Raw genomic sequence first — 72,089 nt, 5'->3', positions numbered from 1 at the left:
GAAAAAAAAAGGGTGACAGGAAATGATGAAAAAGGGGGCATGTAGAGGGAAAAACAATATGAAAGATAGCTAGGGATGTACAGGATGGGTGTAGGGTAGGTCAATAGCTGTCTATTTCTGATAAAGCAACAGCTGTGCATTTGTACAGAATTTGGAGGTGAATTTGGACACTCAAACCCCTGAGAGAGGGGTGAGGACAACAGTAATGTGTTGTTAAGTCAATTAGACAAGGTTACATGTGTCCAGTGGACATGTGTGCGAAATCGACAGCTATGTATGGGGCGACTTTTTTTTTGGGAACAGATTGCCCTTTTTTTTAAAAAGGTGCAAGTGGTATGTTGGTTAAGGATAGCAGGTACATTTGGGGAGGTAAGTTGGGTAGGAAGACAAACAAGACAGACAAGAAAGCTGACAGGGACAGTATACGAAACGTGGGGGTCAACACCTTGGATGGGGAGGGTGGTTGGGAATCAGACCCACAAGAGCCCCCATATGGTTACAGTGGGACTGAGGTCCCCACCCATGGGCAGTCACCACTGCACCTTAACAGCACCAAAGGTGGCTGTGCTGGGGGCTGCACAGGAGGGGCAGACTGACCCTCAAGATGTGCCAGGAGTTCCTCAAGTTGGCTCAGCTGATCACCGTACTCTGAATGGAGGATGTTGCGCACAAATCCTTGAACCTGACTGTGGTTGATGGTCTCCTCTCCATGCTCACTCCCGGGGGGACACGCCCCATCCCCTGAGGCAGTTCCACCCAAAGGTGGTGCAGGACCAACAGAAGAGAAAGGGCTGGGTTGTGTCCAAGATGTGCTGGGGCCTGGTCCCACAGTCAGATGAGGCAGGACAGGTGAATCTGCCGGGATCTGCCTTCCCAGACATGCTATGGTGTTTCAATTTAAAAAATATTGTGGTTAGTCAAGAACAACACATTTCAGGATTAGATATAACAGCATGCATGAGTGTTCCGATTGACTCCATAAAACAGAATTTAAACAGTTGCATATCAAACAGAACACATGCATATATGGAACCACAGTAGGCATTATAACAGCATGCAAATTGCATTGATAGCAACAGGCCACAAATGATAGTATTTGAACAGGGAACATTAAATATCAAACAGTTCAATATTTGTTTAATAATAGGACACATGTCCCAACAGTAGGTTTGGAGTTGAACATACCCATTAAATCTGTATGAAGTATTGGTGCAGATAGGGTGGGGGAGAGAGGGGTCAATTAACAACTGTCTAGGCTTCAATTTTCGACAACTGTGCACATCATTACTCTGCTCATCACTCTCCATGGCTGACCTCACTGTATATCTACCTATGGCCTGCAGATGAACAGTGGGATTGTTGTACAGATTGTATTGGTTAAGCCTTCTTACAGTTAATAGACACATTGTCTTACCCGGCAGACCTGTTGAAGAAATATGTGTTAACACTACCTGACTGTTTCTACACATATTCACATCTTCACAGTTACATATGTGCCACTGACAGGAATGCCCAGCACTCATCCTTGGAGGTGTGGTACTGACATACTCCACCAGGGTTTCTATCTGTCTCCCTGGTGATTATCAGTAGTGGCCATTAGTCGTGACATCATGACACTTGAGGGACATGTATCGGAACAAAGTGCTTGATGCATGTACTTATCTTGCTGTCATTTGCAGCTTTGAGTTTGGACAATGGATATGTTGGACACAGATTGTGTTGGTAAAGCCTTCTTACAGCTATTACAAACATTTCCTTACCTTGCAGACCTGTTGAGGTAATTTATGTTAATACTACCTGACTGTTTATGCAAATATTCACATATTCTTGTTTGACCATACGCATTCAGTGTACTACCATTGGCAGGATTCAAACCATGCCTATTTGTGCAAAAAGGTAAACCACAGCTGTGTTTCATTGGTTCCCTATTAGAAGACCAGAGGTGCATTCTTTCGAATGCGTCTTGGTCGAACTCAAATGCCTGAAACGGCAAAACATCGAAGCGGCTTTAAAACAAATTCTTTCCCTGGGAAAGAATTGACTTGGCCGCTTCATTACATTGCCATTTTCAACACTGTAGTGCAGTTTCGGAGTTGGTATATTTAAGTAGGGGGGTGTGGTTTGCACAATCTGACCTTGTAGTTAGACAAAGACCCTAGGTAAAGACAACTGTACTGCAATTTTCAGACAACAGATATGTGTTAGGTTTTCAGAAATAGTTGCATGAAACAGTTATTTTTTTTACCAGAAACACATAACCATGCAGAACTTGTACACATTTATATTCCTACCACAATATGACAAAGTAAACACAACAGTCTGGGGTTTGTATTTTTATTCAATGTTACAGAGACCTTTATTCACCTGTTGACAGTCCTTTATTGATTGCACACAGTACACAGTTTACTTACTAGTTGCTGACAGTCTGCTACTTTCTATTTATTTACCCTGAATAATGCAAGCTAAATATTTACAAACCAGCCTCCCGGCTCAGCCTTAGCAGCCTGCTGGCATGTGCATCAATATTTGCAGCCCTCTCATCTGCAGCTGTACAGGAGAGAAAAAAACATTTATGCATACCTATTAATTACATACTCAGGCTGGACTTTGCAGAACAATAATTGATACTGATACTTACACACTACGGGACATTCCGTGCCTGTGCATCTTGGATCCACTGGTCCAAGAGATCTCACTTCCTATGCTTCAGGTCAGTGTAATGTTGCCGGACCTGCTCACCAGTCCAAGGGATACCAGTAGAACTGGTGAGGTCATGTGTGAGATGGTCCCAGGCCCCTGCTTTGTATTGGGAGCCCTGGTACTTGTCCTGCAGCAGTCTCCCTTCATGGTCTTTTACAAGGAGTCTAACCATGGCACTGGACTCCTGAATGCCCCAATCCTGCACCTGAAGGTGCACAACCTCACCAACACCAGCCATAATGCCTACAGTGATCAGCTACAACTGTTTATGGGCTGTATTCCCACCTGCAAGGTTTATATAGAGGTGATTTCTCACCCTTTGCTGTGATTGGATGATTTTGAATATGCTGAGCTAAGCACAGATAAGCATTGCTTAAAGGGGTAGATGCTAAGCACTGCTTACCAGTGTAGAAATCTGATTAGCTACGCTAATTATTGCTAAGCATTCAAATGTAATCAATGCTTATACCAGCTAAGCATAGCTGACCACAACTTAGTGTTGGTCAGCTTTCATTTTATGGACTATCAGGATTGTGGGGGTGATTCCTTCTTAATAACATCTTATGATATGTATGTTTCCCTTCCATAACATCCCTCTATGTGCTTTCATAGGTTCATAGGTAGGTATCAGCCCAAGGGCCTACGTAAGCCTAGCAAACAAGTTTCCCTGGCTTACGCCAACTCAAGAAAGTTATTTTCTTGTGCCCCTGTCGAGCAGAGCCACAGAAGTGATCCCCAGGGTGTATTTTCTATTTCCCATCCACTCATCAAGATTTTTCTTGAAGAGTGCTAATGAAGAACTTTGCTTGACATAGGTGGGTAGCCTGTTCCAGAGTATGGGAAGTCTCTGGGACAGGAATCTATCCCTCTAGCATGTCCTGTTTATTGTGGTGACAAGGTTTAGATCCCTAGAGCATATAGCTCGGAGGGATTGGGATTTCTTTAGGTGTAGCATGTCCAATACCTCTGGGTCTGACATAGCTTTATATGTTAGGCAGAGATCACCTCGGAGTAGGCGATATGCTACAGAGTAAAGCTGGAGTTTTTTGAGGCGGTCAGTGTAGGGCATTTGTTTGAGGCCAGTAATCCTCTTTGTGAGCTACTTCTGTGGCCTTTCCAGCTGCTGCAGATTTCTTGTGAGGTACAGTCCAAAAGGAGCATTGTACTCTATAATGGGTCTAATGAGTGTCGAGTAGAGGGGAACAATGACCTCTTATTTCCTTTTTATGATGAAGTGTGCCATGTAGAAGGACTTCCTGACTACTGTGGCAATGTGACTATCAAAGGAGCGACTACTGTCCACCTGGGTCCCAAGGTCTCTTATCACACATTCGGTGTTAAGTAGATTGTTGCCTATGTGGTAGTTCATGGGTACAGACTTTTTACCAAAGATGATGACAATGCACTTTTTGGCATTGAGCTTGAGGCCATGGCTCTGACACCAGGCATCTGTCTCAGCTAGACCCTTCTGTAGGATGTCCACATCATTTGGGGACTTGACTATGGCTCCTAGTTTGCAGTCATCTGCGAACTTCATTAGCCAGAGGCCTCCTGTGTTAGCCTGTACTTCAGAGAAATAGATAACAAACAGGAGAGGTCCCAGGACGGAACCCTGTGGTGCTCAACTTGTCACTGGTTTGAAGTCAGATTTGAAGTCTGCAACTTTTACAGTGTGGGTTCTGTCAGTGAGCCAGTTGGCAACCCATCTTGTGACGTAGGGATTTATACCTAGTTTAGTGAGTTTAGCTATAATTCCAGAATGGGGGATGGTGTCGAAAGCCTTGGTGAGGTCCAGATAGGCTGTGTGAACCACCTTACCCTCATCTATGGCTTTGGTGACTGCCTCAAAGACGTCAATTAGGTTCAGGAGGCATGATCTGCCTTTCATAAACCCAAACTGGGTGGAATCCAGAGTTTGGAGGTTACCAATGTCTTTGTTTATGAGTTCCATGATGGTACGTTCCATGGCCTTGCAGACCAGGCTTGTCAGGCTAATAGGTTGATAGTTCCCGGGAACAGTGGTGGCTCCCCCTTTGTGGAGTGGGATAACTGTTGCTGTGTGCCATTCAGTGGGCACAAAGCCTGATGCGAGGCTATTATTGAACATGGTGCTTAAGTGGGGAGCCTGTTTGTTTTGAAGTTCATGTAAAACGCAGCCTGGGATGTTGTCCGGTCCCATGGATGCTGTGTTTTTGGCTTTAGAGAGTGCAGCTTTTACCTGCATAGTTGCGATTACAGGGACATTCCCTATAGAGTGATATTAGTGACTATTCCCTTCCATTTGTAACTGCATATTCTCTATTCAGAACATGACAGTGTATAAACAGCATAATTTATAAAAGTAACTGGCCTGCTACCTCCCAACTAGTTGTTCATGAGTGGATGGTCTGCTTGTTTTATTTCTGTATAACAGTCTGGTCATTTTAGCAGTTATTTGATAAGTTACAACTTTATTACAGAGTATTCGTCAGCATGGTGCCTGTTGATGTGTTATAGGTTAATATTTTTTTTTTAAGTTTTATAAAGGAGCAACACTACATTTCCAGGTACAGTAGCCAAGAACAGTCATTTCTATACTTAGATCAGTTACTTTAAAGGCATAATAAAAAACACTTAACTTCACCTGTAGTTTCAGTCCCTGTATTTTTATTTTCATTTAACTGGAAATAGAATAACAGTGTAGGAGAAACAAGTGAGACAATGCATACACATCCTGGAATGATACTTTTGCTGAACCTGTTTTCAGTATAGGGAACATTTCCATGACAGGCAGCAGGATCATAGTTGGTTATATGGAACAGAAGCTACTGGGATATTGTCCCTATATCTAGGGTTAGGGCCTTGTCTTTATAGAAAATCCACTTTGAAAAGAGAATGAACACCATTTAGAGCACACATTTAATTTAAAATATTAAATTATATTGATATATGTTGTATGTATATATATATATATATATATTATCAGTGATAAAAATATCATTCACTGTTCTGCCTCCCACACGAGTACCAAAAATCAAGTTAATTTAATTTATGAACCCAATTGACAATGGTATTTATTTGCTTCCTTCATGATAGAACTTTTCGATTTCACTAGGTTTATGCTGTCAAAAATCCATGGCATTCTTTTCTGAAATCTGCATTCGTAGTGACATTAGAACTGGTAATATGTCTAATGCCCTATGTAAACATATTTGCTCTAATAGTTGGCATTTTTTTACTTTTATGGTATTACAAGTTATCGAAGTGAATATGAGAGGTGGTGACATTATAGATATAACTAAATCGGCAGAAATTAAATGGATTACCACTTTACAAGCTGATAAAACTCCTGAAGTAAATGATATGCTATGTACCTTTAACACCTGCTCTAAAGGCTCAAAGCTGTTTTATTAAGTTTAATTAACTTTGCTGTTCTGTTGGCTATTGTGTCTTTTAAATTCCCAGAATATCATTAGTGAGATAGATTTGAAGATGCACCTAGTTCTTGAAAGTGCTAATCTCTGTTTTTATGTGTTTTATTTGTTTCAAGTGCTATTAAAAATATATGCTTTTAGTATGTTGGTCGGACCGATTCTTGTTTTTTGGAAATTTGCAGTTGTACAATACTCCTGTTAAAATTATTCAGCTCTGTACACTCTCTAAAATTTTCAAATTTCAAAAACGGCCCAAATTCTTATAGGTTCATAGAAAATTACTAGGCTAATGGCCAAACAGACCTTACAAGCCTAGCTATATTTATCCTGGGTTTCCCAATTTTCAATAGCTAGGTGAACAAAGTTCACAGAGGTATGAACCTATGCTATGCTATCTAATACTGACAACCTCTGTCCATGAGGGACATGGGTGCCACCCCAGGAGTAAATTTACAATTATTTATCCATTGATCCAGGTTGTGTTTGAAGAGGGTCAGGGAAGGGCTTTGCTTCATGTGAATGGGAAGCTTGATCCTGAAAAGGAGTAGTTTCTGATAGCTATATCTATCTCTCCAACATGATTTATTTATGTCAGAGGCTAGGTTAAGATCTGTGGAACAAGTTAACCTCATGCAGTTTGATTTAGAAAAGTGTAACATATCCATTAGGGCTGGATCAAAGACTGACTTCTAGGCCACAGACAGATCACCCCTTAACAGTCTGTAGGAGACAGAATATAGCGACAGGGCTTTCAATCTTTTTGTGTAGAACTTGTTTTTTATACCCTGTATCTTCCTGATGAGAAACCTCTGGGATCGCTGGTGCAAATATCTGGTGAGGTACATGCAAAAGGGTGCATTGTACTAAATTATCGGTCTGATGACGGATGAGTACAATGGAATTATAATGTCCTTTGATCTGAATGCCATTCTCTTACTTATGAGTTATGGCACATAAAAGGACTTTCTCACCACTGTGGACACATGGTGGTCAAAGTTCAGATTAATATCAACCTGAGAACCTAGATCACATACCACTGGATCTACTGTGGGGATGATGTCTAGATTGTAATTAGCTTGGGTATTTGCATTCCCAAAGGGAATAATTATGCATTTTTTTCATGTAGTTTCAATCCATAGCTTAGGCATCAATCATTTGTATATCAGTATTGTTTGGGGATTAAATGATTGCCCCCAGTTTGCAGTCATCAATGCACTTGGTCAGCCAAAGACAATCTACACTTGTCTTGACTTCTGGTAAATAATTATCAAACAGTAGAGGGCCTAGTACAGAACCCTGTTATGTTGCTGGTGACTGGCCTCTTGCTAGAAGTAAATTCACAGTATATGTCCTGTCAGTGAGCCATTTGGGAAGCCACCTGGTGATGTAGGTATTTATGTCCAGTTGAGAGAGTAACTCTGTAATAAATTTTCATGCATGTTTAGTATATTTCTTAAATCCATGGAATGAAATAGACTATGTCTAATAATTACCTACCCAGATAATTATATGGCACCAGTTATAATCAAGCTTCTTAATTTCGTTTTATAAAGACATGTTAAGCCTTTCCCTTATGAACTGTTTCCCAGCACAGCAAGCTGCCATTGACTCTGTATAGAGGTGGAGGCATGTTAGGAGGAAAATGGTGGGTCCAGTTTATGTGGCACAATGAAAGAGCTTAGGGTATGATGTGAAAGAACATTCAGTATGATAATGACAACCCAGGCTCAATACCAGCTTGAAGAGTGAGGTAACGAATAGTGTGGGAGTGATCAGCTCATGCTGGCTCAATCACCCCTGGGGGAGTGCATCTGGTCTCCTGCAATGCTAGTTCCTATAAAGGAGAGAAAGAGAGAGAGAGAAAGAGAGAGACATCACCAGAAATACCCTCATGGCTGCCTTAGTGACAGATTCCTTTGATCAACTCTTACCTCAAGGAAGGGGTAAAGACAGGATGGCTGATGATTGGCAGGTAGCTGGAGTTAAAAATTGCATAAAAAAGAAAATAATTGTCTTGTATTTGGCTTGAAGTCCTCATTGAATGATATAAATTATAGCTAAAAATGATAATTCATGAGTAGTATGATAGTTTCTGTCAATAAACTAGTTTCTAAACAACTCACATTTTAAGTTTATGGAAATAATGTCATTCTCTCATAAAAATTCTGTTTTGTTCAGGTTTTCAGAAGAAAGCCTAACAACTCCATAAGTTAGATGAAGGAAAATAAACTATGAAATACTGAAGGCATGCATAGTTCAAATGATATGAGTTACTTTACCTTTGTGTTGCACCTGCTGGCTGACTAAAATACAATATAAGAAATGTCTGTATGAGCTTCTTTCTCATATAATTATTTCCAGATAGATAACTGAGTACCCTGATATTCATATATCTAAGCAATGACGAATACACTCACAGCAAAGTAGTCCACACTTAAAAAATTCAGCTTAAGTAAAGTGAATAGGCCTAAACCCGAGGAATAAAAAACAGCATACATATTAATTGTCGTTGTAGAGAGAATGTGAATCTTTTGTTGATCATTCCTTGTTGATGTGGTAATAAACTATAAAATTGGTGCGAGCATTATACTTTGTGTATTTCTAATGGTGCTGTTTAGCCTAGCATACATGGTCATCTTTTAAACTTTGTATATAATATTTTTGATACTGACTTGTATTCGTACAGGTCTAAACTTAAGAGGCACATCAAGGTATTGCTGAAAACCTAAAAATAACCACCTGAACTAATTACTTTCAATTATATGTTGCTCGGATGAAATTATATGGTACACAGTTACAAAGATATTGCATGGCTACATCAGAGACTTCTTTCAACATCAAAATGATAAGCCCACATGCAGTGAACGTATACAGGTATTATAATAATTTCCTTGTCAGAGGAAGTACTGGCAGGCCCTTAATGCAGTGACATAAGCAAAATATCTTCAAAACTAAGGAATGTATAATTTACATCAATTATCTGATCATTTTGTCTTTTGTAAACTGAAAAAATACACATACTTCCTCAGGTGTACTTTCCCCTTACGGATGAGATTTTTTCAGCTATATATAACAGTGAATAAAGAAAGAATGTAATGTAACAAGCATTTTGGCTGTAATTTTTCTGTCACATCTGAAAAGGTCTTGAAAATAAGTTTGTTTTCCTGTATTTCCATTCCATGAGTACTTCATTAACATATGTTTTTGCTTTAGTATGTGACCACAAACAAATTTCTGTAGAGCAACAGTTTTAAAGAAAATAAAAAGTAAATGGCTACCAGTATTGCTTTCATTTAATAAAGTAATGGAAACCATAAATGAATAAATTAAAACTGGAAACTGGGGGATTTAACACCATTCTATAATTCTATCATGAGTAAAAGAGAAGGATGTTTGAAAACAATGCAGTAGCCATGAAGACAAATATAATTTGTTTTGAAGTGTTTATAAGATTGCCACTTTTGGTAATGTGTCTTTTAAACTTAACACATTTAAATTTGAAATTAATTTATTCAGTGATAGTGACCTTTCTATGTGGTACAAAGTGTTGTCAGAGTGTACTGAAAAGTATGTTTGTGTGCACGCGCGTGTGTGTGTGTGTGTGTGTGTGTGTGTGTGTGTGTGTGTGTGTGTGTGTGTGTGTGTGTGTGTTTGTGGTGTGTTGGAGTGTGTATCGACGATAATTAACAAGTTTTAAATCAGTGAAATCTTTGAAAGGCATTATCTGTGATTTTTGCTATAAATGTGGTAGATTTGCATTGTAGTTATACAATGAGTGAAAATGATTATAAACCTTGCATGTGCACTGAATAAATATGTTTTAAAATATGCGGATATGTTCTCCATTCATTTCATTGAAGCTTGTCAATGAAAGTACAATGAGCACAACTTCAGACAGTCCAGTAAGGGTCTTTGCTGCATGTGATATGAATGTAGCAAATACACCCCACAGTAAAACTATATGCTTTTTACAGGTGCGTCAAATTAGTGTTTCAAGTAATTGTGAGTAATGAAATGGCACTTGATGAAAATGTCACTGATTTGTAGCTTTGTAAATATCAAAACTTTCTGAAACACAAGTGCTCATATCTGAGAAATTCAAGTACATCTTTTTTTTTCAAAATGTGCATTTCTTCCTCTAAATTTGATGATAAAAGGACACATACTTCTTTTTTCTCCTGTGACAAAAAGGAGTTTGTACTCAGACTTAATGATAATCTCGGAGACTATTATAAGTTGGAAGGAGTGGATAAATATATATAACCACAATCCCTAGATGGAGGTGTGAGGAGATTCCCCCAGTTAACCCTTATTTCATTAGAAAAAAATGATCTTCAGTTTGTTCTTATCACTGGTACATTCATTCTTCATGAAATACTCTCAGTACATTAGGAGATCCCAAGGTAGCACTATTTAAATTTGATGAGAAAAATAGGAAGAGATGCAGTTTTCACTGCTACATATCATATTGGCTATTGAAGTGTTTGTTCTGGTAGCTGTTCTTATAAAGTATTCACCGTATGACAAATGCATTTATTAGTTAAGCTTTTATGTGCTTCTTTCCACTCAGTACTTATAAATGTGCAGCATGTGTCTATGGCAATTTCATTTTTAACCCTGCTTCACTTTATCTTTGGTTCATTGCTTAACACAACTGTATCTGCTTATGACAAGAACTAATGCATTTTTTTACTGAAACCTTGATTTAAATAGACCTCGATAAGTGCAGCATTAAGCTATAATATGATATATGGCACTTTTGCTTGATCTTTAAGATCCAGATTTAAAAGCATATTGGTATTTGTGCACACCAGGCAATAATGATGCATTATCCTGCTGGCAGAGGATCCTGCAGCCACACATAAATAACAAGCAATTGGACCATCTGCTTTGATTTCTGCTACATCCCCAGAGGATGTGAGCAGGAGTTGACACTTCTCTCCATCTGCCCTTACATTATCAATTACAGTTAAATTATGCTGCATGCTACAGGGTTGGCAGATATGGATCGAGCACGATGGTCTAGAAAATACAGGGAAAAAAATACATATGTTGCAAGCCAGCTGTTTATTTACAAGAGCTTGACATTGTCTTCACTCTATCTGTGCTGCCTTTTTGTGAGCTATGCTTTTTTATCTATACATAAAGCTTCCTACATACTTTTTTATAACACTGCAAACTTGAGAAGAAATTATTCTTACGGTCTAGCACCCTATGCAAAGGGACATACAATATTTTCTCCTGAGGAATACATTTATACAGTGTTGGATGGGTAAGCTGTAACAGGTTTAAATAGTCTAAACTATTCAGTTGAAAGGTTACAAATGTATTTTTGTATTTTTTTGTAGATCCGGAATAGTTTGAAAATGTTTATAGATGTCAGGTCTAGTGTTACACTACTTGATACAATTAGGAAAGGTATAACTTTAAAATCCTGTAGACACAGTCATGACAGCAGACTCACAGAGTCTCTCTGTCTCATTAGCTTTTCTCGTCTATGTAGTCTGTGGTCAAGCAAGTTCATAAAACAGCATAATAGGTGAGAAGGAAATAATCTTATTTTTCATAGTTTTTTATTGCCCAGAAATCTTCAATGATTATTTTTGCCATAATTACATTAAAATTCAGTTGTAAGGACTAATGATTTTCACCAGATACCTACAAACTATTAATAAAAAATGTACATTTTTGTAGGAATATAAACTCATTTATCTCTTTATGTGCTTAGTAAAAGTCATAGGATTGCCTGTTTTGCTTTTGTTCATTTTCGACTTACACTTGTTATTAGGTTAGTATAAAAATAGACTCCATGTAAAATGTTGTTAAAGTTACAAAAAGTATAATGCACAACATTAGCTTTCTGTGTGTAGTTTATGAGTATAATTTCTTTATCTTCACTTTGAAATCATTATGATTGATTTAAGGAGAAACTTCTATATAGCATATTTTTTTTTATAATTAAATGATTTACTCATACAATTCTAAAGTCCACTATTAAAGGATGATGTAATCAGAGATTTGTCAGTCAGAACGTGGGATGATAAAAAGAATAATTTTTACATTAAAACTAAACAGAAAAGCTTTATTGCAGCTGTTTTCAATGGTATATCTGTAACAGTAATTCCGGTTCTGCTTCATTCCGCATAAACACAGGAGTAGTGCTGTGGAATGGGATCTCTGCTGCACTATTTTTTCCATTGAGTGTAGCTAATTCATGTGTCTGTCCTTCACTTACCATCTATCCAATTACATTTTGCAATGAATACAATAATGCACTCACAGGCATTACAACTCTTTCTCTGAAATAGTATCTCCTCTTAACTATAAAGAACACTTCTTCCTCCATGTTTGTTTCACTGCTGCTCCTCCTTCACCCTTCTTTTCAGTTCATGTTCCCACACCTGGTTCTCTTAGAACAAACATTTTCTGAGCAATGCCTTACTTTCCTTTCTCTTTGCCTCTTTAATCACAGGCTGTGCCCTCTATGCCCTGTAGACTAACTCTGCTCTTGCAGCAAATGTTGCCACTGTTCTGTAGCTCTATTTAATTTTTTAGATGTCTCTCTTGAATATCAGACTCATTTTAGGTCTGTGCACTGAAGGCACAAATTATTAGTATGGTACTTTAAGTGAGAACTTACCTGTTCTCTATATTTAATTAAGATGGCTCTGTGTTTCCAGTCTTCAAACATGGCTACACACCCCAACATCCTGATACTCTGGCCACTTCTTTTTTTTTTTTTTTTTGGCTGTTCCCATTAGGGGTCACCACAGCAGATCATCTGTTTTCATTTCTTCCTGTCCTCTGCATCTTGCTCTGTCTCACCAACCACCTACATGTCCTCTCTCACCACATCCATAAACCTTATCTTAGGCCTTCCTTTTTTCCTCTTACCTGGCAGCTCATTGTTAGCATCCTCCTCCCAATATACCCAGCATCCCTCCTCAGCACATGTCCAAAGCAATGCACCTCTCCTCTCTGGCTTTGTCACCCAACCATCCTACCCAAACTGGCCCTCTTATATACTCATTTGTAGTCCTGTCGATCCTTGTCACACCCAGTGAAAATCTTAACATCTTAACTCTGCCACCTCCAGCTCTGACTCCTGTCTTTTCATCAGTGTCACTGTCTCCAACCCATAAAACAGAGCTGGCCTCACTACCATGTTGTAGAGCTTCCCTTTCACTTTTACTGATACCCGTCTCTCACACATTACTTGTGTATAATTATACCGAACAGTTTAACCAGGGAACAGTTGCCAAAGGTAAACATCTCCTCCTATACCTTAGTCAACATTTTCTTAAACCACCTTTAGCTTCCATTCAAGGTTTATCCTTCCAGGTTGTGTTACTTTTATAGTTCCATGCAATAAGTATCAGCTGCTTCCAATCCACCCAGGATATCAGACTGGCTTCCAGATGACCTATATGCTGCATTCCATTATTATCTTGATGTAGTTGCCATCTCTCAATGCATGGAACACTTATAGTTTCCTAAAGTAAAGATATTGAATGACATTTTGGAATAGATACACCCAGTACTCTCAAATTGCCTATCTCTTCATAGACAACATCTCCTAGACCAGAAAATGCAAACAACACCAAGAATCTTTATCTCCAACCTTTTTGACATTGGATTAATTAGGTAATGCCTTTATTTGCTTGATGCTCATAGGCAAGTTCCCTTTTATTTAGAGCCACTGCTTCTAAGAGTAAGAGCTGCAGATATTTACTTAAACTAGTGTTAAAACTCTTCATGAATGAAATAGTCAGTGAGCACCCCTCTACCTCCAATAAAACTCAAGCCAAGATACTCGCCTCTTCAGTCTCCAAGTCATTTAATTCTACAGGATACATGCCTCAAGTCACAATACCAGAAACACAGAGTCACTATGCACTATCCAAGAAACAAGTTAATAACTCAGTATGTAACTCCATTCTCAAATTCAAAACCGAACATGCAGGAAAAGCCATCATAATCAGTGACTCTGTGAATAAATGCATCAACTTAGCACTCACAGAACTAGATTAGGAGATCATTAGTTTCTTGTCTTACTGAAAATTAGATTAGGTGCATCTCTATGGCCATTAATGGTATCCAGAGTGCTCACAGTGATTTTGTTATTGCAGTTGTTCATGTTGGAATAACTCCTCTCTGCCTGTGACTTACAGTGTTATAGCTGTGCCTGTATATGCCTTTACATAGGCTGAAAAACCTTTTGTGGTTAATGGGCTCCTTTTTTCACTGAGGATGGTACCTAAATATGAGGAAGACATGATTGGCTTCAATGATTTACTTACATCACAGCTTTTGATCAAGGGAGATTCAGTGCAGTCTGTATGAAAGGGAATACTTTGGGACCTAGATTTACGTGGCAAAGCTTGGCTGCACATTTCCAGAAGTCAGGTTAGGGTATTGAATAGACTGATGTTTTTCCATATCACTGTTGCAGTATTCTTCACCTAAGAGATCTCCTGTCAGTCAAGGGTAGCCCACCAACCAGCCAGTAAAACAAAGTCTTTAGCTCTTATAGGTGCCGTACATCACATGTATGCTCCCTATACAAGATGTAGGGCATGAAGGTCGCATGCAGGCACAGACACTCAGATCTTCTTTGCCACCAGTCTGAATGCCATTATTGAATGTTGGACTGAATGCTCTTCTGCTGTGCTGGTCACCAAGCAATTTTTCAGCTAAGTGCCCCATTAGGGGTTTTTCTCTTCCTTTTCTTATTGTTTGCTATTGTGTTGAAATCATCCAAAAAGGGAAAATGTCAGTGTGGGAGGAAGATTCCCCATAAAGATCATCATGACCAGTGTCTTTTTTGTTTGAGTGCTTCCCATGATCACATAGTATTCTGTATGCCAGGTGTGTCTGCCTAAGACCATACATAGCTGGCTCTCTTCTTTGTCCATATATGTGAAGAAACAGCATCTTACGTTGTTGGCATTGGGTGTTATGTCCAAAGCCTCTCATCCCAAGGGCTAGTTGTCTGCCAAAAAAAATGCCCAAAAAATCACACCCGATCTGGTTGCTGTCCAGCTTGCTACAGGGCAAAATATAGAAAATGCCGTGCATGCTTTGGATTCCTTTGCCGCAACCCCATCAGAGGCAGGTATTAATCTAGCTTCGCGCTTGTCCTTAGAGGCTTTTCAAATGTCTGTTCCTGATGTTGAAGGGAAGCTTGGCTGATAATATCCAAGGGACTGAGAGAGACTCCTCAGATTTTAGTGTGGGAGGAGATTCCTACAACTATTATTGAGTCACATTAGCACTCTGACCCTCTGAGAGAGTTTTGAGGAGACGTCCTGCAGAATGAGAAACAAAGACAAAACATATTTCTTCTGATTTTAATGATCCACAATGTGAATGGCACAGTTTCAATCAGGGTTTACCTAATGCTCTGATGGCCTTAAAGCCATCTCAAGGGATCTTTTTTTCCTGCTCCTCCCTGTCTTCCACTCCAGTCAAGAAGCCTAGGGAATTGGACACCTCAGATGAGGATCTAGACTCAGAGGAAAAATCCCTTGCTTATTCTTCTCAGATCCCTACCCCATTTGACTGAGGTTCAGAGGAGGAAGTTTCCTTAAGTCCAGACTCCCCTTTGGAAGAGTTCTCCTTTGGGGATACCATTGCCTGCATGATGGGCTATTTTAAGTGGCATTGTTTTCAGGTCTCTGATATTCACAAAAGGTATTATGAGCCCCTATGGATGGAGTCTCCCAAACCATTTGGTGTTCCTCCTGTTCTGATTGCCCTTTTAGATATATTTTCTGCAGCTTCAATAGCTCCTGACTCTCATCCTCCTGCACCAAGAAAAAAAAAGGATAAGTTCTACAAAATGCCTCAGAAGTGCAAATATCTTTCTAAATGCCATTCTGCCGACCCTTATGTAGAGTCAGTCACTTCTAACAAGCCATCCATATTATTGCCCTCTGCTGCCTGCTGATAAGGGTAGTATGGCCATGGAAAGGCTGGCCAAAAATATTACACTGCTGCCACTGATTCCTTTGGAAACATTAACTACCAGACTTATATGACCAGGTTTGTCTTGACTTCTGTTTCTTGTTTTTTAAGGTGGTTTCTGGCCTTCCTGGCTCAGAAGGGAAGGCTTCAGCCCTTTCCCTACTGGACTCCACTTTGCAACTTGCTCACCATTCAATCAATTGCAGCTATGATGCAGCTAATACCTTTCCCAAGGCTGCTGCCTTTGCTTCATTTATGAGGCGCTATTCATGGCTTCATCTTCAGGCTTTGCCTGATGACATCAAAGCCAAACTTTTGATGGTACTTTGGATATCAAAACTCTATTTGGATCTGCTGCTGCTAACATGTTTAAGTCCCTCCAGGACAAGAGCAAAGCCTTGCAGGAGCTGAAGAATATTTATGTTTCTGGATATCAAGGATGCATACCTTCGCGTCCCCATCTATCCTTTTGTTCAGGAAATTTTTATATTTTTCTGTCTCTTCCTTGCATGCTTAGTCCTCTGCTTTTCCCTTTGGACTTTTTACTGCCCCTGTGGTATTCTCCAAATGCCTCACTCCTGTCATTGGCTTTTGCATGAATTGAGGTATCCAGATTTTTCCCTATCTAGACTATCTGCTTATTCCTCCTCCTTCCCCAAACAGTCTGCTTCAGGATCTCTGGTTTACTACTTGCCTATTACACAGTCTGAGTTTCACCATAGAACTCCAGAAATTAGTTCTGAAGCTACCCAAAATCATATTTTCCATGGCTACAGGCTTCAGACAGTTACCATGTTAGCGTCTCTTCCTGATGTCAGTGCTCTGTTTCTGATAACCTTTTTCCAATCCCTTCTTCCTCTGGCATTTGTCATGGTGAGGGCATTTCTCAGGATTCTAGGGTTCATGGCTTCCACAATTCCCATGTTCCTTCTTGCCAGGCTCCATATGAGGTAATTTCAGTGGTACCAAAAAATCATTATGTCTACAACACTGCCACTCCCTGGAGTTCCCGGTGCTTTTTCTTTCCTGTCTCAAGCTCAAGTCTCAGTGGTTGATTCACCATCTCTCTCTTAATCTAGGGCTTCCTTTTGAAGCTCTAGTTCCCACTCAAGAGCTTTTTACATATGCCTCAGACAAAGGGTGGGGTGCCTCCTGTGTCCTTCTCAAGGGTCAGAGTTTCTGGCCTCCTCATCAAAGGTCAGACAATATCAACATAAAAGAAAAGAGGCTCTGCTTCTGGCTATGCAAGCTTTTCATTCCGTATTTCAGCCCAGACCTCTCAAAGTTTTCAAAGATTATACCAGAGTGATGTGGTATGTCAACAAGCAAGGGGACACCACTTCTTTGCAGACTAGCTCTTCAGGATTGGGATCTAACTATCCAGTATCAAGTGACTGTGATGTTTTACATTCCCTCAGAATACACCCTAGTGTCAGACTCTTTGAGCAGATCCAGTACACAAGCTCACAAAGGCATGCTTCACAGAGATGTGTTCCTAGACATTATCCATCGATGGGGTATTTCTCAGGTAGATCTTTTTGCCTCCCCTATGAACAGACAACTTTCTTTATTCTGTTTTAGAGTTCCAAGTCCTCTGGCTTGGAAAATGGATGGCCTGTAATTTCCTTTGAAGGAGATGTTTCTGTATCCTTACCCCCTTGCTCTGTTACCACAAGTTCTGCATAAGATAATGGAGGACTCTCCAAAAATCTTACTGGTGACTCCATTTTGTTCCCTACAACATTTGTTCCCCCTTCTTTCTTACTTGGCCAGGGCCAATCAACACAAATGACCACACCAGGTGGATCTTATCACACAAGACAAGGGGTTTCCTATCCATTCTCACATGTTCACTCTTCAAAAGACACTCCGGCTGATGGTTTTGATGCCTTTTAATCACCTCTTTTCTGAGGACGTGCTTTGGTTTCTGCAGGAGGCCAGGATACCTACTACCAGAAAATCATAGATATCCAAAAGGAAAAAGATTTTGTCTGGTGCCTCTCTCACCATTAAGATCCCCTGTCAGTAGATGTCCCTGTTGTTCTCTTTTATTTTTGTAATCTGCTCCATGCTGGGATGGCATATTCTTCAGTTAATGCTTACTTGTCTGCAATTTCTGCTTGTCTGTCCTTGAATCCTCCTCCTTTCTAGGTATGAGGTCAATCAAAATCTTTGTGGCATCCTTTATATCAGACCTCCCAGGAAGCCTAGTCCACCATTTTTTTACCTTAATTTTGTACCTGAAAAGTTGATCCAGGCTCATTTTGAGTTTGCTTTCTCAGCTTTCTTACGGCATCGTACTTAGAAGACTGATCTTCTTTTTATTCTAACTTCTGCCAATAGAGTATCTGAACTTCAGGCTCACATGGCTATACCACCTTTTTAGTTTTTCTTAGAGATAGGGTGTCTCTCCACTAACCAGTCTATTAATTATCCTTATTTTTTGCCTTCTCCTCAGTCTGCAAGTGAGAAGGTTCTCCACACCTCTGATATTCTTAGACAGCTCAGATAGGGGTCGAGAGGGTGGCCTAATGGTTAAGGTGTTTGTATTACAAACACAAGGTCCAGGGTTTGAGTCTCACAAGAGATAATTGGCTAGGCTTAAAATAGCTCGCAAGGGCAATTAGCTTAGTATGAAACTATTATTCAGAAAAAAACACTAATATTATTTGCAAATCTGAGCAACTGTTTGTTTCTTTTCATCTGAGGAGTTTGGGTTTGGCTGTTTCTTAGCAAACCATCTCCACCCCGATTTCTAAGGCCATTTCTTTCTGTTATTCCTATCATGGCAACTGTCTGTCCTTGTCTGTAAAGGCAGACTCTATTAGGGAAGTTGCTTCCTCTGGTGTCTTTTTCAAGGGCTTGGATGCCAGTTCTGTTGATGATGACACTACTTGGTCCTCTCTTCATACTTTCACTAAACATTACAAGTTAGATGTTACTTTCAGAGCCAGGGCAGGTTTTTTTCAGTGCTATACTGCATGGCTTTGTAAAGGGTGCTTCTGTGCCTTCCTCTCCCCAGGCTTCATCTTGAGCAGTTGTACTTCTCTTAGGTGAATAATACTGCAACAGTGATATGGATGGACACAGTACAGTTGTGCAAAATGTTACCATAGCAGTAGATGTGCTTTTCACTGTTGCAGTTTTCACTTCCACCCTCCGCCCCTCTCTGTCCTGTGGTTTGCCATGGGTTATATTCCCTTCCTCGCTGAGTGATCATTATTCTCTTTTTCTTTCTCTACTTTTCATTCTGCAGGCGCAGATCCCTCCCTCACCTTGAAGGTATTCTGTCCCTCCTAGGGCTTTTTAGGTTCTGAGTGTTTGCATCTGTACATCAGCTTTGCACCCTACATCTTGTGCAGGGAGCATACATGTGATGTATGGTGCCTGTAAAAGATGAAGGCTTTGGTATACAGGCAGGAGATCCCTTCGGTGAAAAATACGTCAACAGTGAAGAGAACAACATCTACTGCTATGGTAAGATTTCACACAACTGTACTTTGTTTTTTTATGCAGGGTCAGTTTAGATATTGGTGTGTTACACCCAAGTGAGTCTGAGGCTAAAATGCGTGCATTGTCGAAGTGTATTCACACTGTAAGCCAAGGTATGCTTCCCTTTTAAAGACAGCAGTAGAAAAGCATGGAAGAACTGCTGAGGGTTAAGGCAATGCTCCATGAAGCTTAGAGTAGTTTTTCCTGCAGGTCAAACATGACAACTTGTTCCTTAGTACCCAAATCTTGCCAGTGAATGGAGAGATGACTGGGATTCTTAGACAAGAATGAATGACCCATAGAGATCTTGCAAGTCTGGGAATATCCAACTATCATTCATCTTGGAACAAATGGGATAACTGGGTAGGTAGAGGAGCAATCATGCAGGGTCCTTTTAAGAGTAAAAGACAATATATATATATATATATATATATATATATATATATATATATATATATATATATATATATATATATCTATATATTCTAGTGTTCAGATGTCATACAAACGTGAGAGGCAAACTTCCAAAATATTATATACAGGAAGCTTCCTGCAGTTTAAGGAACAGGAACAAGGATCCCTGCCATTACTCTGGTATAATGGTCTTTAATTGTACTCCCATTACTCTGGCATACAGCTCTTTAATTTTACTCCTCATGACTGTTTTCAGTAAACTCTTTCCCCTTACTAGAAGGATTAAAAGTTAATACTGCACTGCATGAGTTCTAGCATCAAATCTCTGTTTAAAACAAAAGACAAAGCATGGTGTACTTGGTGAAAGATCAAAAATTCAAATGACCATCTCACCTTCACAATGTAAAGCATCAACTCAAGATTGAAATTAAGCAATCTAAATCTACCTACCTTAGAGTGACTGAAGCAGCCATGGCTTTATTCTCTTTTATCTTCTAATCATTAATAAAAGGTGTACATACTCTGAAGAGCACTTGTAAGGATGTATTACTCAACGCATTAGCCCCCCTTGAGTAGATGAAATGAAACAAAATGAAATCATTCATCATTAGTTCTCCCACAGGTTTTGAAAAGATCACATTTACATCACAAGCTATCAGCTCTCACTTAATCAAATGTGCACACTATTCTACCTTCATTCAAATTCTGAACATTGTGTTAGGGAACTTTCTGGAAAAGATGGCACAAAACCAAACCCAAATCATAATGCCATGTTTTCATAGATGCTTCAGTAATAACCAAACCTCTACACACACACACACACACACACACACACACACACACACACACACACACACACACACACACACACACACACACACACACACACACACACACACGTGCACACATACACACATTTACAACCTATTCCAGAGTGACTCAAACATGCACAGATAATACCATTCCCCATGGGCTATGCTTTACAGAATTCCTGAGACTTCTAAAAACTAATGCACATGGAATACTGCACATAGTAACACATCTGTATGCTTAATTGATTCAAAACACAGATTGAGAGCAGGGCATAATACTCTGTCATCATTTTACTCAGTAGCAGATGAGATGTATACAAAAGCCGAAAATTGTAACTTAACAATTAGCATCTTTATTAATCTTAACAGGGCCTGTCATAAGTGATGATCCCACCACTACCAACAAATATGTGTCAACCCTTCTCTGGGCTAGTAATCAAGGAGCCCAAATCCTCACCACTGAAACTGGAGAGGGACATGCACTTGAAATACAAATGGATACACTCAGTATTTCCAGATGCAGACCTCTCTGCATCAAGAACAATTTCCCTTAAGTGCACACTGGGAACACACTCAGTCTGGATCTGGGTCTGGATCTCTCTATCTGTCACCCTCCAGGTCCCTGATAAGACTCCCCACTCTCACAGCTGTAGGGTTAGGTCCTCAGCTGAGTGTCCAAGCCAAAATCTCCAGTACCTTCTCTGTAAGCCCAGTGCTTGGTGTTCCTGCTCCAAGCAGCTGATAAACACAGGCACTGTGAGATTTGATTTTTTACACACACACACGCACACATACACACACACACACACACACACACACACACACACACACACACACACACACACACACACACACCTGGGAAAGGCTAGTACAGATTTACCTGCTGTGTTCCTGTGTTCCATTCTACCCGGAGTATACAGTAGTTATCACTGCCACCAGACACTCCACAATCAGCTACTCTAAGGCTGTTAACAAAGAGTGTCTAATTATACTGTGTAATATTAATACTAATACAAATGGTGGTAATTCAAGACAGCTAGGCTTTCTAGAGTGGTCCACACAGCGTCACCAAATAAATATAAGCACTCTCAAGTATAAAATACTTTCTACAAGGACCAGCCACAATAAAAGTTTTAAATATATTAAATAAATAATAAAAGAACATGAAAGTACTGAATATATATTCACAGTAAACCACTGAGTTGAAATCACAGGAAATACTGAAAAGAACATTGATGGACAGACTCACAAATAAAGAAAAACAATCTCCAAATTAAGCTTCACTATATTCCCCACTGAATCTAGGAGAATTACTATTCCCTAACAACTTACTTGATAGAGCAATGTACAATGAAATATGTTAGCAGCCTTTTTAGCCAGGTTCTCCAAATAGAATACTCCCTCCTAAGAGATTACTCCCTCTAAAATATAATATCCAAGATGGCTTGCAGAATGACCTCATCTGGTCACCTGACATTAGGTTTTCACACTATTCTCCTTTGAAGCTGAGACAGGAATTTAGCATAGATGACTACAATACACAGCTTAAATGCTTATGGCAGTGCCTGGGGTGTCTCTTCTTTTTATTGAGCTAATGAACAAAGGCTTCTTCCAGACCAACCATCTCTGGTCCTATTCAGCACTGCGGGGTACCATTTTAATGGTTTAACAGCTCATTTACATTTCCCTTATTTTTCTTAAAGTATATTAGCTGGTTAACCTTTCCTGTCCCAGTGTCATCTATTAAAACATATACATTTAATTCAGTTACAGTCATGCATGTACATTTCTTTTTATTCCAGCAGGGTGCACTGTTGATACATTTTAACACAAGCAAACCTCACACATACATTTTTAGTGCAAGCATCTGTAGAAATCAGTTTTATATACAAATGGCATACAGTTATTTACAAAATTCCAGCTATCTGTAGTGGTACATGTCATACATCTACTGCCCTACTTATCCTGACATGACTGACAGTATCTCCTATTGTCACACCTCTCCCCCCTGAAGACTCAAGCTAGTTTTTCAAGTGACCCTTGAGAAACACGGCTTGAGAGAAATAAGCCTATCTGGGAATGTTACCCCATTCCCTGTCTTTGGATTCCATCTGCCTTGGCATTGCTGACTCCACTACAGTGCTGCACTGTCATAGCATATGCCTGCAATTCTAAGCTCCACCATAGTAACTTGTCATTTTGCTGGCTGGCTCGCTGTAGCCAGAGATCCCACTCAGACTCCTCCTGCCTCCTACTGCAAATACTTAGCACAAGCCCTCTCTGTCATGGTAAGGCTTCATCATGTTTACATGGTACAGTTTATACCCCTGCCTCCTGCCTAGCAGTTCTACCATGTAGTTAAAATCACTGCCCTTCCTTACTACTTTGAAGGGTCCCTCCCAAGTTGCCTGCAGCTTATTGTGTCTGACAGGAATGAGCACCATCACCTGCTGCCCCACAGCATACTCTCTGGCTTGAGCATTCCTGTCATACCAGACCATTTTCTGCTGTTGGGTTCTTGCCAGGTTCTCCTGTGCCAGGCCCATGAGCTCCATAAGCCTTGTCCTGAGATTTAGGACATATGCCACAATAGACTCCTTGTGGGATTCACACTTACACTCCCAGTCATCATGAACCAAATCTAGAGGTCCCCTCACCCTATGTCCATACAGCAACTCAAAAGGTGAAAAACCTTTGGATTCTTGGGGTACCTCTCTGTAAGCAAACAACAGATGGGGCAAATATTTTTCCCACTGTGTATTAAACTGGTCTGCAAATGCCCATAGCACAGTCTTTAGTGTAGAGTTTAACCTCTACACAAGACCATTAGTCTGGGGATGGTAGAGGGTTGTCTTTAGGTACTTCACCCCACAGTGCTCCCACAGACAAACCAGTAGGTCTGATATGAAATTGGCACCTCTGTCGGTCAGTATTTCTCTTGGGGAAAACTACCTTGCTGAAGATCTGTAGCAAAGCATTTGTCACCTTCTCTGCCCTGACGGAGGACAAAGCCACTGCCTCAGGATATCTAGGAGCATAATCTACTACCATTAGGATATACCTCTTCCCTGTGTAACTTGTGGTACTCAGAGGCCCCACAATATTTATTTATTAATTGGCATTTGATTACCAGGAAAGTCTACTCTGGGCCAGAAAAAGCCCATTTTTGGTGGAGGCCCCGGGAGAAAAGCTCCAAGTTGTACATAAGCAACACATAGTCAAATTCTTTAATGACATTTTACAAGATTAACATAACATACGTTGCTTGAAAAAAATTATACAAAAAAACATTCAAATACTTGCATAAGTATCATAAGTACAATTGTATAGGTACAGTATTTACACAATGGCGTATTGGTTTGAGCAACATTACTGGCATTAGACAATACAAGGAATAAATGGACTATAAAGTGTAGGCTAGCTGAATGATAGAGTAGAGTTATAGTACTAAATAAAATGCAGAGTTCGAATGCAAGTTATACGGAGCAGGCAAGCAAATGTAGAAGTAGTTTAGGAGAGGTATGAGGGTTGAGAATAGAGGTAGGTTTAAAATGGAATTTGGTAGAATATATTAGTGCAAGAAATAAGAGATATTAGCAAGAACTAGAAAAGGTCTGACTGAGTTCAGTAGACAAATTAGGTAATGGCAGAGGGGGGAATACAGCAGTTACATATCCAATTGAAGAAGAAGTGGTTTTGAAGAGCAGTTTTAACGTTGTTAGGATTATGTTGAAGGTAGATGGCTGTAGGCAGGGAATTCCATTTTTTATCCATGGTCCAAGAGTATAATAACTGTTCTGAAGATAATCTAGGTTTAAGGACTTGAAGAAGCTGCTATTGTTCAGATCGTAGTGGCCTAGAGGGGTTGTAGAGGATCAGTAGTGAGATTAGTGTGGGACAGAGTTGTGGTTCATAAATAAGTTTATGAGTAACTGTAAGCTGGAGGAGTAATAACATACCTCTCAACTGTTCCTAATTTTCAGGGACGGCCCTGATTTAGACTAAAAGTTTTGCTCTGTCCCTCTGAATCCCTCCTAAAACTACTGACTTTGGGCAGAAAGGTGGTGAATTACACTTAATGAATAATGACAATAATTAAGAGTTATATACTTTTTACTTCAGAAAAGGTGTATCAATTCACATGCTCTGATTCTCTCAATGTTTCAACTTAATAGCACTAATATTTTAAAAGTGTCCCTGATTGTCCCTGATTTTTTTCTTGACTTTTCCCTGATTCTGTTCAAATTTGTCCCTGATTGGTTGAGAGGTCTGGTAATAGCTAGTGAGGATGTTCAGACCATTGTAACTTTTTTTGGACAATGCAGTGATGAGTTGAGTGGCGGGTGTTTGTAGCGAATTTAGCGATCTTATTGTAGCATGTTTCTAATTTTAGTTGTAGGGAAGAATGCAGATTGGTGAACAATGGAGCACCGTAAGTTACAGAACGCAACAGGAATGCTTGTGCTAAAGTTAGGTTGGATGGGGGAAAGGAATTTACTATGTCGGTAGAGTAGTCCTAGCTTCTTATTTGTCTTAGTCATATTATTTTGGATGTGTAAATCAAATTTGAGGTTTTCATCTATGATTCCTAACAATTTGGTGTGGGCCACTAACTGAATTTTTGTAGTGTAGAGAGAATAAATGTTGAGGTTGGGTTTAATTATATGGGAGTGTTTCTTGGGTGTGAAAAACATAGGTTTATTTTTTTGTGGGTTAAGAGAAAGATGGTTAGTGTGAAGCCAAGTTTTTCACAGAGAAAATGGCTGCCTGGGTATCTTCATAAAGAATTGTAGCATTTGGTGCAGAGCAGACTATGGTCGAATTGTCTGCATATTGGACAAGGGAGCCATGTGAGAAAGCCAAGCGGAGATTGTTAATGAAAATGTTAAAGAGCAGAGGGCCTAAGATGGAACCTTGGGGGATGCTGCAGGGATAAGAAGATAGGGGGAAGTGGAACTGTGCCACTTTACAGTATGCTCTTTGTTTGTGAGATAGCTTTGAAACCAGTTGATTGCCTGTGGAGATAATCTTATGTTAGATAGCTGAGTTAAGAAGATAGGGTGAGAGATGGTGTCAAATCCTTTTGACAGATCCAAGAATAGGGCAGAGGCAATGTGTCCTGAATCCCTGGCCTTGTTAACTATGTCTAGGAATGAAATCAATGCAGAGGATGTGCTGTGACCTGGTCGGAAACCGTGCTGTGTTGGGGAGAGGATCTTGTTTATGTAGAGATAGTCTAGGAGTTATTTTTTGCACACATTTTTCAAGGACTTAAGAAATAGGGGAGACTATGCCAATGGGATGAAAGTTGAAGACATCAGTTGAGGGGCCACCTTTGTGAAGAGGGAGGATGATTGCCTTTTTCCAAAGATAAGAAACATAAGATTCAAGAAGTGATCTATTGATCAGAATACTAATGGGATAGGCCACAGCTTTGGCACTGATTTTAAGGAATTTGGTGGGGATTTTATTGGCTTGACAGTAGATTTTTGATGAAGGAGGTAGGGATGGGAGAGAAGTTGAACTGTGGATACAGAGACTGTTGTAAGGAAATTGAGGGTAGGATATTAATGCTTGTGGAGGTATGGTCTAATATTTGTGATGGATTAGTGGGGGTAGTGCACTGCTGTGACATGGAGTGGGATGATGTAGTTGTGGGAGTAGAGATATTAGGGAGAGAAGTGAAGAAGAAAGCAGTAATCTTGACAAAGATGTCTATAGAGAAGGTGTTAAAAATACTGGATGTTTGTTCTGGAGGCATATCAGGGTGCGGGCAGGGGTTAGGCTTAGTGCCAAGATGTAGAAGATTATTTATGGATGACCAGAACCATTTGTTTTTTTTTTCCTATTTGATTGTTGGTTGTCAAAGTATTGCTGTTTGTCTTTAGAAATTAGTTTTTTAGCTTGATTTTGGAGCTGTTTATAGTAAATGAGGTCTGATGGGTTTTTAGAATTATGCCAGGTTTTCCAGACTTTATCTCTGAGAGATATTAGTTCTTTGGTGGAGCTCATTAACCAAGGGGCATGATTTTAATTTTAACTCTTTTGCTTCGACAGGCACCAAGACTGTCCAAGATGTTTAGAAAGATGTCATTGAAATGAAGGAGAGCATCATCTAATGGAAGAGTTTTGAGACTGGTCCAGTTAATACTTTTTAGGATACTGTTGAAAGTAATAGTATTACATTTTTAAAGATTTTGGAAAATTTTTGTATTATGGACTTTATTAATAGAGGAATAGGCACGGACAGCATAGGCTGGGAGATGGTTGCTAACAGAGTTGGGCATGGTGCCTAAAATTGTGTATTTGGAGGGGTTGGTGACTAGAATCCAGTCTAAGATTCTTCCTTCATTTGTTTTGTTATTGTATCTGGTGGCAGTGGAGATAAGTTGCATGAAGTATAACAAATTTAAGTTGGGAGATGAATGTATGGAGGAAATGGAAGCCCAGTCAATGTTTATATCTCCGAGTACAATACTTTCATTATTTATGGTAAAGGATATCCAAGAAAGAAAATTTTCTAAGATGATGATATTATTTCCAGGAGGTATATAAACGAAAATAATACAGAGTTTTTTTGAGCTATTGATATCCAAGAAGGAAATCAAAATTTTGGTGTTTTGGAATTGAGGGATAGGCCATTTGAAAGGAGTGATATTTAGAATATTGGGGTAGATAATTGCTACACCACCACCTTTTTTGTTTGTGCTGTCTGCTCTGATTATGTTAAAGTTTGGTGGGAGAAACTCTGAGTCCTGAATAGAAAGCTTTCACCAGGTTTCTATAGCAGCTAGGATATTAGTTTTGTTTTGAGAGAACCAGGCTTGCAATTAGGAGGATTTACTGCAGATACTTTGAAAATTTAGGGTAGTAATGTGAAGAGTTTTGGGACATTTAGCAGAGATGTCTAGAGAGGGGGGGAGTATTATTGGGTCCAGGGTTTGGATGAATGTCTCCTGAACAGATGAGGGTAGAGAAAAAGTGGGATAGATGGTGTGAAACATAAGATAGCTTATTGGAGATGTAGTGGGGAATGGAGTCAAAGGGATTGAGAGGAGACGGTAGGGAATAGTTGGTGGACAGAATACTTTTTTTGCACAAAGAAGATAGTCTATACGATATAGTCTGGGGCTAATATCAAAGTCGAACTCTTCAGGGGAGAGGGGAGAGCTGGATGCATAGTTTGTGAATAAACCTCTACTAAAATATAAGTCTGGAACATTACCTGATGACTTTAGTGATCACAATTTAACTTATATTATAAGACAGAAAAATGCCCCTTACAATACTCCAATTTTTAGAACCATACGCGATCTCAAACATTTCAACACTATTCAATTTAAAACTGAACTAAATGCCTGTAACTGGAACCCAGTAAAGACACTGCCTCTTGAAGAAGCTGTCCAATACTTTAACACCACATTCCTAACAATTCTAGATTACCATGCTCCAAAACGCTCCATCCGAATTAAATCTAAACCTGCCCCTTGGCTATCTAATGACACTAGACAAAAAATGTTACTTAGAAATAAAGCATGGAAAAAATGGCGAACTAGCAAATCTCCTATAGACCAACAGACTTTCAGGCACCTAAGAAACACTACCAAAAAAGCCATCTTCACTGATAAAAGGAGTTATTTTAGTAACCTCCAGCAAGCTAATCACAACAACCCTCAAAAATTCTGGTCAACCCTAAATAGACTTCTTCACCCTGGACAGACTTCCACTCCATCCCCATCTGGGTCTGAAAAGAATTCTGCCCTTGATATAGCCAATACTTTCAACTCTTTCTTTACTGACACTATTAATGCCTTGGCCTCTCATCTCTCTAGTGACAACACTAACATCCCTGACCTTGTATCCCTCAAACTACCAACCTTTAGGCTTCTACCCATCTCTACCTCCTTTATACAGAAATGTATCCATAAACTCAAACCATGCTCCCCTTCAGCAGACCAACTTCTATCTGAATTCCTTCAAAAGCAGCCTCGAAATAGCCTATCCCATATCCATTCTCATTAATAGAACTATAAGTGAAGAAACCATACCTGACATCTGGAAAATCTCACACATCATACCCTTACACAAAGGAGGTAACTCCTATGATTACTCCAACTATAGACCCATAGCTCTCTTGTCCCCACTCGCTAAGATCATGGAAAAATGTGTTCACCAGCAGTTAATGAACCACCTAATAAAAACAACATTCTTACTACTTGTCAACATGGCTTTAGGCCTTTTCATAGCACAACTACCGCTCTCCTCTCCTTTACTGACCTGATTAACAAGAATCGTAATGATAACATCCTGTCTTCAGCTCTCTTTATCGACCTATCCAAAGCCTTTGACATGGTTAATCACTCTCTCCTTATACAAATTCTCAAATCTCTTTCCTTAGAGCCTAAAGCTGTCCACTGGTTCAGTTCCTATCTCTCTAATAGGAAACAAGCCGTTCTCTGGGATAAGAAACTATCATCTCTTCTACCTATCTCACTTGGGGTCCCCCAAGGCTCTATCCTCGGACCTCTTCTTTTCTCCCTCTTTATAAATGACCTACAAGCAGCTATTCCCCAGGCTACATGCATACAATACGCTGACGACTCCACACTAATTTGCTCTGCTAAATCCATTGCTGAACTCCAAACTAATACTCAAGATATATTCTCCAAAGTCGAAACTTGGTTCTTAAAACGTTGCCTACTCCTTAACGCAAAAAAAACCAAACTCCTACTCTTTAAGCCTACTAATAGATCCCCTGCACTAGATTTCACTATCTTATCTAATAATGGAACCATTATATCACCTGACCCCACTACCAAACTGCTAGGTGTCACAATAGACAACAACCTTACCTTTGACTGTCATATTAATAATACCATTAAAAATGTAAACAGGAAACTCGGCTCTCTCTATCGAATTAGGACTTTTTTAACCTCCCCAGCCAAAGCTACTCTTGCCCACTCTCACCTCATCTCTACTCTTCTCTATGCCTCACCAATCTACACTAACCTCAAAAAAAACAATCTTCACAAACTATCAACCACCTACAATAACATAGCCAGATTTGTTACTGGTAAGCCTTTTAGAACACATCACTGTTTAAATCTGCAGCAACTTAACTGGCTTGAACTGTCTAACATGCTACTTCTTTCCCAACTTACAGTTGTCCATAGAGCTCTATACCAAAGTCAAAATACACCTGCACTTTCTAACCTCATAACCACATATTCTAATCTAAACTCCCTCCGCTCATCAAACAAACTGCTAGTTTCCTTGACAAAATCTAATAACCTAGCTGGTGACTCCCTCTTCTCAAATGCCTTGGGTAAACACTGGAATCAACTTCCTACTGAACTTACTTCTATGGCATCTACTACTTTGTTTAAACAAAAACTTAGAATCTACCTGAAAAGCCACTGGATGTGTCCCTGTTCAAATCCTGATTAAATGTTAATTCCTTACCTACCACTCCTCTCCCTTTTCTTACGCCCCCCCCCCCTTAACTGGCCTTTCACCACCTTGCCTCCTTCTCCTCACAAATCCTATTCCTTGTGTCTCTGACCCTATTCCCAGGAAGCTGATATCTTTATCAACTCTACACTGCCCTTCTACTGCTTTTTTTTGCTAACTCCTGTCCCTTTACTCTCTCTTCTCATGCTACAATATGTAATTATGCTAAAGATGATAGTATTTAGATAGTCTAGGTAGTGTACTTCTTTGTAATCTAGTTTTAGGTTTCAATGTTTTAGTTCTTTTCCCTGGTCTCTCTTATTATTTATCAGGTTCTAGAAGTTGTATTGACGTTTAATAGAATGTATTTTAGTTTTTCCAGTTGCCTTCTTTTTGTAATCAAGATGCATTGGTTGAAGTGTTACAAGTCTGTAACTTGTTATTTGTAACTTGTTATTTGTACTCATTATAAATCTCTTATGTCCATATGTGGAGCTTTTCTCCCCGGGCCTCTGCTGAAAATGGAAATATATCCAGTCAGACTAGCCCGGTTAACAAATGTAAAATAAATAAATAAAATAAATAAAATTGTGCATAAAGATAGTGAGTATAGGTTTAAGGTTGTAATTAGAGTAAGAAGAGATAGGGTTAAGAAAAGAGAGCATAATGATATGGAAAGGTGTAAAGAAGGGGACATATTGAGGGATGATATAGGGGTAGAAAAGGGTATTACTTGAGAGGAAGTGATGGAAGAGGGAGAGGAAGTGGATTGGCTAGAATGTAGTGGAGTGTGGCTAAGAGGATATAAATGTAATGAAAGTGGGTGTGGGTGGGAATGCGGGTAGGGTAGAGGAGCAGAGTGAGCCCAAATGTTAGTGATGGTGAATGGAGTGGGTTTCACCCCCTCGGACACTGAGGCACAAACAAAACAAACAATCTACAGCTAGGTAAGAACCTATTGCTAATGCTGTTTGTTGAGAAAATGCCTTTGGTGTTTCTGGTCCTGCTTTCTGTTAAGCTTGGGCTAGAGGAGTACTGCACATCAAGTAGACAAATACACACTGCCATTAAGCAAAACACTTATTATTAACCCTTATTTTGAGGTTAGTGTTAACAGCAGCCCTCTTATTATTAACTCTTATTATGAAGTTAGATTTAACAGAGCAGAAGTATTACCGAGCTGAGGAAAAGTATGGGAGTTTGGGAGGGTTAAGGGTGGGGTGCCTACAGCTGCCATCCAGGTATTATACACGCAAGTGCTGCTTACAAAGGTTAGTGCTGTACAAGTTCAAATAATTAAAAAACCTACCCTATATTATTTTATCCATAGCTACTCTCTGAAATGTCTCGTCAATCACAGGCAAAGGGATCAAAGGAGCCTTGATCTTGTCTCCTGCCTTACCTATGTTTGGCATTGCTCACAGGTCTTGCAGTACCCTGCTACATCCCTGGAAAACCCCAGACAATAAAAGTTCTGCATAATATGTCTCTTGGTGCACTTTATGCCCATATGACCTGCAAAAGGAATGTCATGGGCTATAGCTAGAAGTGCCAGACAGTAGGCTCTGGGCACTACCAACTGCTGTATTACCTCACCTTTTAGCCTTCCCTCAGGGGTCCGCTCTGTATACAGTAACCCTTTGTTCCAGTACACAGACTCCCCTTTTCCATGAGAATAAGGCACCACCCTAGCTACCTCCCTCACACCTTGTAATGTAGGGTCTGAGAAATTAGCATGTTTCATCTCTATTATTGTGACTTTTCCCAGCTCCCATTCCACAGGAAGTCTGGTATCTTCTGACAGCGGTGCTTCACTGTCAGCCTGGGTACTACTACTCATCTCTGCCCTTGCAATTACCCTATCCAAGGGAACATCAGTACATACCAGCAACTGTGGTACTGTCAGGCTCACTGTTACAGGGTAGCTCCCTCCTTGAATTAGCCACATCACCAGTCCGCTTCAGGGGTGTAATCTGTCTGGGTCACACCCAGGCTACCAGACCCACATGCCTGTCTTCAAGCCTGACTGCACATCACTGCATGCACACAAGGTACTGCATTATCAAAATCATTCCCTATCAAGACATTTGCAGGAGATATCCTCAAATACACCTATTTACTTGCTTTCTTTTGCACCCTCCCAGACACAGTTAACCCTGGCCAGAGGCATCTGGAATGGGATCCCTCCTAAATCTCTGACTGAAGTGGACTGCCCAAGCAAGTGCTGCTCCTCTTTAACCACTGTAGGTGTCACCGTGGTTTTATCAGAGGCTGTGTCTGTCTTGGTGGTGGCCTGTTTTCCATCCACCAAGATAGGATACAAACTCTGGTGGTAGTTTCGTACCCCTGTTGTCTTCAGGCAGCTTACCACTGGCATTCTTTTATCTCCACTTGCTGGCTCCTGACCCTTATGTTTCCCACCTTACTTCCATGAACATTTATATGCTACATGGCCCCACTCATTACATTTAAAACATTTAACCTTTGATCCTGTCAGTGTACCTGAACTAGTGGCTTCCCCTATTAATGGTGGACTCCATTGAGGTGGTTTAGGCTGCCCACCATGGGTTCCCTTATATCCATGTGCAGCACTGGGTATCCCTTTCCTGTGCAGTGATGTCCTACTTGCTAAGTAGAGATCCTTTTTTTCCCCAGTTCATCTGCAGTGTTGCATTCCCTGTCTGCCAACCAGATTCTCATGTCCTCAGGCAAAGTGCTAAGGGCTTGTTCCCTCACCAAAAGGTTTGCCAGCCCTTGAAAAGTGGTGACCTGACAAACACTCAGCCATCTATGAAAATAAGTGCTTAACTCAGCAATATAATCACACACACACACAAACACTTTCATCTGCCTTGAGTCTGTGCTCACAAAACTTGTTTTCTGTAAGCTTCAAGTGTTAACTTAAAACATTCCAATAAACATTTTTTTTAATTGTATCATAGTTTAAGCAATTAATATCAGACAATTTAGAAACAACAATTACAGCTTTACTATGGAGTAAGGGGGTCAGGAACCATAGCCAGAGGCCTTGGTCAACATTATACTGTTTACATACCCTTTCAAATATATGAATAGAACTATCAAAAGTATCACACTCTGTAAACTGTGGCAGAAATTTACTAACATTTATTGCTCCTGGGGTTCAGTTACTCCCTTCCCCATTACCTCCATGACCCTGGTGAAGGGTCAGCATCTCCCTCTCAAATTGATGCTGCTTCTCCTTTTCTTCAGCCTCCAAACATCACAGTCTCTCTGATGATTCTAGATCCAAATGTTTGTTCTCCAGTTCAAGTCTCTATACCTCCAGACAGATTTTAAATCCTCTGAGAAAAAGTTAAACTGTCCTGTTTCTGAGAGCTGTACATCCCCAATGCCAGACTGGTTGTCTTCCTGGTTGCTGGCCTGTACTGCAGCTGTAATTAATGCTGCAATAATTTCCCTTTTACTCAGGTGGGCATACACTAGTCCTTTGGCTTGGCATATCTCAACTAACTGGTTCCTTGTCAGATTTCCATAATCCTCTACTGACATCCTTGCCTGCTCTCCCTGACTAACCAAGCTAACAAAAAAAGTAAATAAATAAAACTATTGTGATATGAAACTCTGAAAGTTTACTTTGTGGCTGCTTGAGAGTACACATTTTTTAGTGACAACTCCTTACAGGCTACAGGAGTTTAATCAATATTCCTCCACTGCCAACCAATATGTGATGACCCTTCTCTAGGCCAATAATCAAGGAGCCCAAATCCTCATCACTGACACTGGAGAAGGACATGCATTTGGAATACAAATGGATACACTCAGAATTTCCAGATGCAAACTTCTCTGCATCAAGCAAAATTTCCCTTAAGAGCACACAGGGAGCACATTCAGTCTACAGTATGGATCTTTCTATCTGTCTCCCTGTAGGTCTCCAGTAAGGCTCCCCACTGGTACAAAGGTATGGTTAGGACCTCAGCTTAGTGTCCAAGCAAGACCTCCAGCACCCTCTCTGCAAGGCCAGTGCTTGGTGTCCCTACTCCAAGTAGCTGACATTCACACACTGTGAGATTTGAGTTTTCACACACACACACACACACACACACACACACACACACACACACACACACACACACACACACTGGGGAAAAGCTGGCACAGATTTACCTGCTGTGTCCCCTTCTGCCCAGAGCATAAGATCGTTATCACTGCCACCAGAAACTCCAGAATCAGCTACTCTAAGGCCCTTAACAAAGGAGGTTCTGTGTATTATTAATACTAATACAAATGGTATTAGTTCACCAAGACAGCTAGGCCTTCTCGAGTGGCACACACAGTGTCACCAAATAAATATAAGCACTCTCAAGGATTAAATACTTTCTACTAGGACCAGCCACAATAAAAGTTTTATATATTTAATAATAAATAATAAAAGAGCACGAAAATACTGAATATATATTCACAGTAAACCACAGAGTTCAAATCATTTGAAATATTGAAAAGAACATTGATGGACAGACTCATGCATACAAAGAAAAACAATCTCCAAACTAAGCTTCACTATATTCCTGACTGAATCTAAGAGAATTTCTATTTTCTAATAACTTACTTGATAGAGCAAGGCACAGTGAAATACGTGAGCAGTCTTTCTAATCAGGTTCCCCAAAACTGAATGCTCCCTCCTCAGAGATTACTCCCTGTAAAATATAATATCCAAGATAACTTGCAGAATGACCTCACCTGGTCACCTGACTCTAGATTATCACATTATTCCTCTTTGAAGCTGAGACAGGAATTTAGCACAGACGGCTACAATACACATCTTAAGTGTTTATGGCAGTGCCTGGGGCTTCACCTCATTTTACTGAGCTAATGAGCGAAAGCTTCTTCCAAACCCACCATCACCAGTCTTATTCAGCTTTTTTGGGGTGCCAATTTTATTTTTTATTTATTTATTTTATTTTACATTTGTTGACCGGGCTAGTCTAACTGTATACATGTCCATTTTCAGTAGAGGCCAGGGGAGAAAAGCTCCAAGCATAAGAAAAACAATATAACAAAAGCAAATAAGTAAAATAGAGTAATAAAGCAACAGTACCATAGTAACATAGGTAAAATGAGAAAAGCACATGGACTAACAAACAGTGACTAGAAAACATTTAGGCAAAAGCTAGACCAGACATAAACAAGCAAATGCACTAGACAGCACCAGGGCAATTGCAGAAAGAACAAAGTTCCCAAATCCTATCAAATTACTAAGAATAAAACAAGAGGAGAGAAATAAGTTTTGGAGGCAAGAGGGAGGGCTAGGGTTGAAATAGGAGTGAAATACAGGTTTCAGTCTGGGTTAGCACAAGGACAGAGCCACTTAGTTTTTAGATGTTCTTTTGTTTGGTTTTGAATTGAGAAGCAGATGCTAGTGTAGATAGTTCAGGAGGGAGCTGATTCCATTTTTTCCTATAGTGTTTGAGAAAGAGAGTCACCAGCTTTGTTGTTTGATTTAGTTAAGGAGACAAGTAGTTTATTTGCAGAACGTAGTGTAGCCAGGTTTTTATATGGAGAGATCAGATTAGAGAGGATGGGGGTATTGTTTGAGTGGTATAAGATCTTTTGTGTCATAAGTAACTGTTGACAGAGTATATGGTTCTGTAATTCTAACCATCCTAGTTGTTTAAGGTTAAGGCAGTGGTGTGTTTTAAAGGGAGAGCATGTGATGAATCTAGCAATACTATTATAGCAGGTAGATAGTTTGGAGATGTTGTTTTTAGAAAGGTTGGTATATATAGCAGAGGCATAGAAAAGGGTAGAAATGAGGTGAGTTTGTGCGATAGTTTGCCTGGCTGAGGGTGTAAGGAAGGGTTTGATTCTGTAGAGGGTACCAAGTTTTCTGTCAACAGTCTTTATGGTGGAGTTAATATGGTCATCAAAGTTAAGATGATTGTCGATTGTGACACCTAGTAAGCGGGTGGTAGTATCTGGTGCTATATTAGTAGCATTATTGGAGGTTATAGAGAAGAATGGAGTGGGTGACTTATGAGTTGGTGTAAAAAGTAGTAGTTTTGTTTTCTTTGGATTCAGGAGAAGACGATGTTGCATGAACCAGTTTTCTACTTCTTGGAATACAGTTTGGGTTAGAGATTGGAGTGATGGTATATTATAGGTAGTACAGATTAAGGTAGAGTCATCTGCATATTGAATGCAAGTGGCGTGGGGTATGTTCAAGTGGAGATCATTAATAAATATGGAAAAAAGAAGTGGACCAAAGATTGAGCCTTGAGGGACTCCAATATTAACGGGAAGTAAGGAAGACAAATTGTTATCCCAGAGTACAGCTTGCTGTCTATTTTGAAGATAACATCTGAACCATTGTAATGCTTGTAGGTCGAGAGAAAGGTGCTTTAGTTTTTCAAGAAGTAGGGTATGATTAACCATATCAAAGGCTTTTGACAGGTCTAAGAATAGTGCAGAGGAAAAGGAGTTATTATTGCGGTTTTTGTTTATAGTGTCAGTGAAGAAGAGAATAGCAGTAGTAGTACTATGAAATGGTCTAAAGCCATGTTGGCAGTTGGCTAGTAGGTTGTTTTGTAGAAGGTGGTTAAGAATTTGTTTGTGAATACATTTTTCCATTATTTTGGCTAATTGGGAGAGTAAGGCAATAGGTCGGTAGTTAGAGAGGTCAATTGAAGTTCCACCTTTGTGTAGAGGGATAATATGTGATATTTTCCATAAGGTAGGGATTTTGCCTTCAGTGATGGTTCTGTTAATCAGGATAGATATGGGGTAGTCAATGGCTTGTGCAGCAATCTGTAGGTATTCAGATGGGAGATGGTCAGCGGATGGGGTACAAGGTTTTAGTTTGGTAAGAAGTTTGTAAATAAGAGATGTTGGAACAGGGTGTAAATGAAAGGTTGGGGAAGAAGTATTAGAGGTATTCAATTGTGAAGCAGGTAAAGGTGGTAGAGAGTTTGCTAGAGATTGAATGGCTTCTGTAAAGTATTTATTAAAGGCATCAGGGATTAGGTTGGAATTATTATGGTTGAAACCTACAGGGGTGGGAGTAGTAGTGTTTCCTGGCTAAAGAAGTTTATTAATTCCTGACCAGAATTTTTTTGGTGTATGTTGTGAAGTTTGTTGGAGGTTTAGGTAGAAGTCTTTTTTATCCCTAAGGGTATCTCTCTTGGTAGCATTTCTTAATTGTTTGAAGAGAAGGTGATCAGATGGGCATTTGGTAGTTCTCCATTTAGCCCAAATTTTGTTTCTAAGTAGCATTTTCTGCCTAGTTTGTTTAGTTAGCCAAGGGGCAGATTTGGTTCTTATTCTAATGGAGCGGTATGGAGAATGGTGATTTAGTATTTGAATAAAGTTAGTATTAAAGTAGGTTACAGCCTCATTAAGTTCCAGATATGTTAGTGGTGACCAATTACATGCTTTTAGTTCGTTTATAAAACTGTCAGGATTAAAGTGTTTTTTTGAGCGTGAGGTTATAAGATTAGGAGTATTTGGAATGTGAACCTTTTGTCTGATAATGTAAGTAAGCATATGGTCACTGATATTATCAGGAAGGGTTCCTGGAGTATAGTTGTTAGGATGGCTATTGATAAGGATCCAATCAAGGGTAGATTCTTTACTATTAGGTTTGTGAATTCTAGTAGGAGTAGTTATTAATTGATAGAAGCCAAAAAGATTTAAGTGGCTAGTTGGGGTCAGAGAATTACAGGTGAGCCAGTCAATGTTAAAATCTCCTAGTACAATGGTCTCTTGGGGAAGTTGAGTAGATAGGTAACTAAGTAGGTGTTCAAGAGTACTAGTGTTGTTTCCAGGGGGCAGATATATACAAAATAAGTAGATAGATTTAGAGTTGTTTAATTGGAGAGTGATAGATAATGTTTCAGCTTTGGTGTCAAGTAATGGGATAGTGTTAGACAGGGAAATCTGGAGATTGTTTTTATAGATAATAGTAATTCCTCCACCTTTTTTGGTTATGCGGTCATGTCTAAGGATGTTGTAACCTGGAGGGGTAATTTCTTGGTCTAGGGTGGATGGTTTTAGCCATGTTTCTGTAAGACATAAGATGTCAAAAGAGTGCAGGTGTAGGAGAGCATGAAGGTGTGAGATTTTATTATTGATGCTTCTAATGTTGAGATGAGCTATTAGGAGGGAGTTATGTGCTTTAGATAATGTGGAGTGCACAGGTAAAGTTATATTATCTAGGATATTGGAATTATGACCATTGGGGCCTGGGTTTGGATGAATATCACCATCTGAGAGGAGATGACAATGGTGAAGTAGTTTTATATTCAAGATTTTATTGAGGTTAATCAAACTCTTTTTAGAGGGGAGGTATGTTACAGGTGTTACTTATTTTGGGAGTATGTAGTTAGACATAGAGGTTATGTTACAGTGAGTAAGAGTGTTGATACAAATATAAGATAGAGTTTGTTGGACATTATGGTATTGTTTAAGAGTAGTAAGGTTTTCCAATGATTTAATGGTTTAACAGCTGATTTACATTTCCCTTATTTTTTTAAGTAAACTAGCTGGTTATCCTTTGCTGTCCCACTGTCCTATATTAAAACATATACGTTTAATGCAGTTGCAATAATACATGTACATTTCTTTTCATTCCAGAAGGGTGCACTGTTGATACATTTTAACACAAGCAAACCTCACAAATACATTTTCAGCACAAGCATCTGTACAAATCCGTTTGGCATACAAATGACATATAATTAGTTACAAAATTCCAGCTAGCTGTGCTGGCACAAGTCATACATCCACTGCCATACTTATCCTGACATGGCCAGCAGTACCTCCTATCATCACAGGACCTTTGGGAGTTTTAATCATGAAATACTTCTTCTTTGTTCAAAACTGGACCCTTCCTAAATTTCATCAGAGAAGTAATAAGCTGGCTTAATAACTACATAACAAACAAGCCTTTCAGAATATGGCAATGTGGGGGAGGAGTGTATTGTTGTAGCAACCAATGAACTAATATGTTTCAGAACATTGGGTCATAGTAAAGACTCCATCTACCCACACCATGGACCTGGGTTGGAGTATTACTTTCATGATGCATGCTAGACTGAAGAAAATCTAAACAAACACTTAGGTCAGTCCAACTTTGTTTTCTGGTGTTTGGACAAATAGCTTGCAGTCACATCTCATATTTAGATTCATATCGATTTTCCTTAAAAAGCCATAGGGGTAGTAATGTCCTTTGCTTAAATTAAAATTAAGCTGGTCAGGAATGTACATAAGTAATATTTTTAAATAACTGCCATAATAATAAACTACACTATCATTATAGGTTTTGCATCTAAAAAAATCAATGGTAAGCTAGCCACTATGTACCCAAACTTTATACCATTAACTGAACTTCTTTCCTACTATGATGGAAAATGTGGTACTTATGCATTATAATTGAATATCTTAAGCCATTGTATTATTCTAAGGGTATAAAACTTAGTTAGGCTGCACAAAATGTGCTTGCAACTTCCAGTCATATCTTAGTGTCTTAATTTAGCAAACAAGCATTCATAACATTACGAGTTTTATGTTTTTATTCAGTTTTATTTTAAAAATAATAAACAACCAGCCATAACTCTCAGACAGCACACTTTATGAGACATGTTACTCTTTTATCTCTCAGAAATCTCCTGTAATAAAGTAAACAAGTACATTTCATATACTACCCAATGATGTTTCAAAGAAAGAATTCATATTAATGTTTGATACTCTATATTTAAAAAGTATTAAAATCTCAAATGCACTTAATTCTGCTATACTGTTCAGTCTTTTAAGTAGAGTCAACATTCTATAGTTTTCCTTTCCTCTCTTTAACCTTGGGTCAATGCCCTTTTGAATCTGTCTTGGATTTTCCCTGCCACCAGACATTCTGGTAGTTCAGTCCTTGGATCCACTGCCTTCTCTGTGAAGAACTGTTTTCACATGTGCAAGGAGCAATAAGTCCCTACAGTTTCCTGTTGGTGCTACTTCTTCATAACCTTCTGTCCTTTCAGTTCAAGGCAACTCTTTCAGATCTTTGTTGCATGATCATGTGCACCTATATCATGTGATATGATCATGTGCATCCATATTATGGCCCCATCCATTCTAGCCTCAGGTGAGAGCAGCTTTAGATCCTCTACTCTCAGGTTCTGTCAATACCCTTCATCCCTCTCACCAACCTATTTAATTTTCTCTCTACTGCCTTCAGCAGCCTGATAACCCTCTTCTTGTGCAGCCTCAAAAACTACGCAATAAACTCAAGGCGTGATCTGGTATATCAGAACCATTATCTCTTTGTTTTGAAATCTATTCTCCTGAAGATACACCTCAGCATTCTGCTGGCTGCTGAGAGTGCCCTTTTAGTCTGCCTTGGTTGTCCTTTCCATGTATGATCAACACACTCACAGGTCCTTGCTGTTCTCTTGCTATCAGTTCCACTCCTTTTGGCTAATACTTCACATCAGGGTTTCTGTGATCCAGGTAGAACACTTTGCATTTGTCTGATGTGAGCCTCAAAGGATACCTTTCAGCCAGACTGGACAACATGAGTCCATTTGTGTTTCAGCATTTTTATATACTTCCTTTGACTTTCCCCTCATTTTCCTCTGCTTTCCCTAACTTTGTGTCATCATTAAAGAGACTGATCTTATTCTTTATTCCTTCAGATAGCTTTCAGATAAACAAAACCAAATGGTACTGGTCTAAAGACAGACCTCTGCAGTACAATTCTAGTCACTTTCTTATGCAAGGAATTTTCCATCTCACTGCAACCCCCTGTGCCCTACCTACCATTTAGCTATACCAACTGGAATCCTTAGTTTTTATCCTACCATAGACATTCCAGTTTTTCTAGCAGCTTTCTGTACATTACTGAGTTAAAAATCTTCCTGATGCCTAGATAGACTAGCAATGCTGCTTTCTTGTCGAATTCTCACATAAATCAGCCACAAACCTGAATCAGGGTTGTCTCACTGTTTATTTTGGTGTATTGGTTATTGGCCAGGAGCTTCATTTTACTCTAGAAAAGAAACCACCTTTTCCCTCAGGATTATCTTCATTGCTTTCCTTGCCAAAGGATAGTAAGTCTGTTGTTCTTCACTCCCACAAAGGTACTACAGATACTTTTTTCCATTCCTCAGACACTTTAGCAGTGCCCATGGTCTGCAGCTAATCCTGGTCATAATTTCTACTAGCCCACTAGCCAGATTTCTGAAGACCCTTAGAAACAGCCCATCTTGTTCTTATGTTTTACCCTTCCTTGGATAATAACATAATATGAATTTTGAGGTAAATGAGGCTGGAAAACCAATTAAACTTTATCATTATCAACCCTCTTATTGTACCAACCTTCTATGGAATGAAATTTGTGAATACCCATCCAAGCATCTAGGTTTGCTTTGAAGGATGCAAGAAGGTCAATTAGTTTATTTTGTAGGGAAGGTTGTTCCAGAAGTGGGGTAGAAAATGGGTAATGAACTTGTCTCTCTAGTGATGTTTTATTTATATGCTACTTTAGATTTAAGTCTAGTACTGGTATCTGTTGAACAATTTGTCAAATAAAAATGCAAGATATAAAGAGGATCAGGATCACTAATGAAATGGAATGCAAGATAATGAGCTCCTTGTAAGATCCTGTAAGAGCCTGGAAGTATAGAGATAGAATTTCAAGCCTCTCCTTGTAGCCGAGTATCTTTAGTGTAGTATTCTTTTTATTTTATTTATTATTAATTTTTATTTATTTTATTTTACATTTGTTAACTGGGCTAGTCTAGCTGGATATATATCCATTTTCAGTAGAGGCCCAGGGAGAAAAGCTCCACACAAATACAAACAAAAACAAAAACAAAAACGTATGCAAAAAAATATCATTACATGGTAAAAAAAAGGATTGAAAACCATATGATACAGTATAACATTTCAGAGATCAAAGACACTTCAGAAGGTTAACATGGGGGGGGCGTGGCCAAGATGTCAGAGAGATAACAGCACTTTTTTGATGCTCTGCTTAACAGAAATTTCTCTGACAGGAAATTTTCTTAATATTATTTTAAAAACATCTAAGTTTTCTTTCACCTATATATTTAGATACAGTGGATTATTTTTTTCTACAAATATTTCAATTTTGGTGAATAGAAAGTGAATTACATCCTGTCAGAAGTACAGCAGCTGAATATAACAGACTCTCTCAGCCATGAGTCATTCAAAAGCCTCTCTCCAGGAAACTTCCATGAAGAAAGAATTACAAACAATAATATCCAGTATTCAAGATCTTTCCATGAAAATGGACAATTTAGCAAAAATCATGGAAAACATGAAGAAAGAAAATAGAAAGCAGATTGAAGAATTCAAGGAGATAATTACAAGACACACAGACCAGATAACAGAAATTGAAGAATCTCTTAATGAAATAGACGGAAGACAGCATGAAAATGATAGCCAGATTGACTTCTTACTAAAGCCAAACACCGCACTTTCAGATAAAGTGGAGGACCTAGAATCAAGGTCACGAAGAAATAATATTAGAATATACGGCATACCTGAAAAAATGGAAGGAAATAACACAATACAGTTCTTGAATGACTGGTTGCCTAAGACACTAAACCTACCTGAATCTCTCTCTTTTGGGATAAAGAGAGCTCACAGGTCATTGTCAAATATGTCTGTGTCAAAAAATCCAAATGCTTCAAGATCCATTATTGTAAAATTTTTATCATCTCAAGACAAGGACTTAATCCTGAGAACAGCGTGGGCAGGTAATCCTATACAAGTTAATGGTCAAAACATAATATTTGACAATGACTATACCTCTACTATAATAACTAAAAGAAAAGCCTGCATTCCTCTCATTAAAAATCTAAAGAAAGCTGAAATTAAAGCACAAATCATTTTTCCTGCCAGAATTAAAATACATCTATCGGAAGGAATAAAAATATTTAATAATCTTGATGACGCCTCTGAATATGTGAAAAAGAATAAGATTTTGGAAAACGCTGAAGATATGGACATCTCATTACCTAGTTTAAAAAGGCAGGCAACAAATGGAAAAATGTTATCGATTGATAAAACAAGCAAGAAGCTTAAGGGTAAATAATACAAATGAAGCTCTTCCACAATCCCTTCAAATCCCAAAATGTTCGTGCTACAAATCACCTACATCGGGGAAAAACATACATGTTAAGGTAAAAATCATTTAACATTTATTAAGTATGCTTATTTATTTATTTATTTTTAAATTTATTTGCTGTTTAAAAGCCTTTAATACAAATACGCTAGAATGTTAAACATAGATGTTAAAATTCTAAATCTTCCCATGACAGAGTGTATTATTAGTTGACAACTACATAGGGGCAATGTAGCAATGCCATAGAAATATTGGTTAAAACAAGAACCCTCTTAATGCCGGATACTGTATGTGTATTAGATTATGATGAGATAGATCGCTCCGATAAGTGAAATGAAGGCTCCCCATCTCAGTGCAATTAAATGAAAGTGTAGCCCCTTTTTGCATCAGCGGGCTTTCTCTCCTGTTAAATGTCATGTTATGCTTGGGTCCTTTTAGAGCTAACGGATATAACTTAATGTGACTTGTACTAAATAGTTTAAAAGGCATTGGAAATTGTTCTTTATCATAACAAGAGAAGATTGTTTTCTTTCTAAGAAGCCGTCATGACATGTAAAAATGCATTCTCATACACTTGAGAGGTTTGTGTCTTTACTAAATGCGGTTTGTGGGTCCATCTGCTGATGGAGAGGGAAAGGAGATGTATTTTTTGATGAAAGCTGGTGGAGTGTGTGTTGCAGGGACAGGAGAATTTGTATGCTTGATATCAGATACATTGGCCAGCAAAATTGATAGTTACAGAGAATTTTATATTTATATAAAATGGGGCAAAGTTGGTTTTTTTTTTTTTTTTTTTTGTACTTCATATACATGCTTTTTGAGTAACATATTCTGTTTTTCTTTTCTCTCACAAAATGCACATCACGAGTATCTCGTGAACAGTTATCATAGCTTGCTGCAGATTCCCTAGTGCGAGCTTTTAACTGCCAAAATTCAAAGGTTAAAGGAGAAGGAAGGGAAAAAAAAGGAAAAAGAAGGCTGTTGCCTCGAGACTTCTTGGTCAGATCTTCTTTGTAATACAAGAGACTTATGCATGTACTCTCTTGAAGTCTCTTTTGCCATATGAACTTTGGTTACGTATTCACGTTACCAGAAATCTTCACATGAAAAAAAAGGAAAAAGAAAACAAAACAACTGAATGCTTTATCACATACCAAGAGCGACAAAGAAAAATATATAAAAAACATAGACATATATAAAGGTCCTTTTTACTAAACCAATGTTGATGCCTATGCTGTTCCCTTCATAATAAGTTTTCTGATGACATGTTTTACAAAGTAGTTTACACTTGATCATTAGTTGGCAGCTGTAGCTAACAGATACAGTAAAAACATAGACTAGGTCATCTGATCCTTTTTGGTTAGCAGAGCAGAAAGCGGCATATGCAATGGTTATAAAGTCACTAAAATACATTATCTATTGGGGTTAATCTGTTCTTATTATTTTTAAAGTAGATTTTGGGGCAGCTATGTATTTTCTGTGCTTTCATCTTGATATATTCGTCCCCAATCTTATTGATTATATGAGTTGTTGGTTGATGGCAATACTGCTGGATTGTGGAAGCCAAAGCTGCAGACAGACCATTACAATAAATAATAATTCTGTTATAAAAGGGTGAAATAATATATTGGGGCAGGAAAAATTTCGGTTCCAAAGAAAAAGAGACAATTCTGCTTAGAGAATGATCTTAGTTGTTACTGAAGTGATGCTTTTGCTTCACTAGTGAGTGATAGGAGTAGAAGACTGTTAGGGGGGGCAGTGCAAAGTGGGGATGGTAACTCTTGACTTATAGTTACTACTTTCATCAGGACATGAGGACAGTTGTTATTTCCAAAGGTAGCCTTTACTTTTTAACTGCTTTTCTAATTAATAGTTTACATTATGTTGGATTTATAATGAATGGTGAAATTGTGATCTACTTAATCCACCTCCAGCTACATAAGTGCATACTACAATCTGACATTTTCACTAATATTCATAAAATATTGAATGTTTTACTGTCTGTAGACTACATTTTCTAGCAAAAGATATATTGCATGTTAACCACTGCCACTCTAACTGAAAAAATATTGGTAAAATGTGTTAATGTATTTTGTTAAAAAGGACAACTTAAGGGAACACATTATTACTATAACATCTAAAACTGAAGTGTCCTTGAAGGTTAAAAGCTATGACTTCATTATATGATATTTTTATCAAAATCAAGCTACACTTCTTTAAACTCACATCTTTGGAAAGAAAAGCTAATGTTTTTGATGATTACACAAATCTATATACCTGCATAGATATTTGTGCAACTAAAATATTATCTTTTCATGTAAAAAATTCTCATTAGTACATCTTTATTTTAAATATCGTTAATACCTTAAGAAATTATTTAAGGCTAATCAGATATGTTTTTTTTTTTTTTAGGGGAAGGAAAAACTGGTGATTTTATATCTTATATAAAAGGAAAATAAGCCTATAGGCTATATATTAATATGCTGATTCTATAGTAAATATTAACACTGTTGTGATTTCACAGACAAGTTCATACAGGAATGTTTTGTTACATGATAAATGTTCTTATTTTTATACATAAACTTCTTTACTGAATTCCTAGATAAGTAGGTTTTGATCTAATGTAGTTTACTAGATTAAGATCTGTATTAGTATAGAATAGACATAAATGAATATGATATACTATGTCATGATACAAGTTTAAAGACACTGTTCTTAAAAATTTTGAAAATTACATTATTCGTGGTAATTGATGTTTTTCCACAATATCTCCTACATAGTAATACCTATTCATCCTGGAGAATTAATAGGTTGTAGTTTGTTGATTCAATAAAATATTAGGTAGTAGCATTAGAGAACGATAGTCTTGAGCACTAAGGATGATAGAGGGTGGTATTGATGACTTTTTCATCAATCCAGGAACTAGATGTTCCATGGTTAGTTTTGTATATAGTTATATTTTCATCATCTCTGAACATTACTTGTTAATTAAGTCCAGAATAGTATTTATCCATCAAAAGCTTAAAGTAATCAATGTCTGGGTTTAAATGTCTGTCTCTGAATGCAAATGGTCTTAATAACCCTAGTAAAAGAGGAAGGTTACTCAAATACCTAGCATCTAATAAAGCTGACATTATATTTTTGCAAGAAACGCACATTATTCAGAAAGATCTAGAAAAAATGTCTTTTAAAGGTTATAGTATTCTAGCTGAATCTTATTTCCAAACAAAGAGAAGAGGAACCATGATTTTGTGGAAAAATACATTACCAATACCTAAAATAATTAACAGTTTCTCTGATAAAAATGGTATGTTGTGTCTAGTAGTATTGGAATTGAATAAGAAATATTTTACTTTAGCAAATATGTACTGGCTACCTGATATTGGTGCTAAATCTGCAAACAAATATTTGGAAATAATAACAGCAAATTCTAAAGGAGATATCATTTTGGCAGGTGATTTTAATTGTATTCTATCATCTAAAAATACCACTAATGTCAGCAATATTAAGATACCTGCATCAGCCAAAAAATTGATAGATTTTGTCTCATTATATAACCTAAAAGACATATACATGATCAAAGAGCAGAGGTCTCTCAATTTTACTCACTTTTCTTATAGATATGGTACACAGACGACTATTGATAAAGTGTTTATATCTGACAGCCTATTATCTAAGACTCGAGATGTAGTTTTTACATCATGCCCTCTGTCAGACCACAATGCCATACTATTTAAAATTAAAATTAAACCAATCGATCTTATTCATTGGCAGAGACTACCAGTCTATATTATTAAGATAAAAGGATTCAAAGAATGGCTTATAAAGGAAGTAAACTATTATATTGAACTTAATAATAATAATAACACAAATAAAGTGTTTATTTGGGACTCTTTAAAATCTTATATATATATGGGAAAATAAAAACCTGGTATTTACATAAAAGGAAAGAATGGGACAAAGAATTATTAAATCTACAATTGAAAATTGACACTTTAAAAAAGAACTTACACCCCAAAGAATTGGGCTCGAATCTGGAATTAAAACAACTAAATCCCGAATATTTAGAAATTCTTAGTCATAAAGTAGCAATTAATTTAAAGAGGTTAAAATTACAATCTTATTCATCTAATCCAAAACATATGCATAGATTAGCAGCCAAAACGAAAAGTTTTAACAAGCGTAAACACATAATTGAAATATTAGACACATATAAACACAATTCAAAACCTTCTTCAGATCTAAAAGATATTTTAGAGATTTTTCATTCATATCATGAAACAATGAATAAAGCAAACTTAAACTTTACTAATGATAGTTCAAAAATAGAATTTCTAAAAAAACAATATAAATAATAAACTTTCTAAAGAACAAAATAATAGATTACTTAAATCAATATCATTAATAGAAGTTAAAGAAAGAATACAAAATCTTAAAAATAATAAAGCCCCTGGTCTTGATGGCATAATAGGTGAATTATATAAAATTTTCCCTGATTCCGCTTTGAAGATATTAATGAAAGCACTTGAGGAAGTTCAAATAAGTGACAAACTTTGTCCTTCTTGGAAATATTCGCTAATTTCTCCCATTCTAAAGCAAGATAAGGACTCCAAATTTGTTTCATCATATCGTCCTATTTCCCTATTAAATATAGATTATAAAATATTTACGTCTATTTTAGCAAACAGATTAAATCAAATGATGCTGACTTTAATAAACAATGATCAAACAGGTTTTATACTGAACAGAAAAGTTCAGGATAATACTATTAGACTTTTAACTTTAATAGATTTTGCAAATAAAAAAAAAAAGAATTATCACTCATCAGTCTAGATCTAGATAAAGCATTTGATTCTATTAACTGGACATACTTATTTATGGTATTAAAAGAATATAATTTCTCCTCAGAAATCTTAAACTTGTTAAAAAATTATATGAAGGTTCTATAGCATATATTAAAATCGGCGCTTTTTTATCTGGCCCACTTCAAATTCTAAAAGGCACTAGACAAGGTTGCCCTTTATCCCCACTACTATTTGCATTAGCAATAGAACCATTTGCTAATTTTATAAGAAACAATATAAACATAAAAAGTTTTGATGTTAATGAGAACTATTCTTCTAAAATGTTACTCTTTGCAGATGATATCTTATTAACTATTGGAAATATTGATTCATCTATTGATCACATTATCAGACCATTAAAACTCTTTGAGGAAATCTCAAACCTTAGATTTAACCAAAACAAAACAGAAACTATTCTCATCAATAAAAAATTGAATAACACTCTATCTAATTACAATAACTTTAACTGGACCAATGATAAATTGAAATATCTAGGGGTTCATATTCTGTCTAAATGGAAGGACATTATAAATATAAATTATAAAATTTTATTAAATAAAATCACAGAATACATTAATAGATGGAAGGAAATGTTCTTTACTACAGAAGAAAGATTATCTCTGATAAAAATGATTCTATTACCAAAAATTATTTTTTATCTTATAGGTTCATAGGTAGGTACTAGGCTATCGGCCCTAGGGCCCATACAAGCCTAGCCAAAAAAATGTACCTGGCTTTCGCCACCCAAGAAAATTATTTTCCTATGCCCCTGTCGAGCAGAGCCACAGAAGTGATCCCCAGGGTGAATTTCCCATTTCCCATCCAGTCATCAAGATTTTTCTTGAAGAGTGCTAATGAGGAGCTCTGTTTGACATAGATAGGTAGTCTGTTCCAGAGTATGGGAAGTCTCTGGGACAGGAATCTATCCCTCCAGCATGTTCTGTTTATTGTGGTGACAAGGTTAAGGTCCCTAGAGTGTGTAGCTCAGAGGGATTGGGATTTCTTTAAGTGGAGCATGTCCAGCAGCTCTGGGTTTGACATAGCTTTGTATGTTAGGCAGAGATCGCCCCTGAGTAGGCAATATGCGATGGAGTAAAGCTGTAGTTTTTTGAGATGGTCTGCATAGGGCATCTGTTTGAGGCCAGTAATCCTCTCTGTGAGGTATTTCAGTGGTCTTTCCAGTTGTTGCAGATGTCTTGTGAGGTACATACCAAAAGGGGCGTTGTACTCTATAATGGGTCTAATGAGTGATGAGTAGAGGGGAACAATGACCTCTTTTTTTCTGGATGAGAATCCTTTTGTGATGAGATGAGCCATGTAGAAAGATTTCCTGACCACTGTGGCGATGTGATTATCAAAGGAGAGACTACTGTCCACCTGTGTCCCAAGGTCTCTTATCACAATTTTGGCATTAAGTAGACTACCAGCTATGTGGTAGTTCATGGGTACAGGGTTTTTACCAAAGGGGATGACAATACACTTTTTGGCATTGAGCTTCAGGCCATGGCTTTGACACCAGGAATCTGTCTCAGTGAGGCCCTTTTGTAGTTTGTCCACATCATTAGGAGTTTCGATTATGGCTCCTAGTTTGCAGTCATCTGCAAACTTTGTTAGCCAAAGACATTCTGTGTTGGCCTGCACTTCAGAGAAGTAGATACCAATCAGGAGAGGACCCAGGACTGAACCCTGTGGTACTCCACTTGTCACTGGTCTGATGTCGGATTTGGAATCCGCTACTTTCACAGTGTGGGTTCTGTCCATGAGCCAGTTAGCAACCCATCTTATGACATAGGGATTTATACCTAGTTTAGTGAGATTATCTATAATTCCAGAGTGGGGGATGGTGTCGAAAGCCTTGGCGAGATCTAGATAAGCTGTGTGAACCATTTTACCATCATCTATGGCTTTGGTGACTGCTTCAAAGAAGCCAGTCAGGTTTAGGAGACATGATCTGCCTTTTACAAATTCAAACTGAGTAGGGTCCAGAGTTTGGAGATTACCAATGTCTTTGTTTATGAGTTCCATGATGATACGTTCCATGGCCTTGCAGACCAGGCTCGTCAGGCTAATGGGGTGGTAGTTTCCAGAGTCCGTCATGGCTCCCCCTTTGTGGAGTGGGATAACTGTTGCGGTGTGCCATTCAGTGGGTACAAAGCCTGAGGTGAGGCTATGATTGAACATGGTACTTAGGTAGGGTGCCAGTTCATTCTGTAGTTCATGTAGAACGCAGCCTGGGATATTGTCAGTTTCCATGGATGCTGTGTTCTTGGCTTTGGAGAGTGTGTTTTTTACCTGTGCAGCCGTGATTATAGGAACTTTGCATTCTTCCAGTATAGAGATGGGCCCTCTAGGGGGTGAGAGGGGGGTAAAGTTAGCACTGAACCTATCTGCTAGGATGTTGGCAATATCAGTTGGTTCTTTATATTTAGTGCCATTATGCTGTAACTCAGAGCAGATCTGAGTGTTCCCATTTAGATTCTTGACATAGCTATAGAATGCTTTGTGGTTGTCTTTAGAGTCAGTGGCAATTTTGTTTTCGTAACTAGCTTTGGAGGATTTTATGAGGGATCTCAACTTCTTACTGAGGTTGACCAGGGAATTCCTCCAGTCATGGGATTTTACTCTTTTTTGCAACAGTTTCTTTCTTCTGTTGTGGAGTTTTTTTATGGCAGAAGACCACCAGATTGGCTTCCTTTTTTTGGAGGATAACATATTGTTTCTATTAGGGATAGCATGATCCATGCTCTCGTGTAAGTGCTTATAAAGTGCATTTGTGTAGGATTCGGCAGTCATACCTCTATTGTCCGTCTGCATGGGTGTCATGAAGTTTGCCACTTCTGTCTTAAGAAGTGTGAAGTTGGCTTTTGAGAAGTTTTTTACGATGGTTTCCCTAATTGGGGCTGGGGGTGGGATGTGGATATCTAGGCTGATTAGCTTGTGGTTGGATCTGACCAACGAGGAATTGACCTCTGGTGTGGAACATCGTTTTCCCATGTTGGTGATGACCAGGTCTAGGGTATTGCTGCCCCTGGGGGGGTGTGAATAAGTTGATCCAAGGTGTTGGAATTTATGAATTCTAGAAAACGTTGAGCAAAAGAGTTGATACATGAGTAGTTTTCCCAGTTAATGGTGGGATAGTTGAAATCGCCCATTATTAGGGTGTTGGGTTGTACCCTAATACTTTCCAGTGTATCAAGAAATGAGGAGTGTGAATCCTGGGGCATGGTGGGGGGTCTGTAGCAAGCTACAATTTGGATTGCGGTCTTGCCCAGAGTTAGTTGCACTTGGATAATCTCGGATGCATTATGCTGTGCAGCTAGCCTGGAGGTGTGGATATCCTTAATGAATATGGACACGCCTCTGCCTTTAGTGCTTCTTTCTGGGTTAGGTGGCCGAAAGGTGTGGTATGAATTGAAGCCTGGTAATGCAGGGGTGCTCTCTGGAGCTTTGAACCAGGTCTCTGTCACTGCACAGATGTCAATGTTCTCCATTTTAAGGAGTGCCTCGAGTGAGTGCATTTTGAGGTTTAGACTTCTAGCATTGAGTAGCATTACCCTCAGATTTTGCTTGCTTGTACCAGTTACGGTGGTGAATTTGTCATTTGAACCTTGCCTAAAAAAGGCACTATAGGGGTGGCAAGAGTCTTAGCCAGTATCCGGAATCCTAAGGGCGACAGGTGCAGGCCATCTCTGGCAAAGCATCGTGGACAGTCGATCATGTCGTCCCAGGCAGACAAATACTGGATCCCCTTAGAATGACACCAGAAGCTTAGCAAATTGTTGAAGTCAATCATTTTGTCCTTGTACTGTGGTATCATTCTGGGTGATGGCAGGATGCTACTCAGGGTTAGGGTCATTCCTGCCTGGGAAACAAGATCAGACAGCTCCTCCATGTCTCTTTTCATGTAGTCCAGGGAGGTACGTCTCAGGTCATTCACACCAACATGGACAATGACAGTGTCATATTTGTACTTATTGTGGAGTGACCTGAGTGCATGCATTATGTGGCAGATCCTGGCACCTGACAGGCTGCTGACAGTAATTTTCTCCTTGTTTAGTCTAGTGAGTGGAACATCAGTGTGCCTGACTATAGAGTCACCTATGACTAGAGTGTCGGGTACGTTGTTATGCCTTATGGGCTGTGGTTGAGTGGCACACTGAGTTTGTGGGCTATGTGTCATTTGGGTTGTGTTGGGGGGTGGAGTTTGCTTGCGTTTATGCTTTGGATGTCCCTGATGCTTGGGCAAGTTTTTATTGAGAGCCTCCACGAATGTAGGTGTGTGTTTTGTTTCTATGTGTATGTTTTGGTGGTGTGGGTTTTGAGGGACTATGTGATGAGTGTGGTGTGGTGCAAGTGTTTACCCTCTCCTCTTGACTATCTAGTCCAGTCTTGGGTGAAGAGAGCTTTGCTTCCAATTTGGCTATATAAGTGCATCTCTCACAGGTTGTAGTGTTGGGTGGTAGGAGGAGAGGGTTGTCTGTGTACATGAGGCAATTGCTGCATTGCCCCAAGATGCCCAGATTCATCAGGTAGACAGGAGAAATCACTGGGAGCTGACCCTTAGACATGCCTGGATAAGTGCTTATTTATTAAGTACTAAAAACTGCTTTCCACTAGACAAGTGAGGAAAGTTGAGTGCTGTAGTAATTTTCAGCTTATGTAGTGCTTACAATGAGTTCTGAACAAGTGCTGAGTTCAAAGAAACAGATTTGAGTGCTGAAACTAGAAAACTGGCTAGTTATAAGAAAAAAACTAAGCTAGAAGGCTTCCCTCCAACACAGAAGGGCTTGGGGGCTCAGAAGCCTACAAACAGTCTATATCACTAAACAGGAAAGGCAGGAAACAAACTTAGATTTTTTTTCCTTCTGTTTCCCAGATGCTCTCTTTGTACACAGTAGGAGTGCCTGAAATCAGAATATGATCTCACTGCACTCAGTTGAGTAAGCAAATGAGATGGGCCCAGAAGGAGTATCCAAACACAAATTTACAAGTGGGGCGGGCTGTTTTAAGGCCACTAAGATTAACACCAAAACAAAAACAGGGAGGATGGGTGGGACTAACTGAAGAGCAGAGTCAAAATTTCCAGTTCAGTTAATATATATTCCTGCAACACAGTTAAATCAATTTAAATACTGTATTCTTTGAAAAAAAGTGCAGATAAAGGTACTTAAATTCTCTTATATGTCCAGTTGAATACCGCTAGATCTTAGCCTGCCAAAGCTGAGGTTTTTAAGCAGAAAATATTTCAAACTGTACCACGTAAAAAGGCAAGGACAGGAAATCAAAGAATGTGGCTACCCCCACACCTGTAATTACTAACAAACAATAAAATTCAGCAGCACTGACTGAGTAGCAGAGTCAACATTTCCAGTTCAGTTAATATATATTCCTGCAACACAGTTAAATCAATTTAAATACTGTATTCTTTGAAAAAAAGTGCAGATAAAGGTACTTAAATTCTCTTATACGTCCAGTTGAATACAGCTAGATCTTAGCCGGCCAAAGCTGAGGTTTTTAAGCAGAAAATATTTCAAGCTGTACCACTTAAATAGGCAAGGACAGGAAATCAAAGAATGTGGCTACCCCCACACCTGTAATTACTAACAAACAATAAAATTCAGCAGCACTGACTGAATAGCAGAGTCAAAATTTCCAGTTCAGTTAATATAACATTATTGGCTCCTCCTTCTAGAAAACAACTTAAACACATAAACACTATATTAATTAAATTTCTATGGTATCCTCAAAAACCAAGGATTAAATATGATTGGCACTATAAAAACTGGATTGAAGGGAGGATTGCTTTTCCAAATTTTGAGCTTTATGCTGATGCCATTATTCTTAATATAACAAGTCTGTGTTAAATCCAAAATACCATTCAAATTGGAAAAAAATACACAAAACAATACTATTAAGTAATTTTGACAAGTTTTTCAAAAACATATATTGTTCTGAAAATATTAAGCTATTTATAGTTATTAAAGAATTCTTCTTCAACAATGAGCAGGAAAAATCACATATTATTCCTATAATTAAATATATCTTGCAAAATTTTAAAAAAGTAATGAATAAGAACCTTTTGAACAACCATTTGTCCATTCTAATGTTTCCAATAATCTTAACCAAGGGATGCTTTGATTCCTTTAACATGATGAAAATAAAAACTATGGAAGAAAATGGGTTATTTTTCTGGCATCAGTTTTTAGGAACTAATAATATTCATGATACTACCTACCTTTTAGCCAGGTATAATATCTACCAAAATAACTGGTTAAATATTCAAATCTTCAGAGAATTTATTTTAACGGAATTTAAAAGACATCATTTTCCTGCTATAACAGACCTCCCCAAAAAATTATCAATCCTCTTTGACTTCACCAATATAGGCTATAATAATGGTATCTCATTGTCAAGATTTTACAACATTCTTAGATCAGATCTAATAATATTAGACGACAATTTATGGAAATATATCAACAATTTCAACAACTCCCAAATACATATAAATGATAAAACTTTAATTCTCAGATCTGTTTACCATAGCTCTTCTTCCACATATTGGAAAATTTTTACATGGAAATTCATTCATAGAAGTTTTATTACACCAAAAATAGCCTCTAGAATAAGCAAGAAAGATTTTAATAGATGTTGGAGATGCGAGGAGCTAATAGATGCCGACTGGGCACATATGTTTTTAGAATGCAGAACAATAACCACATTTTGGATGGAGTTTAAAAATGTTATTAAAGCTTTGTGGTCGGACAGATGCGAGATCTCTGATTCTATGATACTTTTTAATGCACCAATGCCAAGGTATGTTCCACTGAATCAAATGAACCTCCTTTGGACTCTACTTGCTATAGCAAGAAAAACTATTACTAGAAATTGGAAATGTAAAAATAACCTCTCATTTAAGGAATTTATATATTTTACTAAGATTATTTGTAGTAGGGAATTACAAACAGCTATGTTACACTCCTCAAACATGACTCATAAACAATTTGCCTGGATAAAGCTTAAAAAACTGTTAGACAAAATGTAATGTTATTGAAGATTTGGTATCTATTTTGGACTTTGTATATAGTTTTTGTAAAAATTTGATATTACATTGTTTTTTCTTGTTAAAATTTGTAATTATACTCTTGAAAATCAATAAAAAAATATGAGAGAAAAAAAAGAAAGTTAACATAGAACATAATCTTTCTTAAAAAGGTGAAATAGATGCACTCTAGTAAGAGTTAAGTACAATAATTTACATCAGAATTGAGGGATTTAAGCAATACATTGAATATAGTTTGGTTTAGTGATAGTCTTAGTTACAAGACTAATTATTAAATGTTAGGAAGAAGATAGAAGAGGAGAAAAACAGGGTATAGGTGTTGATTAGTCAGGTTTACTACAAGGACATAGCCAGTGATTTTGGAGGTAATTTTTGAGTTTTTGTTTGAAGAGTGGCAATGATGTAGTTAGTGTTATATCACTAGGTAGCAGATTCCAGTTCCTTTTTGCTGTATTAGTAAATAGAGAGTCACCAGCTGTGTTATTAGACTTTGTTAAGCTGGCAATGAGTTTACTAGAAGAGCAAAAGGAGTTGAGATTATTATATGGGATTAAAAATTTTGAGAGTATAGGAGTATTACTGGGTTGTTACAGTATTTTGTGGGCAATAGTGAGTTGGGGGATTAACAGATGGTTTTGAAATTCCAGCCAGTCTAGTTGCATCAGGTTAGAACTGTGGTGAGTTCTAAAGGGATTTCCAGTAGCGAATCTGGCAATATTATTGTAGGAAGTTGCAAGTTTGTTAAGGTTAATTTTCTTAAGGTTTGTAAAAATAGGTGAGGCATACAGAAGAGTTGAGATTAGATGGGAATGAACAATCTTGGCTCTAGCTGATGTGGTTAAGAAAGACTTAATTCTATATTAGGATCCTATTTTTCTGTTGACTATTTTAATGGTGTTGTTAATATGTTGATCAAAAGAGAGATTATTGTCAATGGTTATTCCTAAAAGTTTGGTAGTAGAGTAAGATGAGATGACAGTGGCATTATTTGAAGAGATTGTAAAGTCTAAGGGGGAGGACCTAGCAGTGGGAGTAAAGAGAAGGAGTTTAGTTTTTATGGCATTAAGTAGGAGGTAACGATTGGTAAACCACGTTTCTACTGTGTTGAAGATGTTTTGAGTAAGGGAAGAAAGTTCAGTTGGAGAGGAAGCTGAGCAAATAAGGGTGGAGTCATCTGCATATTGAATGCAGGTCGCTTGAGGAATTGCTATATGGAGATCATTAATGAATAAAGAGAAAAGAAGTGGTCCAAGAATGGAACCCTGAGGGACACCGATGGTGACAGGTAACAAGGAAGAAATTTGATTTTCTGAGAGAACTGCCTGTTGCCTATTGCTGAGGTAAGATCTGAACCAATTAATGGCTAGGTTATCAAAGAAGAGAGATTCAAGAATGTTAATTAGGATGGAATGGTTAACCATGTCGAAAGCTTTAGAGAGGTCGATGAAGAGTGCAGAAGAGAGAAGGTTGTTGTTTTTAGTTAGTAACCTTTGGAGAATTTCCAGTTGATCGATGTGCCTAGGTAGATATATCCAAAAAGGGGCATTGTACTCAATAACTGGCCTAATTAGGCTGCTTGCAGAGTAATGCTAACTTCCTTTGACCCATATGACATGCCTTTCAGTATTATTTACATAAGTAAAATGATATTTGATAGGTCTACTCGGTCGGTCAACTGGGTGGTTCCATTATGGATAGGTTCAGAACACTGCAGGACGTTAATTCTAAGATTCCTTGTGTAACTAAAGAATGATTATCCCTGGTTTTAGAGGGTAATTTGACTTTGTGAGGTGAGTTGTACTCTGATACTGGCTTTTCTGTTCCTTGTTGATGTTTTTGTTATGGTCCTCATAATGGGGACACTCGTGTATCTGAAGTAGTACTTAGGATTTTTTTTTTTTGTCAAAGAATTTACAAATGCTGCTGTATCACTATTTGATCCTAAACTTCCCTTTACATTTAGTTCTACTGAGGATGGCCAGGTCTACACAACTAACTAGGTGGAAGTAGAACTCCTTTATACAAACAGCAACTGAGGCTGTGTCTAGATTTGTCATATTACAAGTGAATTTCAACAGCTTGTCACAGAATTTCAGAAGGTTTCTCCACCTGAACTTAAATTCAGAATTGTTCACTGCAGTGTTTTTTTTTCTTTCTTTTTTAGAATTTAAAGGCAAGTTCACAAGTTTGTGGTCAGATTTAGTCAAGAATGTAAAAACTAGAGGAGCGATACATGCGAAGACTATATTAGTCAAGACAAAGTTCAGAATGTTTTTAATCTAGGTGGCTAATTAATTATTTGTTCTAGGACTTGTTAATGTATTAATTCTGAGAATATCTGAGTATACCACCTTCTGAGGTAAAAGTGCATCAGTTTATTGAAGGGTAATTGAAATCATCCATCATAAACAAGCATTTGTGATAGGTAGTTTACCAAGTACATTTAGGAATATTTTATAGTCATCTGTGGACATGGAATATGCAATGGATTGGCCAAACTTCAAGGTCCAGGAAATAACATTTTATGTTTTATGGGGCATTGAAAAAATAATTCAGTTAGACAGAAATGGAATCTATTACAACTGTGTGGCACTTAAGTATGTATTTCTTAGGAAGTGAATTCTACTTACTAGCTAACGTAATAAAAACCAGAGACAAGGAAAACATTTAAATAACCCCAAATCCAAACCTAACTCTAGATGAAGAGGTGGTAATTAATGATCTAATTTTACAAATTTAGAGAGTAATACAAAGAAAACATGATAAGGCAGATGATCTCTTAATAATTTTTCTCATAGGAAAGAGAAGGGGAAACTTGATGACATGAGACTAATTACAATGTAAGCATGACTACAGGATATGCAGTGCTAAGAGGATTAACCATGAGATAAACTGAAAAAGAAGCCAAGAAAATAATATTAAAGAAGGTAGGGAGGAGTTGTAGTATTGCATGAGGAAGTCGGGAGGACAGAGAAATGTGTGAGAGTGGTACAGCATATGTACAAGGGTAGTGTGACAGCAGTGGGGCTGCGGTGGGAGTGACGGATGCATTTAAGGTGAAGGTGGGTTTACATCAAGGATCAGCTCTGAGCCCTTTCTTATTTGCAATGGTGATGGAAAGGTTGACAGACGAGATCAGACAGGAGTCCCCGTGGACTATGATGTTTGCAGATGACATTGTGATCTGTAGTGATAATAGGGAACAGGTGGAGGAGACCCTGGAGAAATGGAGATATGCTGTAGAGAGAAGTGGAATGAAGATCAGCAGGACTAAGACAGAATATATGTGTGTGAATGAGAGGGAGGATAGAGGAATGGTGAGGATGCAAGGAGTAGAGGTGGTGAAGGTGGATGAGTTTAAATACTTGGGATCAATAGTTCAGAGTAATGGTGAGTGTGGAAGAGAGGTGAAGAAGAGAGTACAGGCAGGATTGAGTGGGTGCAGAAGAGTGTCAGGAGTGGTTTGTGACAAACGAGTACCAGTAAGAGTGAAAGGGAAGGTCTACAAGAGGGTAGTGAGACCAACTATGTTATATGGGTTGGAGACAGTGGCATTGACAAAAAGGCAGGAGTTTGAGCTGGATATGGCAGAGTTAAAGATGTTAAGATTTGCACTGGGTGTGACAAGGGTGGACAGGATTAGGAATAAGTATATTAGAGGGTCAGCTCAGGTTGGAAGGTTTGGAGACAAAGCCAGAGGGGCAAGATTACATTGGTTTGGACATATGCTGAGGAGGGATGGTGAGTATATTGGGAAAAAGATGCTAAGGATGAAGATACCAGGTAACAGGAAAAGAGGAAGGCCTAAGATAAGGTTTATGGATGTGGTGAGAGAGGACATGCAGGTGGTTGGTGTGACAGAACAAGAAGCAGGGGACAGGAAGAAATGGAAACAGATGATCTGCTGTGGCAACCCCTAACGGGAACAGCCGAAAGAAGATGATGAAAGGCAATTTATGTATTTGTGTATATATATATGTATTTCTATTTGCTAGCCACTTATATATTTATTTCATGCATCCACTGATAGGTAGGCTGGTCATACTATTCCCATCATCCACAACTCGGGTCACAGTCTGTAACATATATTAGTTATGTAAATGCCAGGCTTATTCACAAGATATTACTGACCAACAGTCATATGATCTATTATTAATGTGTGCTGGTTGGCATTAGGAAGAGTCCCTTTTCCACTATTTGGTGTAAGATTAACAGGGAGTGCAGCAGACTACCCACTGGCAAAAAACAAATTGTTTTGTTTTTGTATTTTGGAATACTGTTTACATTCTCATGGTTTTGTTTCCTTGTGATTGTTCTTTTATGAGTCAATAACTAATGAATCCGTCTCTTGTCAGGAAGCTGAGTTATTTACATAGTCTGATGTAGTTTCAGACATTTATGAAATGAAAGCATTCAGTAACACATTAAAGGTTTGTTTCAGTATAATTCCCCAAGGTCCTGCTTGATTCCTTTGTGGATATTTTGGAATATTTGGTTGCTGACTACTTTTACTGTGTACAAACCTTATAATGAAGCAGAGTACAATGATAAAGGAAAAGGCTGTTGTCATGAAGAGTACAATTTTAGGTCAGAGTGGTACCATTTACAATAGTCATGTTTTCAATATGTATGAATGTATAGTTTATGTTATATCTGGATTAACTTTATATAACTATTATGTATACAAGTTTATTTTCAGATTTATAAAGGTGTTGCCATCAGTTGATAGGATATTGCAACATTTTATTAGTAAGGATGCACATAGGTAGTTGCAGTAATGTCAAGGATGAAGATTTAGTAGTGTTTGGATATTGCCTTACTTTTTGGAAGGTATGTTGCAGAAGGTTAAATAATGAAGGTAGGATTATGATCCAGATTTAGTGAGTTGAGAGACCTGTATTGATATGGTGATATAAAAAGACAAGTAAAAAAGTGAGATGTAAGGAAAAGAGACTCTGACATTTAGTTGCAGATGCCATTTCTGATATACTACTAAATAATAATAAAATATATAGTTAGCAGAAATTTAAAGAAAATGTAATAAAATAATCCTATTGGTAAGCTCATGTAATTAAATTATTAATTTAATTTGTAATGTATTTTTTAATTTATTTGTTTTATTTTTTTGTTTACATTTGTTAAAAAGGTAAGCATGCTGACCATACCTCTCAACCTCTTAATGCAAGAAATCCGGACAAAACCTAAAATAAAGGGGGGGTGAAGTCCCAAAAATAGGAACAGATTTTAAATATTGGTTTTATAAACTTAAACTGCTAGAATAACAGGATTTGTGTTAGCATACATTTCTGAAGGAAATGAAGTCTGAAACACAAATATATGTCATTATTCAATGACTTCAGTACTCAGTGATTTGCTAAAGAAACACAGATTTTATGAGGAACAGACCAAATATTTGAGACAAAACTCTGAACAGTCTCTAAAAATGTGTACAGTAGAGAGGTATGATGCTGACCCAATCACACTTTTCAGCTATAACTCAGGGCTTAAAGCATATGAACTAGACATCAGTAAGAAAATAAAATAAACAGTTCACATCATTATTGAACTAATTATAGTCCAATAGTGGAAGAAAATTGAATGTGAAAATATGCATTCACTAATGTCTAAAATAACAAGAGAATGAGAAGGCATGGTAATAACACGGTGAACCTTGATGAATATACAAGAAAATAACAGAGAATTTGAAAAAAAGAAGTGATAGAAAACTTACCAATGTCTTCATTACTACAATACACCCAAGCTGTTATTGTAGCCAAGTGAAATAAACATTGTGAATCAATCAGAAAAGAACAGGCAAAATAAAAGAGAAATAAAAAGGTAAAAACAGACGTAAGGTTACACACACTAGGGAATGCCATTTTATTAATGAAGACAGCATAAAACATTTTTCAGGGAAATGGGGAAATTAATAACTTGCTTTAAGAATACTATGATTAGACTTTAGCAGAAGTTAGTTCACATTGGTGATATGAGGAAAGAATAGAAATGAACATAACAAGGATGACTTCTTATCATGGGAACATAGGAACATAGCAATAATAATATTAGGCAAAATTTCACAAGACCATAAGATGCCTACCTATATACTCCTTCAAGGAAATTCATTTAAAAGTTCTTACCACCCTTGTCAAGCATTTAATGCTGCTTATCTCCCAAACCAAACATTGCCTTACATAATAAGCTTAGTTCAAATGTGCAACTGTCCATGCAGTCACCAGGGCTATCCTTACAGAAAGCCAAGGTAGTACTCATTTTCATCTTACTGCAACTCATTCCATATGATGGGAAGTTGCTGTGTTAGGGACCTATCCCCCACTGAGCCTTACTTATGTACTGATGTAGATTTAGGTCTCTAGTCCACGTGTTTGTAGAGGAACTTGTTTTGCAAAGAAAAAGTAGGTCAAAGTGGACTGAATCTTTCAATGCACGAAAAGACCGAGGCGTGTCACCTTGATGCAGCCAGCTATTGAGTATAAGGAAAGTCATGAAGGATTTAAGACCTTTGATTTTCTTGGTTAGAAATCTTTGGGGCCTTTCCAGTTGAAATATTTTCTTTGATTTATAGATGCAAAGAGGAAATTATATTTGATGGTGGTTCTGATAAGGAATGGGCCTCAGTGGTACAGTGGTTAGTGTTGTCATCTCACAACAAGAGGTTCGCCTGTTCAATTCTCAGTTTTGGTGCCTTCTATTTGGAGTCTGCATGTCCTCCCTGTGGTCATGTGGGTTTCCTCCATGTAATCCAGTTTCTTCCCACATTCCAAAGACATGCAGTAGGTGGACTGGACACTCTAAATTGGCTGTAGGTGTGAGTGTGTGTGTAAGAGTGAGTGGTATGGATGAGCTACCACAGCAGCACTAGCCAACTGGTGGTGTAAACCTTGACTCAAGATGATTGTCACTGTTGAAAGTGACACCCTGACCCCATGCGCAAAAGGGGTTTAAGGTGGATGGGTGGGTGGGTCTGATAAGGGAGGAATGCAGGTGTAGGATAACTTTTTTGGCTTTAGAAATTATCCACTTGATAATTAACTGGGACAGATAGAATGATTTCTGGAATATAATGAAAACTTGATTGATTAAATGAAAGAAACCTGCCAAGATAAATACCCAGACCTCTTATGACTGTCTGTATCTAAACAGGAGTACCATTTATAAAATATGAGGCGAGCATTGCTTATTTTGCAAAAATCAGATTTGCTGCTCTTTTTTTTTTTGCATTTACACCATTTTCAGTACACAAGGTTTATGTACATTACAACCCTTGCAGAGGCTGTTTAGTATCAGTGAATGAGTGGATAACAGTGCCAGCTTATATTCATTAGCAAACCTGGTCAATTATACCTCTGGGATATAGGCTTGGATGTCTACAAAACAAGTATCAAACAGGAGATGGTATAGCATGTATCCCTGTGGTACTCATTACAATTTTACATTCAGGGAATGTGTGATTTGTTTAGTTCAATAATTATGTGAACTGTTTATTTTATTTTCTTACTCATAAGTAAGACTCAGTGGGGGATAGGTCCATGTTTCAATCCAGCAGACATCACAGAGGTTTACATTCAGCTTTTCTGACTTGTCAATAATTACAGCATGGTAAAGTAGTATCAAAAGCTTTGGTCAGATCAAAGTAAGCACTATGCACAGAGTGACCACTCTCCTCAGCCTCTGCAAACTTTTCAAAGAAGCTTTCTTTCTTCAGAAGGCAGGACCTACCCATCAGAAAACTATGCAAAGTGGGGTCTAGTTCAATTATGTTGTCTACGTCTGCATAATTGAGCTCCGCTATTATACGTTATATGGTTTTACATATAAGGCTGGTGAGGCCAATGAGCCTTTAATTGCATGAGTTTATAAAGGGGCCACCCTTGTACTGCAGAATCACAGTGACTGTTCTTTAGGCATCAGGCACAAACCCTGTAGATAGGCTAAGGTTAAATAGTTTAAGCAGAGGCTTGGATAGTGCATATGTGGTACTGATGAGAATGTGGCCAGCAATGTCCTGTCCCATGAAAGTATTATTTTAAGTCTTTGACAGAGATGCAAAGACTTGTTCTAAGGTAATTTCAGGAGGAACTAAACTTTCAGGGATAGTGGAGTCAACAAAGTGGGTAAGTTGCACTAAATTTGTCTGCTATATTGGCTATATCCTTGGGATCAGAGTGTATATGATATTATAACAGGTGCTATACAGGTTATATCCTTGTGATAAGAGTGTATATGATATTATTACAGGTGCTATATAGGCTTTATCCTTGGGATCAGAGTGCATATGATATTATTACAGGTGTTATATAGGCTATATCCTTGGGATCAGAGTGCATATGATATTATTACAGGTGTTATATAGGCTATATCCTTGAGATCAGAGTGTATATGATATTACATGTGAGTTCAGTGTATTGTTGGACATTATTCCTTAAATTTATGACATAGATGAAGAAAAATTCCTTTGGTATCTGTGGCAACCTTAAGTTCTTACATTTTTTAAACATTTGAAGTAATTAAATATTAATTAATTAGTTAATCAATTTGTGTTTTTAAAGAGCATTCTTGTGTCATTTCCTTTTCCTCTGATGAAGTCCTTTTTTGTTATTGTGAGTGAAAGTGCTTAGTAAATTCATTGTTTTAGCATTTATTTCTTGACTAGTACTCTTTTTTTGTTTTAGTTGTTTTCCTTTTTTGTTTTATGACAAACTTAAGTTTGTATTCTGCTTTGCATTTTCAAATAATGATCTACCTTTATTTGCTGACATATTTCACTGTGGTCTTATGGTAGGGGGATGGGAATTTCTTTCAACCTTTCATTATTTGTTTTCTTTTGTTATACGATTTATTTATAGAGGAATTTTACTAGAGATGCTGTAGTGCAGAGATTAACATTGTCGCTCACAGCAAGAGGTTGTCAGGTTTGAGTCTCAGATGGGGGTGCATTCTGTGCAGAGTCTGCATGTCCTCCCTGCATTCATGTAGGTTTCGTCCCACATTACAAAGACATGTGTCTGGAGCATTTCTTCCCATGCCTCTGCTGGAAATTGGCTTATTCCAAGTTAGACTTTCCTGGTCAACAAATGTTAAATAAATAGAGAGATTTATTCCTGAATTTAGCATCCTGTTTAGGAAGGAAGGAAGGGGACTGACTAGAACAGTAGCTGATTCAGCTAGTGCCCTTTACTATGAACCAGCACCCCACCCCATTAGCTCTTCAAGTGAAAAACAAAAATAAATAAATAAAACACATTTTCATTGTAAAGATCAGCTTATTACATTTAGTTCAACACCCCGGTCCAGATGTTCCTTCTACTAGCATACCGACCAGGTGGCCAGATGCATGACATCATCTCACACTCCAGCCATTCAGGTCTGATTTCTGTGCCCTGCTCCCAACCCTCCTTCAAAGTATTTTACTAAAAAAGTATTCTTTTTAAACTGTAGCAAACAGTTGCTACAGTTTCTACCCTGCCTTCACAGAGTGCTTCAATGCTCATGTTTTAGTTTAAAAAATCTTATTTTTAAACTGTAACAAACTACTTCTACAAATGCAGTAAACAGTTGCTGCAGATTATACCCTACCTGCACAGAATACTATGACACTCATTTTTAATTAAAAAAAAAATCTTCTTTTTAAACAGCTGCAAACTGCTTGCTACAAATGTAACCAACATTTGCTACAGTTTATACCCTGCCTGCATGAAGTGCTACAGTGCTCAGGTTTTAGAATACAAATGGAGAGCTACAGAGGTCAAGTTTGACTGCAAATGCAATATTGGCTTTTAAAATCTGGTATTGCATTAAAGAGAGATTGGGATAGGCTGGTGGCTGTGCTCCTCCCAACAATTTGTGTCTAGGGCAGTTGTCCTCTTGCCCCTCCCTAGTTACGTTTACTGATACTGACATTTCTATGTAGTTGTTTAGATGCTGGGAAAAGTCAGAGATGAATGCCACAGCTCTAATTTGGGTTTATTTGTAAGGGATTGTTGGGAATTTTACATGTCTTTTACAAGCTGAATTAGATTTACCCTTCATAAGTCATTAAAGATGGTCTCATTTATTGATGGTGTTATTCACTTTAGATTTTTTGTTTGTTTCAGTTTGGTAATCTGGGACATGTGAAGGCTGGTAAAGACCCCAGAATCATAGGACAGGCTTGCGAGTAGATGAACTGCTATCTGCCGAGATTCTAATTCAATCTAGCATAAACTGCCATCTTTAGTTAATAGTCTCCATTATTGATGAATTCTTTGTTGCATGTAATTGGCAGGTATGTTAAATGTCAGGTCTTAATCTATGATAATTTCAAGCAATTATTGATTTGAATACTTCAAAAGTAGTAGTATCATGTGATGTTATTTTAAAAGTAGAGTTGTTTGCTGAAGCATTTCTTCTTAAACTGAAAAGAGTTGCTTTGTGTTTTGAAGCATGCTATATCCAGATTTATTAACTAACATTGTAAATGAGTGAAACTGATCAAAAGAGTTGCAGGGAGTGTAGCGTCATTATATCCAGATAAGAAAACCTGATCAGTTTCATATTGGATATGATTCACTGAGCTGAAGGTTCCATAGTGACCTTAGAACACATTCCAGCAGGTGTCCAGATGCCACTTGAAAAGTGACAGTGTTAGCCACTGATTGTCATATTGCTGGCAAACCAAGAAATTGAATAATAAAGTTTGGTATAAGCCACATTCAGTCAAATGTAATAATGTTGTGACTGAAACTGTCAACAGCTTTAGAGAAGTAAAGTTATATCACAGTAGCAGTTTCACCTTCATTCAGTTTATTGTAAACAAAATAAACAGTAGTTAAGAGAGTAATCACTTTACTATGTCCAGCCTGGATCCATTCTGGTACTATGTCCAGCCTGAATCCATTCTAGTAATATGTCCAGCCTGTAGCCATTCTAATACTATGTCCAGTCAGAAGCCATTCTGGTACTATGTCTAGCCTGAATCCATTCTGGTACTATGTCCAGACTGAATCCATTCTGGTACTATGTACAGACTAAAGCCATTTTGGTACTATATCCAGCCTAAATCAATTCTGGTACTATGCCCAGAATGAAGCCATTCTGGTGTCTCACAGAATTTTATAGATTGATACATTGTATAAGATCCAGGATGAATCCACCCATCCCTCCACAACCACTTTTTCCAATGTTTACACATGGGGTGGTGGTGTCACTTCAGCAAAGACAATCATCTATAGCTAGAATATGACTGTATAAAGATGTTACACAACGGAGACAACAGAGTTCAAAATCAAAATGAAAATATTAGTCAAATGTGATCCATCCCCCTTTATGTAGTAGGGCAAGTATTGCAATTTTTTTGGAACATAAAATCATTAAATTTAAGTAATTACTGAGATCAGTGTCAGGGAGATATGTAACATATAACTTAAGATATTCAGGATAAAATTTGCCTGCTGCAGGGTAGGAAGTTTTTTTAGGAGTTAACTGGACAGTACTGCCTACTGTTACATAGAATGGAGCAGAGCTGTTTGTAGATGCAGAATTGCTGCCATTATGGCCACCGGAACAAGTTCCACTATATATGGATGTAGTCCCTTGAGACTAAAATTGAAACAGAAGCTCAAAATATGTCATCTAGTAGAGTGAGAGCATTGTTAGGAACTTTGGTGTGAATTGTTAGCCAGTGACCAAGCTCTATATTATGGTAGCCAGCTCGTAGGAGATGCAATGGATGATGTAGGAGTCTCTGCTCCCACTAAATGACACTAAACTGTGGATCTTTTCTAATACATATTATGTGACTGATTGATGATGATAGTATCTTGTACTACTGTCTTCAAGGAATGATCTTCTTGTATTATGCATTAATTATGCATTACGCTAATTTTGCAATGCACTCTGGTTGGAGCAGCACATAAGCAGCAGAGTGCTAGAATCCAGAGTGAATTTGTTTGGGACTGTTAATACTTGACAGAGTTTTAAGCCTGAGATGTGAATAAAGAGTCACATACTTGGTTGTTCCCACAGTGCTTTCTATGACTTTTTATTACTAAATTAAACTGTTATTTCTTTAAAGGAAAAAAAATCTGTTTCTTGCAGTTTAGTCTTGACAAGTGCAGTGAATAAAGTAAAGCCACAGCAGGGAACGTTCCTCCTACTTATTCAAAACTGTCAATGTTTTGTTAGTGAAGAACCTTGTCTAGTCAATTAAACCTCAAAAAAAGTTGTAGCAAATCATACAGATATAACAATGATTTTCCACCATTATCCAGTGGCATTTTATATTAAATTGCACTTGTTATCTGTGTTGTTCCACATAGCATTGCTTTTATCAAAAGATGGGTAAGAATATGTTTGAGATACAGATTATTTTATTATTCGGTTGTTAAACTTTTCTCAGCCAGTGTTAGATGCATCTATGCAATTTTAACCTCCTACGATATAAATTTATCACGTTAATTACTTCACAAACATTTTGAAGCTGACTAGCAACCTCTAATCATCTATCCTTTAAGTGGGAATGCCTGAGAATTATTGTGAGATAAAAATAATGGGAATCCCTGCTTCATGACGTTTTAACATTTTCAAATAACAGTACAGACAGTAATTAAATATCTGTCACCAAGTTCACCTTTAAAAAGCGAGACAGACTTTTATGTAAGTGTTAGTAGTATGGTGTTAGACTTACAAAAATAGTTTTAAAAAACATTGTTTACTGTTTCTAGCAGAGAATACAAAATGGAAGAGGAAGGAAGTATATTTTGCCTGAATAAAATACAAAACAAGTGGTCCTATAGTTTACCTATGAAAATGTCATCCATTCCAGGAGATGGTCTGACAGTTTACAAATGCACCTTAGTACCACATAGGTCTTTCTTTTTAGTTTAACAATTAAACTTAATGTGGTTACTTTTGTCATAAATATTACAAAAGGAAATCTAAATATGAGTGCTCCTGGAAAATTCTTTAGAATTTTTTATAAATGCCAAGTGAATCAGAGTATGACAACATATGACAATAAATTTGAAACTACCGTAATTATCTATAGAAAAGATATGCATTGCCTGTTGTAATATTTTAATATGTTATGTACAAACTGATTTCCATAAATCCAGATAAAGTAAAGACATCTGCTGTCTTTTCAATTTGTAGTTATACACTTTTATCAGAAGTATGCAGAATGTAGTTTGACAGAATATTTAGTCCCAGTGGTAAAGCAGTATTTTCCCATCTATCTAATAATGTTTTTGAGATGATTATCAAAAGAAGCTAGTCTATATGATGCAGTCTCTTCATGTGGTATTTCGATTTTAGATTTATCTCAGAGGACACCCTGGTGTTCTTGAAAGTGGGATTATTGGATTGTGTGGCTTTCTTGGATGTCAGAGATCCTGTCTTGTAAAGTTACTGCAGGATGCATATCTGTGAACTGTTTATGAGCTCATCAAAGAAGGTCGGTCACATGTTAACTAAGCTGTGAAAAACATGCTTCCCACACCTTCAAACTGAAATGAAACAATCTGATTTAATCTCATTGTGAATATGCTGAAGAGTCCGCTAATGATCACTACTTAACAAGCAATATGTTAAAAACTGTAAAATAATACAGAACACTTGTTCCCAGAAAGCTTAACTGTGGGAACAGAAAAATTTTAACTTTTTTGCCTTCTGCTTTGAATATATTTTAAAAAATTCAATAAAACCTTTTTCTAAACTGCAGAAAAGGGGCAGCCTGCAATGGCAGTTTTAGAAATTGCTAATTAAAATAACTGAGAATTGCTTTGACCCCAATCCCCTAAACACTTCACACATAGTCATACGTAATACTACCTTAATGTACTTGCACTTCTAATTGAAGTTATTGAAATTTTTTGAAGACTAACACCTTTTGATTTACAATCTTTATTTTTTTTCATTCTCACTGCCACACACGTGAGCAATAGCAGAGAAATATTATTTGTGTAACCTGATTGTTTAATGATGAATCCACTGAATTTAATCTCTGTTCAAGCTGAAACATTAGAAATCCTGTATTTTAAACAGGATACAGGTAAACTGGATAAAGATATCACACTGGCAGATATCTTCAAATCTGACTGTATGGCTGGTTTCATGTCTGAATAAAATATAGTGCATAAAACTCATTTTCAAATGAGGAGTTACATAGGATATGGATTTCATTCGAGCATTATTGTAATTAAAAATTAGTGAAATTCCTTACGGTGATTAAAGCAGCAAATTGAAAGAAAAACGTTGCACTGTCTTGTGTCATTTCAAAATCAGGCAATGACAAGACAAAATCATAGCAAAGGACTGAGCTTTCCCATGACTATTTGCTTTTATATTTTATATGTATACCTTAAAGAATGCCACAACATGTCATTATGGAATTTGCAAAATACTTTACAACCTATAACATACTAAAGAAAAGCTATGCAACTTGTTATATATCACTTACCTACATGTTACAGCTATGCATGTGGAGTGTGGATTATGCTTTAAACAAATGATGTGTGTGTGTGTGTGTGTGTGTGTGTGTGTGTGTGTGTGTGTGTGTGTGTGTGTGTGTGTGTGTGTGTGTGTGTGTGTGTGTGTGTGTATGTATGTATATATATATATATATATATATATATATATGAAGTGTGCTTCTTCTGTGATTGACATAAACATGTATCAAGCTTATCAGAATAGTATTAAACTACATATATGCATATTGTATAATTACAAAGTAGTAGAATCAACAACTTTAGTATACTGTAACACTTAGAGAAATGAGTTTGTTTTACAAAAGCACAGAGGTTTTCTCCTTCCTTTTTAATTGCCAAATGTGGGCTGGTCATTTAGTGTGACAGAGAAATTCCACTTCAGAGTTGTGGTATAGCTGCAATGTGGAACACCTTATTAGCAGCTCATTGACATGTGTCTGAATTGTACATTGGTGCTGTCAAACTTGACCACACAAGAGTTTTCCATAATGACCCATGCATCACATTAGTAAAGCTACTCCTTTATACACACACACACACACACACACACACACACACACACACACACACACACACACACACACACACACACACACACACACGTGCGCACTTCCAGACCTTTACACATATCAGTATCAATTCATCCACAAACATGACCCCAACACTCACCCACAATCATGTTAAAACTCACCCTCACACCTCCACTTCATCAAGGACACACGCACACACACACACACACACACACACACACACACACACACACACACACACACACACAGGCAGTCAGACACACAAACTCATAGTGCAAATGCACACACACACACACACACACACACACACACACACACACACACACACACACACACACACACATGCACACACGCACACACACACACACACACACACACACACACACACACACACACACTGGTTTTCTCCCCATATAAAATTTAACTTCACTGAGCAAATCAGGAAACATGGGCATTTCTGGGGGAGATCACATGGCTAATTAGCATGAAGTTTCACCTGTAAGGCGACTGCCCATGCTAAGTCCTATACAAGGTGAATCGCTTATCTGTGGAGTGCTTTCACAATCAGAAAGGCTTAGTGTGATGCAGAAGCCTTCCAAGATAAGGAATCTTCATCTTGTTAAGCCTTTCTGAATCAGAGGAACACGTATTAATGGTAAATAAATGGCATTATCATTCAGTACTGAAAAATCATATGTATTAAAAACATTTGTATTTATTTATTTATTTTATATTTGATTACTGTGCAAGCAAATTGGTCTATGGACTCTTCCCAGGCATGACCCAGCCTTAACACGCTCATTAATATAAATAAGGGACTGCAGTTATAAAATCAAGTTCTCTTGATAGAAGAATAAGGACTTCTATTTTTTTGTACAGAATATGCACTTTTTTTCATCATACCATTTGAGTATATACGGGTGCCTCATTTTTAAAATGTTTTCTTCAGTGATAAAGGCATCTTTATACTATAGTCATTCTAATTCAGTTGTGTATAGGTGCTTTCTTTACTCATCACTATGAAGAGAATTTAACCCAGATGACAATCTATAAGTCTTAAGGATGATTAGGACAACCAGGCAGTTTGCAGGAGGTGATGGATGCTGGTGCTGAGGGCCGTACCATTCTCTAATTTTGCTTGTGTTTTTATCCCACTGAACTTCTTAATTTGTTGGCTGAAAGGATGACAGAATCAGGTAGATTTGAACTCTGCCATGAGAAAGGGACTATGGGACTGACATTGTCTGCTCATAAGTTACAGATCCTGTTAATGTGCAGCCTATAGTTTTCCACATGGGCATGTTCTTTTCAGATGAACTCTTTTGAACTTGTGCTGGTATAGAGAATTTGCCTGTTTTTTGTAGTTTTGTACTTCTTATCTTTTACTGCCTCTATGTCATGTGTTAGAAGGGACTTGTCATTAGGGGTGGTGCTACACTAGAACACTCAAGGGCATGTGCCCTACTGTGAATTTGTGTGCCCCACTAAGTGTCCCACACCCCTGGAATAGTAAACATAAACAATTAAAAAGGTCTCTTTTTTTTTTTTTTTTTTTTTTTTTTTTCTTTTCACTCCATGAACTAGCATCAGACAAGATGTAACTGACTGGTTATAGGTCTACTCTCAACTTAGCTCCATTTTCATTGGCTTGAATGTAGAGCATATTTAAACCAATTACAGCTAAGCACAGTAGTATAAAGTGTGGTAGACTGAGGGAGCACAGAACCTCCTGTCCTGAATTTCAAGTTTGAAACCTGAAGCTCTACTAAGACTGTAGCAACCTCAGGAAACTAGTTTAGCCACCCTGAACTACA

Source organism: Protopterus annectens, chromosome 8.part1 (genome assembly GCF_019279795.1).
Source record: "Protopterus annectens isolate FY-2018-M chromosome 8.part1, PAN1.0, whole genome shotgun sequence".
Taxonomy (NCBI): Eukaryota; Metazoa; Chordata; order Ceratodontiformes; family Protopteridae; genus Protopterus; species Protopterus annectens.
Note: the sequence above shows the minus strand (reverse complement) of the source record.